The sequence below is a fragment of the Amblyomma mixtum genome, chromosome 2 (assembly GCF_055824585.1).
Source record: "Amblyomma mixtum isolate Tamu chromosome 2, ASM5582458v1, whole genome shotgun sequence".
In the NCBI taxonomy this organism is placed as follows: Eukaryota; Metazoa; Arthropoda; class Arachnida; order Ixodida; family Ixodidae; genus Amblyomma; species Amblyomma mixtum.
This window is the reverse complement of record NC_143013.1, coordinates 111,341,361-111,412,466: the sequence shown is the minus strand read 5'-3', so window position 1 is coordinate 111,412,466 and position 71,106 is coordinate 111,341,361. Positions and strand designations below refer to the sequence as shown.

The window sequence follows — 71,106 nt, the reverse complement described above, 5'->3', positions numbered from 1 at the left end:
GACAGTCGGAAGCGGGCTAGGGCCTGCTGTCTCGTCTCTACTAAGGGAACGGATACCATGCGACTGCGGAGTTCCAGGGTGGCGTCGTAGGCCAGGATCGTGGCACCTACACCACGTGAAGAGTGTATTTATGGATAGGTGACTGCGACAAACACAAGCAGCAGTCGGGGCGCAGCAGGACGGAACAGCCAGCCGGAGGCAGCAGCTTCACCGCGAGGCTCACGCCCTGCCACCAGCGATGGCGACGAAGCGCAGCAGTGCAGAGTCGTCCTCATCTTTTTACATAACAGATGAACTGCGTCCTCCAAAACTCTAGCAGCAGTGGGAACACCGCCAGGTGGGAAGCTTTTCACTCAGTCTTTTCGTGGACGGATCCCTGACGACCACCTCTTCAGCTGCAGCGGTGATAGTGCCAGGAAATGCCTCATGTCACCGTTTCAGGCTCATGCACAAAACGTCCTCTACTGCAACCGAATTGGCAGCCATACGAGAAACCGTCCTTTAAAATTGGTCCCCAGCCAGCGCAGCAATGGACTATATTCTGCGATTCGAGATCGGCATTGCAGGTCGTGCAAACTTATGTAAAACCAAGGGCATGTGAGCAGCTGGTTCAACAGATTGTGCTTTTGTTAGCCGAAGCTTTCCACCGCGGCCATATCATAAAGTTTGAATGGATACCGAGCCATTGCGGCATAGCGGGAAACGAGCGTGCTGACGCCGAGGCTCGGATGGCACATAGTGATGGTGCTTTCATTGAGATAGCCTTTTCTAGATCGGACATTGGAGCCTTGTTGGAGCATTTAACGCAAGCCTGAATGCAGTCGCACTGGCATGATTCGAGTCATCAACAGGACCGCGTCTGTAAGCTTGACGCTGGCTCATGATTACATTTGCCATCTATGGTGGTTTCGACGTCATGGGACTTCACTCCACCGGTTACGGCTTGGCGTGGCCTACACCAAACACTATCTTCACAAGATCGGCATCGAAAGTAATCCAAATTGCGTACAGTGCCACACTCCAGAGACTATTGTACACCTTCTTTGCGAATGCCCGAAATGTACTGCTGAAAGAAGAACATTGGAGGCGACCGTGAAACAACTGGACTCTCGCCCTCTCTCTGAGGAAACTCTTCTGGGCGCCAGGACGAGACATTCTGATTGGTGGCGTGTGATAAAGGCCGTGCTCAACTTTTTGTGTGAAACAGGCCTGGATACTCATCTGTGACCGCCTGTGCACTGCCTACATGGTTAATGACATGTGTCGGTGTTTGTGTTGCAGACACCAGTTTTATGTGCGTCTACTAACCGCGATGCGAGTGCCAGCCAGTGTTGTGTGTGTTTGTGTGTGTGTGTGTGTGTGTGTGTGTGTGTGTGTGTGTGTGTGTGTGTGTGTGTGTGTGTGTGTGTGTGTGTGTGTGTGTGTGTGTGTGTGTGTGTGTGTGTGTGTGTGTGTGTGTGTGTGTGTGTGTGTGTGTGTGTGTGTGTGTGTGTGTGTGTGTGTGTGTGTGTGTGTGTGTGTGTGTAGACATCACCCGTGAAACTGATTGTATTATGCCATCATCAACCTTCATTCGCACTTTCCCTTCCCTCCCCTTCCCTTTCCCCTGTGTGGAGTAGCAGGCCAGGGCCATGTTACCACCGGCCGACCTCTCCACTTTTTCCTCATTAAAATTCCTTTCTCTCTCTCCTGCTTGTTAAGCAGTAGCTTTGCTGCTCAATGATAGGCATAACCTTAGGAGACCGGAAGCGGGCAGAGTGGGCGAGGAAACAAACGCGGGTTAATGACAACCTAGTCGAAATCGAGAAAGAAATGGGCTTGGGAGGGCATGTAATGCGAAGGCAGGGTAACATCCAAAAGAAGGCAAGCGTAGCAGGCGGCGGCAGAAATTTAGGTTGGCGGTTGAGATTACGAAGTTTGCAGGGATACGGTGGCCGCAGCTGGCAAAGGACAAGGTTAATTGGAGAGACACGGGAAAGGTCTTTGCCTTGCAGTGGGCGTAATCAGGCTGGTGTTGCTGATGATGATGAAGAGCAAAGCAATATTTTACCGGTACTTAGTTGTCATTTTAAGTTGTCGTCGTTCAAGTGTTTTTGAATCTTACAATACGCCAGGCGCCGTGACCAAACTGCTTGTTGCTAAATGGCCATCAATATTAGAATTACAAGTGTTTGGTTAGTAACATGAGGCACATCAGCGTTATGCGTTGAGATCTCGGTTTTTGGCACGTTCCCATTCAATCCCTAAATTGATTCTTTAAAAACGTACGAATATAACCAATTTTTTAAGAAGTCCATTTTTTCATGCAGTTCCGTTTCTGAAAATATATTACTTCATTGTTCTCTGTATAGAATTAACATAAAAATTAAAACAAAAGATTGGTTTGGTTTTAATGGCGTTTAACACCCCGAAGTGACTCAGGCTATGAGGGACGCCGCAGCGCAGGGCTCTGGTTAATTACGACCAAATAGAATTCTTTAGAGCGCACTGGCTACTCACTGTACACGGGCCTGTAGCATTTTGCCTCCCTCAGAATGCGACTGCATAGGCCGTAATCGAACCCGCGATTTTCGGGTCATCAGCCTTGCACCACAACTACTGCGCCACCGCGGCTCAGGCTTTAAGGAAAAAAAGCAAAAAAGCTGCGCGTCAGGGCGGCTTTCCCTCAATGCATGGTATAATAATGGGTTACAAAGTACAGAAATGCGTGCATCGTGTTTATTTTATCCGATGCGCTGTAACACATTACAAACTGCGTAGGGAAAGCATTGTCCTAACATAAACAAGGTTTGATCATCAGTAGTTAACATGCACTACCCAGCGTGTTACCATCGCCGTCGTCGTCATCTGGAGCCGCCTCCAGCTCGCAAACGTAGCCAAAGTCAGTGTCGGAAACAGATATCATACGGTTAGCCACCCTGCAGTTAGAACTGCTACAAGAAGTAGCTCATTTTCTCGGGCCATTCCCCCACCGACATTCTTCACGTGCGACGACATTATTAAATGACTGCGATCAGGCTTAAAAAAACGCAAAATGCGGTTCTTGATGGCCTTGCTCTAGTGTTGAAAAATACAAGCTTCGCAGTTGCCAGCCCTAACTTGTCATTCGCAATGGGAGCAGTGCAACGCCAGTTAGGACGAGTGTGACTCGTCATTGGCGATGCTGGTAGGCTCCTACGACGAGTGCAGCTCGGAGTTGGCGGTTAAAGGTTAATCCTGCTAATTAATCCATGAATAACGACTAACTTTAGTTTTTCGTATGTATTATGCCTTTAACACTAAGCGCAAAGCAACTGAAACCGATCCATCTATCAAGTTGCATTTATGCATTTGTTATTAGCTCAGTAAGGCAATATTTTTGGTCAATGAAATTTACGGAGTACGTTAATTGCTTAAGCTACGCTTGAATTTATCTTAACCACTCCAGTGACTCCCAAAGCATGATGAATCCACCATCGTTCTAAGTCTATAAAGTTCTCCTTTCGCATTATCATATAAATTTTGATATTTGCGTTATAACAAGCAGCAGATTTGATTTTTTTAGCAGTGTAGGGAGCGTGGCTGTTCGTGCCACGTTTCCGCTAATTAGTTTCTGGATCTCTGTCATGAACTCTTCGTGGCCTCGCCTCACCTCACCTGGCCTCCCCTGGCCTCTCTTCCGAGCTGCTTCCGAAGTACCATGGGCCCTACCGCGTCCTGGAGCGTTCTTCCCCGGTTACCTACATCATCCAGCCTCTAACGCCTTCGCCAGATCACCGACGACGTGGGCGCGAGACAGTCCATGTGTCTCTCTTGAAGCCACAGATACGGCCTCTGCGTCTTGCCACCGTCACCGAGCCACCGTCCCGGCGATTGAGTAGAGGCAGGAACGGCGGGCATATTCAGTTCATATTGGAAGTTACAGCGCAGAACAAACGCAACACGTACAGAAAGAGGACACATGCAAGCGCTAACTCGCAACTAATTTCTTATGAGGAAAACAATTACACACTTTATACAGCCCTGTCGTGTGATAACAAGCAGGGAGCATTTGTTCACCTTACCGAACGGAATAGCGCCCCCTCCCTTGAAATAAAATACAAGATTAGGAATAATCAGGAAACGAGGCCTCTTTATCAACTAGCATAATAGAAGGCTGGCTTGCACACTGCGATTGTCTTTTTCGGATGAAGTAGACCTTCATCAGTTCTCCTGTTGTTTTATCTTCGTGCCTAAATAAAATCTTTGTGTTGGCAACCAAAGGGCGAGAGGTCTTTCTTTTCTTACTTTGCTTCTCTTTCCATCTTTTCGCCATTCGCGACAGTTTTTTTGCTGTGCAGACCCATAAATCAATGTCCCTTTCAGAGCCATTATTTCAGAAGCTGGAACATGGCAGTATGTAGTGTCGAGTTGTTAGCGGGAACATCACTCAGCTTTAATTGTTCATGGTAGTTTTCTAACTGAAAAAGCAAAGAGGCTGGTTCATTTCATAAAACATAAAAATCCAGGAATTTGTTCAGGCTTCAGTGTCGATATTACCTGTACTACCTGCACTATTATATGCCGCACAAGGGTATTATGAAAGCAGTAAAAAGTTGCATTCTTGAGAGGAATTATGAAGCAGGTTTTACGGGTCGATGCGGAATTTCATTACATGCTTTTCTTGAACTTCTTTCTTTTTTACTTGCAACCCACTTATGTAAAATGGCGAGATGGAAGGGGTGTTTGCATCGGGTTGAAGAGGGTTCAGCTTAAGTTAAGAGCAACGCAGTGAGCTATGCAAAGGAAAATGATAAGTGTAACGTTAAGAGATCGGAAGCGGGCGGAGTGGGTGAGAGAACAAACGCGGTTTAATGACATCCTAGTTGAAATCAAGTGGAAGAAGTGGGCGTGGGCAGGGCATGTAATGAGAAGTTAAGATAACCGCTGGTCCTTAAGGTTAAAGGAGTGGATACCAAGAGAAGGCAAGCGTAGCAGGGGGTGGCATAAAGCTAGGTGGGCGGATGAAATTAAGAAATTTGCGGGAATACGGTGGCCGCAACTTGCGAAGGACAGGGTTAATTGAAAAGACATGAGAGAGTCCTTTGCCCTGCAGTGGGCATAGTTAGGCTGATGATGAAGATGATGACGAAGATGGCGCCAGTCCTTAGCAATATTCTTTGGTGGTCAAGTAGACAAAGCTATTAACAAGCGCATCAATGGAATGGCAAATTGCATTTTCAAATATGTTGATGACTTCTTGATATTAGTGAAACAAAAAACAAAGAATTAGTAGTGGTATATTCGACATCTTAAAGCTGCTTCGCGAATATGCTACTGATTTGCGTTTCAAGGTTGAAGTGCCTTCGGGTGATATTGTCCAGTTTTTAAGTTTCAAGCTGTTTTTGAACAATTACCACAATTGTTGGTTGTATTCCCCAAGGTCCTAGAAATCTATGTTAAACTATTCATCGGGGCAGTCTAAGATTGTAAAGAACGCTATCGCATATTCTTTGATCCGCTCAGGCCTACTAAACACATGTCATCAGAATATCGTAGTAAGTGTTAGGCTACAGCAGGGGTTCTCAAACTGGGTTCCGCAGAACACAGGGGTTCCGCGGACTGTCTTCTTGAGTTCCGCGAGAACCCTCACTGGCCCTGACAAGGCAGCTGATATGAGACTGGCTCGAGTGCTGCTGAGCCACGCTTTGACTTGCTCTCAAAAGGGAAGCAGTACCACCCATCACATTAGTATTTGTGTTAATCGGTGCAATAAACATTTAACTTTTGCAACTCTCTCTTTGCAAAAATGCACTCGACAACATTGCTGGTAAGTGAAAGCGGGGTGGGGGGGGGGGGGGGGTTCCGTGGAACTTATTGAAGGCTTTTGGGGTTCCTCCAAGCAAAAAAGTTTGAGAACCCCTGGGCTACAGGTTCACCGGCTGATAAATGTAGGTTTTCCAGAGCTGGTCATATCGGCAACGTGGCAAAAGCTTTTGCGACTGGTGAGGAGCTTTAGAATCATAAAAGAAGGAATAAGGCAGCTAGGAAATTGGCTGTGGTTCCATATGTTCGCAAAGTAGCCCACAATTTGAAAAGCGTGGCAGGGCGTTCCGTGGATGCCTCGTTTTTTCAGCGCTGTGTCAGTTGAGCGCGCTGTGTCGTGTGCACAGGGACCGTCATGAGAGGAGGACAAAATGTAGCTCCTTTAAATGCCAGGTATAGCACAGGGTAAGCATGATGGAATGTGCGTGTGTCGTAATATATAAAATTACACTCGCATGCAACAAAGCATACATGGGACAAATCGGAATATGCATAAACATTCCTCTGCGAGAACATCTTAAATCCCTCTCGTACACAAACTACTCTCATTTGAAAGAGCACTGTGGCGAATGTGGAAAAGATGAAAAGAAAAGAAAAAGAAAAAAGGCCTCTCCCCTTTGGTTGCTAGTATAAAGATTTTACTAAGGCACTAAGATAAAACAAGAGAACCGATGGAGGCCTGCTTCAATCAAAAAAGACAATCTCAGTGTGTAAGCCAGCTGTTATGCTAGTTGATAAAGAGGCCTCGCTCCTGGACAAATCGTTATCTTGTATTTCAGCTCAAAGGTGGGTGCGGTGTTCTCTTCGGTAAGATCCAGTGTGGTGATGATGGTTTTTTCGCCCCTGTAATGTGTCTGCGCAAGTGCTCGCGTCTTGTTATCACATGACAGAGTTTTATAAAATGTGTAATTTTTTCGTAATAAGAAATTATTTGCGACTGAGCGCTTGTCTGTGTCTTTTTTCTGTACGTCTTGCGTCTCTTTTGCGCTGTATCTTCCAATATGGTCCATTGCCAACCTTCCCAATTGTCCATCTTTCTTCAGGGAATATTTAGATTGCATATGGTCTTCGTAGCACTGGTTATGCAGCCCGACTTCTTGGTATGTTGACGAAGCAAACATGCCGAGCGGTGCGTTTGCTAATGTGGAGGCTCGCGCAGGATTGGCAAAGCATAGGTGTTTTTCTTGTCACATTTGGGCACCATGGCATGAACTTCGCCCCGCTTGGAAGGGCACATGGAGTTACTCTGCTCTGTCGCACTTGTAAATTGAGGCGCGTCAAAAGCTAGACTACGCACGCACGCAAAGCACATAGCTGTGAAGCACTGATACATACAGAAACTCTGCTGACCGCCTGTTGATCCCCAAAGCGTAGCTTTTCTATGGCTTCCAACATTTAGGTTGTCTTTTCTTCCGGCTTCCTCACGCGATAAACGTGCACAAGGGGTTTCGAAACGAAACTTATATACTTCCATATCCAAAAGCGTAACCTTCATATATGGCTTTTTCTCCATAGCGCTTGTACTTGCAAGACTGGCTTTTGGCATTGAAGGCCGTGTTTTCGTTGTCGCTCTTTTCTACCTTATAAGAGCTTTGTTTTCTTTAATATTGGTGTTTTGTGATTAGACCAGCTATTCTATCGATGCTCAATTTCTCATTAGTGTTCCTGTAAGAGTGCAATGCCTAGAAAGCGCGAACTTTAGCCGAGAACATGCATCACGTCTAGAATAAGCGCGTAAAAGTTAAGGAAATCACGAGTGCTAAGCGCGAACTTTGTTAGAATGTAAGCGCATCCTACGACCCCTTACAGATGGTGCGGACCTCACTTTGGTATTGGCCAAGTGGTTTGGCGGCTGGAAGATCAGCCGCGGTCAGATGCTTCTGTGCTAGCTGAACATCGCGCCGTTAGTGCTGGCATTTCGAAGCGCAAATCTGATAAGTATTAAAGGTGCCAAAGGTGGAATCTGGTGGCAGACGGTGCTGAAACATACTGGCACCAGAAGCAACCTTTTGGAAGCATTAAACACCAGCCATCTCCCAGCCACGCACTCTTAGCTAACAGGCATCCCGCGCACCCACCCACTGTCATTAACTCTCGCCCACTTCCTCCGTCAGGAAAAGCCATCCACAGAGCTGCCAACCTCCAGAGCCTCTTCTCCCTCAATACGAAACCGAAAATTCCCTAGATTTCCCTACATACAAAAAATAGTGTTCAATTGTGAAAAAATGTATATTTGTGAGTAGTTCAGTAGCTAGTTTTATCATGCAGCTATGCTATTACCAGACGTTTGTAAGCAAATTAGCTGCAAATTTGAAATGAAGAATCTAAAATGAAGAACTTCTAAATGAAGCTACTAGATAAACCGTAGCCTTCTTTGAAAATTACAAATTAAAAGCTCTATATCGTGTCTGTTTCAGAGGGCAGCTCTTAGGCGCCTGTTTCTGCGTTTCGCGGTGTCGCCGTCGTCGTTGTCCGTTGTATCCAGGAAAGGGTAAAAGCACAACCCCCTCCTCTCCTTAGCAAGAAAAAACAACGAAAAAAAATATTGCCGCGCGGACAGCTCTCGCCGGCGCGCGTCGAAAAATGGGGGAGAAGGAACCCCTGGAGAGCGACTAGCCTTGTGTTTGTGGCTGACCCCTCTCCCACCGCTCGCCGACGAGGCGCGCGGGGGGATTTCCGCCGATTGTTCTAGACTGTCCGAGTCGTTTCTACGCGATGTTGACGGAGAGGGCGCAGCCTTGCGTGCGCTATGAGATGCCCTCCACCTGATCACTCGCCCAACGGCGGCGGCGCCACGCCACGACAGAAAGTTCCAGATGCTCCTCAAAGCCACTCCCGGCCTTTGACCAATGAGGACGCCCACCCAGCGCGAGAACGAGAAGGAGACTGCACAACCGACACTGTGTGTATGTGCGCGCCTGTCTTGGCGCGAAGAACGGACAGACGTGGAGCGAGCCTATATAAGAAGGGTGCTGAGCGCAAGAGCCGCCGTTTAAGCTTGAGTGAACAAACTGTGTTTTGTTTGTTTGCCTCTCTCTCTTGCGCTAATGCACTTTAAGTGCAATAATTCTTTTGCCTTGTAATGTCTCTCAAGTGTAAATTTATTGTTAGTGGAGTGTTTCTTGAAGAAAGAATATGTCTGAAAAATAAAAAAACTCTCTGTAATTGTACATAAAAGCCGCCACGGTGGCTCAGTGGTTATTGTGCTTGGCTGCTGACCCCAAAGACGCGGGTTCGATCCCGGCCGCGGCCGTTGAATTTCTTTGGAGGAGAAATTCTAGAGGCCCGTGTACTGTGCGATGTCAGTGCACGTTAAAGAACCCCAGGTGGTCGATATTTCCGGAGCCCTTCACTACGGCGTCTCTCATAGCCTTAGTTGCTTTGGGACGTTAAACCCCATAAACCCTAAACCAAACCGTAATTGTACATATTGCTCGCATTCTTTGCTCGCTTGCTCGCATTCTTTGCCTCGAACTATCGAAAAGCTGAAACAGCTGATAAGCTGCGCTCAAATTTCGCATTAGGAAATAACGTAATCGACGACAATTGATTTTTCACTGTTCGCAAGATATTAGTAAACATGTATCGGCATGAGGAATTAACTGAATTTTTTTCTTTAATGTTTACTGAATGTTGTGTTGATTTAGACTTCAGCCGAAGAATACCACGTACAAAATGCCTGGAGGTTTCTTGAGGAGTGTACGAAAACTGCGATATGAAAGCTGCTTGTTCATATGCTGCGATCGCTCCAGAGGGTGGCTGACATAACAGTTTGAGTCAATTAAAACAATGAATCAGTGATTGTTCCAGCTTTTTTGTGCCTCATGTGAGCTCAACTCACTTTGTTCGTCGTGGCGGAACTGGAAATTATGGTTTATCATTTTGGAGGGTCTAACGACCCAAAGCGACCCAAGCTATGTGGGATGAAATACTTAAGGGCTCCGAAAATTTCGGCTACCTGGGGTTCTTTAACGTCCACTCACAACGCACAGTACACGCGCCTCTAGAATTTCGCCTACATCGAAATTCGACTGCCGAGGCCGGCATCGAAGCGTCGTCTTTCGGGTCAGCAGCCCAGAGCCATAACCACTCAGCCACCGCGGCGGGTGAACTGGGAATCGTTGCCCTAGTTAGACTACCTAAGATTTTTAACACGGCTCTCTTTTATCCCAAAAATGGCGCCCTTGTTCTGTTCTAGCTATCAAAATAAACATGCAGATATGCTTACTAAATAGGAATTTCACGTCGTGCAGCGAGCTCCAAATGCAGCGTGAGGATGGGTCGCGTGAGTTTAGGGAAGGCGGTGGCGCGCCAGACCACAGCAGCTGGTGCCATTGGTCACGACAGGGTCCATACACGTCCGACTACGTTCGTGTAAGGTTGGTTCGCATGCATGCCAGCGACCGCAAATTGAGCAGCGCAGCGCGGCGAAGAATTTGTAACTTGTTGGAACATCACCGCTCTGACTGCTGGAGCCGCCGCGATGGCTCAACAGCCTTTGCGCCACAGCAACAAAGCGTTTTCACTTGCATGTGAAACAGGCTTTACTTTAGCGCGCGGCGGTGTTGTACAGGCCTCCGTAAGTTGTAGAGAAAAAACAACGAAAAGCTTGCACGGTCTTCCCAATTTCAGGGAGAGAAAAAAAGAACTCTTCCAGCAAATGAAATTTTCCTAGATTATACAAAAACCCATTTTAACCTTAAACAACATCCAAATTCTTCAGATCTAGGGAAAATCCCTAGGGTTCGCAGCACTGACCATCCGCTACCCACTCACTAAACACGACGCTCCAAAAGCGCGTCTTGCCACCATTCCATCAGCCTTTACCCTCCACACGCCCTCCACCCAGGTGAATTCACGCTGTGACAGAACGAACTAAACTGGTGGGGAATGCTCAAGCTCCACCTTAAAGCTATCACTCGACAGAGTTAATTTTTTACGCTCGTATATGCGGAATCAATAATTCTTCACTTTTTCATTCATAGATGCCTGGGAGCCCTTATACCGCTCCTGGTGCAGTGGCACAGCGGTTATGCGATGCACTACTGCCCACCGATGGCAGGTACTGAAACCGGTGGAGCTTGTAAAACCCAAGTTGATCTTCCCAAGAAACCTCTCGCGACCACACTGCCGCGGTGGCTCAGTAGTTACGGCACTCGGCTGCTGGCCCGAAGGACGCGGGTTCGATCCCGGCCACGGCGGCCGAATTTTGATGGAGGCGAAATTCTAGAGGCCCGTGTACTGTGCGATGTCAGTGCACGTTAAAGAACCCCAGGTGGTCGAAATTTCTGGAGCCCTCCACTACGGCGTCTCTCATAGCCTTAGTTGCTTTGGGACGTTAAACCCCAATAAACGAAACCAAACTCTCGCGACCAGTCATAAATTTAGTTTCCACCAGCCGCGCTGTTCACTTTTCTCTGAATCCTGTGGGAAGGTTGCGCTGACGCCACAGTATCACGCGACTTGCGTGGCCAACTAGATTGCCGGTGGTTGCGAGGTGGCTAGGAGACTTCCAACAGTTGCCGACGGCGGACATTTTTTTTTTCCGACAGGGACCGGTAACAAAGGGTGTTGCATTAAAACCAAAGGCGAACTGCAATTCAAAGATGCAGTGGGAAAGCCAGCGCCCTTCCTTTATCATCACACACTATCCTTATCTCAAACCTACCCTTCAGGTAGGCAGAACACTGCCCACCCACCCACTGACATCCTCGAGAGGAGATAGCAATAAAACCGCTGCTCTGGGAACGTAATAAGAAAGGTGGAATGCTTAGATAACGCTGCTCTAGCCAAGTGCTTACATGACTGCCTACAAACCCAGCTCAGGGCTTAACCCTTAAACTATCAAGGTTTACTGCCTACGACTCTTACTCAGGATCGTCGCGTCAGATTCTCCAATCACCTGGCGAATTCTTTTGTTCTGCTTGAAGGAAATGTTCGAAATTTTTCTGTTATGTTAGTTTTCTTATTCGGGCTCTGTTTTGGCGTCATGACGGCTTCCCGCAGGTTATGGTCAGTGTTCACCAGAATTTTTCGTGAAATGTAGCTGAATTCATTTAATACTGTTGGCAAACCTTCGGGCGCGCGTCCAGCGTGCGCTGCGGAAAAAACGCAGTATTGCGGGAACTCTGGGCGAATGGGCGACCAGCAACCCTGCGGAGAAAGACGAAGGAACCAGAGGCAAGATGGACGCTGGACAGTACGCACTCATGTAATCGTTGTCAACTTAATTCTATCAACAAAAAGTTGTTCGAAAAACTAAAAAGGCATCTTGCCGTTCATTCGCGCCCCAAATCAAGACAAGCCTACAATACTTAAAAGACAATTCCGCCCATATGTTCCAGACCATGCGTGCCCTCCACAATCGTATCACTGCACAGTGCGTAGTAACGCGACGCATGTGGCAGTGGCTAATGTCGGCATTCAAGTGAGACCTCTCGTGTTGTGGAAGAGGGTTCTTTAAATCCTACGTGGCAACTTTTGCGTGAACAATAATATAAAACAACCAGTTTTTCTTGCCCATACGGTAGAGTAGTCTATCTAGTATTTGTCGCAATTAATATCATCACCACCACCGTCATCATCAGCCTGACTACACCCACTGCAGGGCAGAGGCCTCTCCCATGTCTCTCCAATTAACCCTGTCCTTTGCCAGTTGAGGCCACCCTATCCCCGCAAACTTCTTAATAATAATCTTAATAATATAAACTGCTTCTAAAGTGATTTCCAGTGGGGCGAAGTAATACTGCGTAATAAACGTAGCGCTGGCATCAGTTTCGGGCCACTTTTTTTGTTTGTTTGTGCAGACGTGCCATCCGATATCAAAGCAGAAGCTCATTTATCTCAATTCTTATGAAGGTTGCCTCAACCCATTATTTCTGTGGTCTGTTTGAGGACATTCCTTCCTAAAAAAGCACCTGCGCTTTTCTGGAAGCTATGCATTACTGCCAAAATTTTTCGCGCACGAGTGATATTGTGCCTTCATTTTGTGAAACCAGTGACATAAATTTATTTGTTCAGGCAATTGCTGCTGCAGAGAGGTGTTTGTAGTTGTAGCGTCCATCCAATGTATTACCAATTTTCTGCAAAAAGTTCACTGCTCATGAAAGCTCTTCAAGAACGTGCAATTATAGACAAAAACGGGACATGTTTAACGCTCGGGTGAGTGCTCTAACTATTGCGCTTAGGATTTCTGAGGTGTATTTTAGAAATTACCAAGAAGACTGCGGCAACGCATTCACGTAGAGCTACATTAAGAAACAGTAAATTCACCTTTAAGCCACTTTCCAAGCTTGAAATTTAGATTAGGATACCGTTATTTCCTTTAAATCAATGAAGGAACAAGAAATCTGCTTTCTTTGTAACACATGATTGACAGCCTACTGACCAACGCATTACTTTTCAATTGTGTCAATATAGTTCCGCGAGTAAAATCTTACTCTGCCTTCTTGCATTAATGATTGTAGAACTATGATATAGCTGTGATTTATACTTGCATAATTTTGCCTCCTGTGTCCATAAGGAATTAAAAACCAGGCCTTTTGCCCATGAGGTGGCATAAAAAGCCCTAAAATGATTTTTTAAACGTACGAAGTTCTGGACTCACTGCTTCAAGCGCCGTCATTATAGCACTGCAGAGTCCTGTGGCAACAGCTTCTTCGAATGCACGCGCCATATTGATCACCGCGTGACTACTTCACGTCTTAGCCGTGTCCAGAAAGTTGTACATTACATCGCGAATGCTTAGCAATGTGGAACGGTACATTCCATTAGCAGCGGCAATGATGTACGAGGTGTAGAACATTTCGCACTTATATTCATGGATGCAGTTTCTTTTTAACTCCCCGTTATATGCATCGTCCGGGCTAAACATGAACTGGCCTCCGGAACCCTGTTTGCTTAATTTATTTCTAAGTTTCTGTAAAAGACTTACAACGGATTGAATGTGGGGTGATCCAATAGTCACACAAAAGGCAAAATTAATTAATCAAAAACACGTAGACACGAAAGTGATGTTGTTTACATAGAAATGCACAGAAAGACGTGGTATTTTTGAGAAATAACAGTCCATTTTATTGTCAGGTTGTTTACACTTCTCGCCGACTTGGAGCTGCAGCGCATCTGTACAAACTACTGGCGCGCCTGAAGAACCACTTATCAGTGGCTAATGACACGATTCCGGAAACATCAATCTTTTCTTTGTTAAAAAACAATGCCCATGTCTTCTGTGAATTTATTTTAAAATCGCATCATGCCATCATGCCAATGTCTATATTTTGGAGTTTTGAATATTTGCTTTGTGTGTTACTTTTGGATCACCCTGTATATTTTATTCACACTTCCGCTCGGGCGCCAATCTAGAAACAAAGCCCAGTCGCGGAATTCGTGGGAGGAAAACAGGTGCACAGATTCGCAAAAAGAATAGACACTACAAAACGCAAACTATATTCTATACATCACTTTCTAAGGCAGTACAATGGGTGGGTGCTCGTTTATGTATAATGATGATGGTAATCGATTAGACGAGAGGCGGGCGAAGGGCTCGTATGTCCATGCGTCGGTGTATGTGGCCGAGGCACTGTCCTATGCACAAGTTGAAAAGCTGGCTTATCACCGGTGGCCTAGATGGTGTTGAAACCCATTTCAATCATGCAATCCCTAGTGCCTGTTGTCGTGGCGGCCTGTATGTAGCAGATTTCTTTGGCTTTGCATTCCTTGACGCACTCATGTGGCTCCACAAGCTTGTGCATGAACCTGCGAAGCAACAAAAAGTATATAAAATTAGTTTCTTTAAGTAACTGTTTACCAAAATTTGCCACTTCCACGCATTCTATGCTCACTCAACCTACACACTGGAAACATTGCTTATTTCTTCTAGGTAGTATGTGAATCCTCTCGAAACAAAATAGCATCCACTGGCTCTCCCCTAATAGGATGGCAGCGGAAAGAACATACCATATTCATAAGGCTTTCATTTAGCCGATTTGGCTTTACGAGCGGTTAAAGCTATACAACCTTTTAGAAGTAAGGAAGTCTGAACTAGCCCAAATGCTGCCGCAGGCTTTAACATCTCGGAGAAAATCTTAATAACAGATAAGTTCTACTAAATCCTCCAAGTATATTAGTAACCTGCTGAATCATGTTGCCTGACGTTGAAATTATTACCACTGCCTTTTAAGGCGTCTCTGGTGTGGAGGCAAAGTGAGCAGAAAAATGCCGCAGGAATGTGAATTTTTAGCGGGGTAAGGAATGTATGCTGCACATGTGTTTTCTCTCCTCTGGGGGCTACGATGAGCTACAGAGCGCAATTTCTCGCACACGTGACGATCTAAAACATGCTGCACTTATTCAGATACTTCCCAGCACAGAAAGAGACAAAGTACCCAAACAGAAACCTACCACGGCTAAGGCACTGCTCAAGACAAATAATCCAGCAAAAAACCATCCCCAAGGTTGCATTCGCGCACCTCTTTGACTTGGCGATCACACTGTTCATCATTTAGCGCAATTTTATGAAGCGCCGCCTTTGTAGAGAGTCCAGGCGTTGCCAAGGAAGCTGCTGGGCCGGATTCATCCCGCTTACGCTCACGATACTTCCCAGCATACCGGGGGTTTCGCCTGAGATGCTCTGCAATTTTTCGCAGCTGCACTGCTCAAGCTTAGAACTGCCAGATATATGCAAAAAAGAGTGTTCGCTACATATTGCGTTCGAGTGAGACGGACATCTTGACCGTTCTGTAATTCTTAAATATGTGCTTTTCGCTTCTTTCGGCATAGCGTTGTCGGCATTGTAGCGAATCAGAATGCAGCTAAGACGCGCTAATAGGCTGATTAACTAATATTGAATGGTTACTTTTAACTAATACGTTATCCATGTTATTTATTAAGGTTATTTATTAATTTCGAAAACGCTCTCACCCTTGGCGCTGTGGGCCAACAAAATTTTGCTATTTGACGTGCAGTGAACAACTTGCTGTGACTGCAAGCTTCTCGAAAGTGCGCATAATTTGGCGCCGTTAAGCGAAATTTCTTAGGTCCCAGCGCCCAGGGTAACTGTTTTTCGAAATTCTAAAAACTGATATCGATACTACTCACGATTCGCCACAGGCCTTTCGTTAAATAAGCAAACTAATAGTAACACTTAAAAAGTTAACTGGTTAGTTTTATTTAACCAGCCCATTGGTTGTAATTTGATGCACTGCACCGCTGACAACGCCATGCCGACAAGGCACTCTCTAATTGCAAAGGGCTCTTATCAAAAATTGTCGAACATCTTAGGTGAAACACTCGGCATATATATGATATACTTTCGTGTGGCGAGGCTGTCCGGCTCCGCCGCAAAGCCTAGCGGCTTCGCCTTCTACGTCATGTAGGCGGGATTCAGCCGCTTCTTCTTTTGCTCACCAGCACGCTGATTCCTGGCTGCTGACAGCGGCTGACCCGGTTGCTCCGCGTCTGCTATGACGAAGTAAATGCAGGACGCGCGAAATCTCTGTCTGAGCCGCAAAGTAGACAAAGCGAGCACGTTCTTGGCAGATTGGCTCGGCTGAATTACATAATCTTCCTGCAGTACCACCACCAGCACCGATGCCAGTGCGCAAACGAAGTATCAAAAGCTTACACCCGCGCATCTCCTCATCTAATTAGGTGTCTCTGTTAGCTTTTTTGTTTCAATCATTGCTGGGCCCACAGGAAGTATTCTTAGTAATAGAATTCTGCGCTACCGTAACATATGCGCCAAACGTTCTCTGTCTTTGCAAGTAGTCAGCCGAATTTATATTTTTCACACGAAGTATCTCAAGGTTGCGCTAGAAATGGACAAGAACAGTAGTACTGCTTGTTCTACCGGTGTCTGCTGTAATGTGATTGTTCGATTAGTACCTTGCAACTAAAAAACTATCAGTTCTCAATATACCCCAGGCGTCCCTGACTCAGAAAAAGCGGCAGCCTTCAAAACATTTCTGTTCAATATTTTCTGCATGGAACTAATTGGTTATATTCCAGAGTTAGCTGGGATATTCATATCAAAGACAGAGTGTCTAGCCAGTATTCCTTACTCGTTAAATAATCACAAGCTGAAAAAGAAGTGCCAAATCAGTGGACGCAAAGGATGCACCATCCTATTATCGCGGGACAATAGCAAACGATACACACACTTGCGCTGACTAGCACCCAAATGGTTTATTGCGACAAGTGACGCAACATACGAAGGAAACAGGGCGTGCAAAATAAGCTAGGAAAACTACAAACCAGACACCCTGGAGAAGCTATTAAACGCCGTTTATTCAGAAATTGTCAGTTTGTCCCTCTTAGCGCTGTTACATCTTTCCTGTCGAATGTCCGGACCAGCCCGTATCAGCCCTCTTACAAATCAGTAGCCGCGCCTGAGACGCCTATTTGCGGTCAGTTAAAGACAGGTGCCATTTATAGGGATGACGGCAACGTCCTAACATCATGAGTACTTCTTCATCATGAATTCTTAGTTGTATCTGCACCTTTTTCAGTGAAATTTTCACTTAATTTTTCTTCTTTAGTTATGAGCATCCTTTTGCGCATGTTATGTAAATCATAACTACCACTTGTAACGTTCGAGTCTTAAAAGAAATTGATTTTTCCCTGCAAGTGCAGCATGCTAAACCAAACCTGTTGTTTCTTACCTGTGGTATTGCTTAAACAGCGTATCATTTGTCCGGAACTTTTCGGCCAGGTTGTGCCAGTGCTTTGCCGAGAGAGACCGCATGTTGTACTGCTTCTTAGCGCTGTACGCGAGATTCCATATGGGCTTGTCATCTTTGTTCGACTTCTCCAGGTCCATCACAAACGTCTCGTGGTCGAGAATAGTCTGCAAGAATAGCACTACTGAAGCAATCAGACAACCCAACAAATTACGTGCCTACCCAAGCAGCACATGACAGTGGTCCAATGTAGGAATTGAGTTGGCAAACAACGGTCCTATGAAGGCCCCGCGTTGCCAATGTTCTCCCCGCCTTGGCTCAGCCAATTTCAAAAGTTGGCAGTATTGGACCAGTTTCTCGGGCGTTTTCCCCGCCTTGGCTCAGCCATTTTTAGAAGTTGGCAGTATTGGACCAGTCTCTCGGGCGTTTTCCCTCTCTTGACTCATCCAATTTTATAAGTTGGCAGTATTGGACCAGTTTCTCGGGCGTTTTCCCCGCCTTGGCTAAGCCATTTCTAGAAGTTGGCAGAATTGGACCAATTTCTCCGACGTTCTCCCTGCGTTGGCTCAGCCATATTTCGAAGCTGGCAGTATCTCACCAGTTCTACAATCGCTTCCTGCAATAGGCAGCTCGACCTCGTGTCGTAGGCAGCGCGACGCTGCCTACGACATTGAGAGCAGTCTAGGAGCGGAAAAAAGGGTGGGTTAGATAAACAAAAATGAAAAGTCTTGATCCCCGTTACCAAGTTGCGAAGCTATGTTGGAAAGCTTTTTCTGAAATATGGAGATTAATCGGGCATTATCCCTCCTGTAGCTTGAAGAAGAATTAGTTGGGCGAGAACGAAGGCTCTCTAAGAAGAGCTCCGCGTTTACATAAATACCGCAGTAGCGCATCGTAATTCCCAGTGGCGGGGCTAGTTGGTGATTTTCTTTTCCCAAAATTTCCTCGCGGAGGGGAGACGCCATGCTCGCATGTAAGAATACGCCACGCGGAAGTAGGGGGGGCAGCCGGTCACAACTTGAGCGTGGTCTGCTTTGTTTTCCTTCCGAGAGGGTATTGTGTAGGTGCCCAGGGCGGAAAAGGGGGCCCCGAAACAAGGGTGCCTCGATATGTGGGAGGGGAGAGCGCAGAGAAGCGCAAGCACATCTAGGCGCCCTACGAGCACCTGTTTCTATTCACCCCAGCACAGTACTTGCACTTGCCGATCTCCGCCCTGCCTGTGGGATTAATGCATTTTCCTGGCGCATTTTCCCTGTTTACATGAGTGGGATGCACGAGAAAGTTGACACGATGCGCTGCTCTCGCGTTTATGTAAACGGAGCTTATCAGACGTCCTAGTGTTATGCGCTTTTCTTACAGTTGCACTGTAAAAACTAGCCGTCACTTTGACGGTCACCCTTTGGTCAATTTCGACGGGTCCTCGGTGTATTCCGAAAAGACTGTTCCTTCGGCGTGAATCAGGGGGAGAGGGCAGAGCAACGAGGAGCACAAAAAAATAAACAAAATTTTCGGCCTTCTGATTAGCTCTTCTTCGTAAACGTCATACGACCGATTACCTATCGCGATGCGGTCGCGTTTGGCGCGGCACGGACTGCGCGTGCGATTTTCCAGTCTCCCCGGAGCCTTCGAAGGGAGGGGACCTGCGTCGCTCGCTTCTCTGTTCCTTGCTGCCTCGTTTTCGCTGCCAGTCTCGCCCTAGCAGTCAACGCGGTCGGTCGCGCGCGGCGCTCGCTCCGTCGAGTTCGTGCGCGCCTCGAGGCCGCGGCGTGTGCCGCTGGCCCTTGCGGCCCTCCGCCATCTTGTGCCTACTGTGATCGTGTGTGCCCTGTGCGCTGGAGCCCTGTGTTTTGGATTACCGCTCCTAACCAAGTGTTCCTCGGCCCTTCCACCATACCAACTACCTGGTGTGGTTATCCTCGTGCCTTTTCAGGAGCCTGGACCGACGGCCGCAAAAGTAAGTTTTTGCCACTTTTCTTAGGCCTTTCGCCGCCCGCCCACGTGGTTCGCGTCTCCTGATTTCGCCTTTTTCCGATCTCACTCACTTTAAATCTAGTCTTCCCTCACTATTTTCTCTTTTCCTTCCAAATCTTCCTACTCTTCGCGTGCTCACTGTGTTTTCTAGCGCTCGCATTTCTTCTCATCTTTCTTCTCTTTTCCACTATCCCTTTGTCCGACCAGTAGCCCTATTCCTTCCACCCTCGTGTCCTAAGCCTTTTTTTCCTTGCCGTTCCGCGTGGGACTCACCGTCACTTAAACTTTCTTAAGTCATTTACTTCAACACCAGTCTTTTCTATTTATTTCCACTCTTCCTTCCAAGTCTTTCTACTCTTCTTCCCGTGTTCACTTGTTTTTTACTCGTGTTCCCTGACCACCTCCCTCGTGTCCTAAGCCTTTTCTCGCCCACCCAAGTGGGACTCACCTGTCCCTTGAGCTTTCCTAACTCACTTACTTCAACACTAGTCCTTTTCTCCTTATTTTCTCTTTTCCTTCCAAATCTTTCTACTCTTTCTCGCGTATTCGGTCGTGTGTTTTACACCCGAGGGCAAACATTTCCTCGTTCTTCTGCCTATCCTTGACCATCCCTTTGTCCCACCCCTAGCCCTATTTCTTCTACAAGCCTGATGCAATAAGGGAACAAGACAGTACACCTTTTGAACTAAAGTGTAAAATTTTTCCGCAAGGTGCGATATATCACAGCGGTGGACTGTCGTCGCAACTTGACAAAGCCCATGCCTTGCAAGCGACATTAAAGAGTTAGAGTCAGGTTAAAATTCATTGTTGTGCATGGCAGTTGAAGCGCAACACAGTTCATAAATGGAATTTGGACACATGCGTTATCTCCCTTTTATAGAAAAGAGAACTATGTTTTGATCTCATTTACAAGTATTTAATGATGGCAACAAATTCTAGCTTTAGTAAATAGTTTTTCATGTTCCCTTTATTTAACATGCTTTCACAGTTTTATTTTAATTGTTTGGAAAGCTTATTGGAGCTGAAAATGCCCTTCGAACCTGCGGTGTGTAATAGAAGCTGCAGTCACTTGCCTTCTATTTATGGGCATCTATGATGCCACTTAGCAGGCGCAAGGTGGTCAATCGCAACGACAAGTCAGTGTCAATGGATTGAGGCCCCTCTAGTGATTCTTTACTTCATTGTTTAGTTGTGTCCACGTTTTGTATGTTGCCTTGATTATGAGGCACGTCATAATATATCTGTTTACTATATTTTTTACCTGATGTCCTTCCTGACTCAGGTGCTCAGCTACTGATTCCAAGTGAAGGATCAAACACCATCCATAGTAGCTGAATTGCTCTGGAGGCTAAATGCAAAGAAGCACGTGTGCTAAGCGATGTCGGTGCATCTTAAATTAAGAACTCTAGGTGGCCAAAATTAATCAGGAGCCCTTCAGTACAGCCTTTCTCATTGGCCATATCCTGGAATTTATTTTCTTACAGTTTTCTAAAATGATGGACATGATTTTTGTGTGCTTGGAAATAATGTCTATTTTCTTTGTTCACTTTTCCTGTGCAGATGCCATTTGCGACAAACTGCATTTGACGCATCACAGGCACAAGGTTTTATTTGCAGCTGGCTGCCCGGTTCATGTGATGGAAGGAAGAGACGCCTTGCCGAAGTCTTCTCCCCCCTCCAACCAAGCACGCCACCTGCGAGTGCGGGGACAGCCCCCTGCACTGTGCCCGCATGTGTGCCTCCCAATCCCCTGGCCTCTTCCACTTCCTGAGGGCCCTCCCTCCATACAGCCCCTGCCACCACCCATCCCACAGCCCCTGGCACCACCCTTCTCGGCCCCTAACGATTAATTCTATTTGGACTTTTTCATAAAATAAATGTTTTCATGAATACTTTGGTTGTCTCATTTTAAAAATATTTGCATGGTTGCTTACGAGTGAACATTTGCATTAATGTTAGCCACTGAAGATAAAAATTAACATAGGCTTTACTGGCGAGTCATAAATAGAAAAGGGCAGTGGCATGCCAATCTTTAAGCCACTGATGTGACAGGTTGTATGCACTGTCATGAATGGAAAAGCCTGTGCTTAGTCTGCATTGACAGTGCCAAATGGCTGAACATATCAATCTTGGCATCAACAGTGAGATATGAATGGAGTATATGAAAGGAGTAGCCGGTTTTCAGTACATATTGGTATGGCCAGAATGGCTATCCATGGGACTAATATTGGCATCAACAATGGGACATCAATGGAATAGCTGATATTCAGTACGTATTGGTAGCACCAGCATGGCTGAACATTGGACCGATACTTGCAGGACAAATGAAGTATGAGTGGATAGGCCAGTGATATGTCCATACTGGCAGTGCCAGAATGGCTGAACAATGGGACAATCTTGGTATGAAGTATGGGCCAAGGTTGGAAAATGTAGTAATGTGCTCCTATGCCAATGCCAGCCCAATATTGATGCCAATGTATTCCAACAATGAGCCATTGTTGGTACAATTCTGGCGTGCTGCCTGGGTACATTCCCTGCGTATCTTCCGTCTCGAAGTTCATAATTCAAACTGCGATGAGGTGTGAAATTTTCGTTTCTAAAACGAGCTTCAGAGTAAGGCGAATTAGAACTCAAGAGGTCCCAGTCGAACAGTGGTGGCTTCTGCACTGTCCTCCTTCCGAAGCTCGTCGTCACACACGTACGAGTAACAAGGCCGACTCTTGGTCTGCTGACAATAGGTGATGAAGATAACGTGTGATAAGAGAGACATTTAGTCCAGAGGAATCTGCACCTGCTGCCGCGATCTGGTTCGGCCCGTAGCCATTGCGCATGCGCAGGACGTCCTGCAGGCGCCAGGTGGCGCTCAGTGCCGGCCAGCTGCGCGCATGCCTGTTGCCGTAAATGCCGCTGATCGCGCTATGCTAAATCTCTATAATGACAACCACCTGAGCCCATCGGGACCGCAGAAAGCATGATAGCAGTGCGTTTGAGTAAGTTAACTAATCGTAACGAGGAGTAACTTGCATGGTCGTTAACGTCCAGATGTTCTCCGCTCGGCAGTAGGCGAGCCGCTATGCCACCGTGCATCACTTCATTGGCCGACACAAGACAACAGCGTGTTCTGTTTCCTTGTTCGTTGCGCGTTTACGTTCGAATTACGGCGCATTCTCTCCTTTTCAAGCCCAAGTCAATATTTCTCAGGACCTAAACGTCAGTTGCTCTAAACTGTGGCTTCAAACTAACGAGATTACTTCGCATCCAAAGACTATTAAGAAGTCACCGAAGAAACGACATTTACCATAATTACCGGCACAAAGTCCTGCAGCTAACCACATTTCAACTTTAAATTTTTATGCTCTTTGAACTATAGAAATGCCAGGACTATACAGCTTATCTGTTATCAAAACTGCCCTATATAAAACGCCATTACTAGGCTGTTCTCACTGTCGCGACATTTTGGCGGTTCATACTTGTTTTGTGTTTCAGGAAAACCACGTGGCTCATTGACTGATTCGCATAAACCTCCATATATAATTTAAATAATGTCTTTCGCGCATCTGCGACTGGGTCGGTGCTCGACCCAGTGCATATTTAAGGCATCTGAACAAATGAATAACTCAAGACCACTGGAAAGCGTAAATTCAACCATAATACGAAGACATGAGAACTTGAACCCGTGAGATAATAGTTATGAGAAATGAGCTCTCCCTGGTAAACTTCCTTCTTTTGTATAAGCGACCCGCAGCCGATCAGAACTTAAAGCAAAAACCATTTCAGTGAACCAGTTATTTTTTTTTTCTATAGGCCCCTGCCCCTTGACAAATCCACGAAGCAAATAAGCTGCCTTACCCAGGGAGCGCCCTTGCGGTGCCGTCCGCCGTCCACCGTGTAGACCCGGTATGCAGGATTGCTGTCCACGAAAGTGGTCACGCTGGGCGCTAGGTAGGCAACGTTCGTAGGTCGCTTTGCACCTTTCTTGCCCTGGTCATCGTAGGTTAGGTACAACTGGTCCAAATGGGTGTGACCGTAGAACTGGGCGACGATGGTGGACTCGTACCTGGGTGCGGCGCGAGTTCGGGGCGAAATGGAAGAAAAATGGCACGTGAATCAAAAGAAAAGGAAGGCAGGGAAATTTCAGTTATTTGCAAAGATGACCTCGACTGTGTGCTGTTCTCGCATGGTGCAGCACCAGCTTTCTTTTTTATTGTATTTATTGTATTTACTGCCGGTATTTCCTCTCTCCGTTCCTCCCGCCATATTCTGCCTACGAATATTTTCACTTCAATCGTCTTCTGAAGACTCTAGCTACCATGCGCGGAAAGGAAGAACTTCTGGCTTTAGCCAACCAGGAGGACGAGCCCCAGAAAGCTCGAATAGGGCTCTTGAATAAAATCGCTTTATCTGTTGTCCTTAAGTAGTAATTCTTCAGTTATCTGGCTTTTTGAACGTCATCTTTCCTGTCCTGTCGCATTTCGTCCTCTGGGTCAAGAGTTTTCTATTCAATGCAAAACAGACATCTACAAGTATTGATAGAGAAGCTAGACAAATCACCAAATCAATTCTGCCACCCGGGAACTCCCGTGACCAAAAAAATTTTTTTTTTACTTCATCTAAAATAAACAGAGTAAAAATGGTGGAGTTTTGCGGAACTTTGCCTCTCATGAGTTTGAGTACAGTTACTCGGACAAAAATTGCTGCGTATAACACTGGAAACCAAATTTTTCGCCTCTGTGTATTTTTTCACACCTTTGGTTTGTTATACATCCGTAATAAAAGGTTCCATACCCACGAGTAGTTTCGAGAAGTACGAGTCCCTTTTCTGGACTACTTGCCTCACTCATTCATGCAGTTTGTAGAACAGAACTTTTTATACGTTTTCCCTTTTTTATTTTTCACTGTGCCAAATCTGCATATAATGCTCTATTATGTTGTTTTTTGAAGTGGCATCTGATAAATATGTGCGATTTAATTGTCTATAGATGACAACTGAACACAATTACACTCGCGCAAAGGCGAGAATATATCTTGCTCAATTTATATTTAGAGGCAATAAGACAACGCTAATGGCCTCTGGTGTTTTAACCAATCTCAAATCATTGCTAAAATTTTAATGCCCATGAGAGCGTTCTCATTAACCTTGTGTGCGTCTGCTAGAAAGTTAATTGCTAAAGCCCTCGTGCTGTAGTTATCCATGGTGTACCTTCTTATGCTAGCAATAAAGCTGTAAACCGCTATTCTCAATTATGTTACTCCTAAGGTCGCCGATCGGTTCTTAAAAAAGAACCTTGCGATATTGGATTGCGCACGCGGTGTCTACAGTCTTAATAGGTAAGAATTTTATTTTACTTCTAGAAAGGCAACGCTCTAGCCGATGCTTTCTATGGCAGATTTCTGGCCGCCTGTTTCAGGACTGCCTACTGCGCAGTAATTTGTGGCTGCTAAGAAGATTCCGTGTTTTACTTAGTTGCTCCTTTCCGTACATAGACTGATTCTGCAACGCTTCACATTTCGGTTGCATCCCCGGGCCTGCAGATGTTAAATATGTTGGAAATATTTATAAATATTCTTATCGAATAAGCCAAGTGACTTGTGTGACTTCTCAAATACCTTGCCTGCTATTTCAAGTGACCATGTTGCGATTACTTTCATAAAAGTGTCATTAAATGCTCGTGCGCTATGCTTGTTTTCTAGGGCTGATAACATTTAGCTTTGAAGTGGGTAAGAGTTCGGGTTTCGCATACTAATAATTTCTATTAGGTAATAACTGCCGTGAGCTGCCCCTGAAATTCAGGAGGCAGTGAAGTTGTTTGCGAGAGTTGGATAGGCAGAGGTACTAACCGGTTAACGATCTTTTGGAAGTTGTCCGTCCAAACGGGGATGCACTCCACCTTCACGGGTGCCACGTGCCCTATGATATACACCTTCTCGCCTGAGTCCTCTGCGCTCTGAAGCTCCTCCGCCAACCACTGCAGCTGGCCGCTAGGGTCGGTGGAATTGTAAAGGAGCCACCTGAGAAAAAACGAAAGCAAGTGGTAAGCCATGGATAGCAGGCAGCTGACTCTAAAGCAGAGCTTGCTGCGATGAACTTCAGAAATCACCGAAAAAGATTCTCAAATGATGGTTTCATTTTTATGCTCCAAACAAAATTTTCTACCTGCTCCAAGGTTTCACAAATTCTTGGAGGGTTTGCACTAAGAACATTGCACTAACGCATGATCTTCGACGCCTGAATCAAAGGGTTCCCGCCATGCTGTTTGCTGGACGTCCTGGTTAGAGTAGTTCTCTGAACAAGGGCCGAATAGAGGTCTTGGTCGCGGATTCCGTCCCAGGACGAGGAATATTTCTTTTTAACTTTGAAGTTTGGTAAATGTTCTACAGCAATTTTTTTTATCTGTACAGCTAAGCTTCGGTCGTTGCGAATAATTACTTCTTATTTCGTTTCAGAACATTCTCTTTCCTGTCTTTAAATGTAGCTGTGAAACTGCTGTTAGCTTACTACCAGAAATCAGCGCAGAAAACAAAACTGTCTGTTTACCGTTTATAAGGTCAGACAACGCTCAGAGGCGTCTCAACAAGTGCGCTGGGTTGCTCTCTGAATTATCCGACTGTATAGAATGGGTGCCTCATCAAAAGAATGCAGATTCCTTTCGCGGAAAGCATTCCTGCAGCTGTTTCTTTGCACAATTGCCAGTGAGCCAGTTCCAGTTTATTGCTTGCTGCGTTAAATTTTACGTTCACTGCTTTTAGCCACAAGCTGGTAAATTGTTTTAAAGCGAAAGCTTTACTACTTGCACTTTCAGCCTTTGCCGTGGCGAGGCGGTGCCACCTTTAGTTGGCCTCTGTGAGACGTCATGTGTGACATCACGCCGAAGAGAAGGGCGACCGACTCGCACCGTCGCAAGCCGCGGCGGTGCACCACCGGCGCCTAACTCCTGCGCTCTCCGCTAGGAGCAGAACAGGTTCTTTGTGACGTCACGCCGAAGAGTAGGGCGACCGACTCGCGCCGTCGCAAGCCACGGCGGTGCCACCACCGGCGCCTAACTCCTGCGCTCTTCGCTAGGAGCGCGATTGTGGCGTTACGCTGAAGAGATTAGGCTCGACTCACGTCGCTAGAAAGCAATAGCTGTGCCAACCACCAGCGGCCTAACATTGCTTCGCGATCTAGCGCCGTCCGTGTGCGACGGCGGTGCACATGAACGGCGGCCTGAGCGGACTGGATTGTACTGAACTCGATTGGATTGGATTAGAATAGATTAGATTAGATTAGATTACATTAGATTACATTGGATTGTATTGGATTGCATTGTATAACAGATGCATCTCCACAAGTCTACCCACAAGCACCACCACCAGCTACACACAAGCTGAACCATGGCGTAGGTACGGATATTGCTTTCGCAATTACCGGGCTTAACCAAGCTAAGCCACAGCGAATTTTTTTATTATTACTTGCATGTCTATTCGCAAGAACGGCACATGTTCAAAAGATAGCATGCAAACACTGCTCGCCGCCGTTGAAAGTAGACATAAATTGTATTAGGAATAAGAGAGGCGTGACAATGCCAGATGCTTTAGTTGGCAGTGTACAACCCTTTGCGCAAAGTCTTCTGTGCACGTCCGTGCTTAGAGTGGGCGGAGATTTCGCAGTAATTCATTAATGCCCTCATTAGCGCAAACGTACGGCAACAGAGAATATCTACAGAGCTCATGCAGAAGCTTTGCTCCCGAACGAAAATTCGTGAAGGTCAGGGTATCGAACCCACAACCACTACCTAACCGGGGCAGTCGCTCTACCAGCTAGGCTAACCAGCACAGCAAGAGATGGCATGGCGAGGCCAAATCGATGCAGGTAACTCTAACGTGGTTACCCAAATCTACTGAAGGTCTATACGCCTACATTGAAAGCTCAGCAGTTTTCTGAGAAACTTCGCAATCGGAGAAATAAAATCATTCTTGTCCGGTAATTAAACCGTACTACTCCACTTTGAGGCTTTATTAGGTTTGAGCCCGTTCGCGATTCCAGCTTTTCATCCATTCGGCCTCGTCCTGCTACTCGCTAGCTGTGCCGGTTAACTTGGTTGGTTGAGCGACTGCCACTGAAAGACGTCCCAGGAAGAATTTTTCTTCAGATGCGAAGCTTCCGAGAAAGCCGTGTAGCTTTCCTTCGTAACCATGCGGCAACGCTAACGTGAACGTCTAGCTGAAATCTACTTTACCGCCAGGGACACCCTCTACCCAAAGACACAGTTTGTAAACAATTGTGCTCAGATCGAACTCGTAGCTTTTTCTTATCGGTACATCAAAACGACACATAGAAAGACTCACATCAAACGCAGTGAATAATATTTCGCAAAACAGTTTGCGAGGTAGCACGCCTTCCGCCATTTTTGAGCCAACACCTTTTCCCAGAAGTAGTAACCTTAATTTTCTTTGACAATTTTGATTGAAATGTGCACATTAGAAATAGTAATTATTTCCACAACCTTTCAAGAGTTTAATATACCTATTTCAATTAATATTAACGTCTTCGCACGAAATTTTGCATATCCCTGCCAAAAATTACCAGCTAAATTGTGCGGCATAAAAGCAAGCAGTTGTCTTTCTTAAGGAGATACTGAACCAAATTTTCGGAGCTGTTCTTTTACATGTAAAAAAGAGCTTGACTGCAAAAATTGATAAATGCGACAAGCATGTTAGCGAAAAGAGGCGGATAGCAGGTTTTTTAAGAGGTTTATTGCCGTATTGTTCACCTGGCGGCCGCGTGTGGAAGCTGCGAGTAGACGTCATAACACCCGCGCCCCACTGTTCCCGCAGGAGCACGATTGCCATCGCTACTCGCGGGTTTTGCCAGCTTTGCGTCCGCAACGTCGGACGTTGGGAGCATTATCTCTTGGTCTACTCAAACTGCAGTGCGACATCGCACTTTGAGTGACGCGACCGGTTGCCTGCCGGACGAGCGTGTCATGACAACGCGCTGTTCCCCTCGCGCCGGCGGGGAGGGCTTGGCGCGCGCTCATGAAACATCGAAAATAAAACCATCCCCTGAAAAATATGCGAATTGACGGCTAGATTTCGGCCTAATCACAGTCCTAGAATCTGTTTTCACCGTTTTTGTTCAATTCTTCAGCATCTCTTTAAGGCCTGATTATACTATTTCAGCCCCAAAATATTTATTTTCGATGGAAACAAAAAACGGCGCCTGAAAGGGTTGAGTACATTGCATTACTTTTAGGTTTACCTTGCTGCCGTTGTCTGTGAAACGCCAAAATAGAACTGGCTTACATCTATGACTTGCCACAACGGCGTCGCACGGGAGTCAACAGTCAACGTCACGGTTGTATGCATGTCTAGGAAAGCACGCTCTATTCTCTATGAAAAAGAAGGCTTCGACGCACTCACCAGTTGTAGATGTAGCACAGGTTTGTGTTCAGAGATATCACTCGGAAGCCCTTGGTGACATTGACCGAGTAGAAGGCGCCCCTGCGTGGAAGACCGCGAGGAAATTAAAGCGCTGTTGACAAACTATGGCGATCGGAAACTATAAAGGGGAAAAAAAATTTACAGACAAAACGCACTTAAAAAGTACCAGCTGACCCGCCCCTTAGAATCCCTAACGTTGTTAAACAGCATCGCTGAGGGAAGTACTGTGAGTAAAAAATATATATTTGTTTAGGCGAGTCATAGTAACAATAGGCTTGAAGAGGCAAAACGCGGTCAAGTAGGACGACTCACTAAACCCGAAAGACAGTGTTATAATTCTAGTCGTTCTTATCAAGCAGCTGGAAAGGTGAGAGAGTGAAGGGAAGGGGGAAGGTTAGAGAGCGGGCAGAAGAGAAAGTGAATGGGGACTATAGCAGGGAAGCAGAGAAAATTCTTTTACGAAGGGGCCGGCTTGTGTGACGCCACTCTTAGTCGTCGTGTAACCGAAGGTGTATATACGGCTTTGATTGTTCTTCCTTGACATGAATAGCTTTGGGTTTGCGACCAGGGTGATTGGCGCTAAGCCAACATAAGGCAGACCAGAGCCAATTCAAGAGAAAGGAAGGATGAAGCGGGAAGAAAGAAGAAAACGAAGAAAAGAGTGGGAGAAAATGAAGAGAAGAAGGAGGTGAAATTTTGGGGTCGCCATCTTGGAATGAGAAGTGGAAGGAATTGAAACAAATTCCTGACGGCTTTCACCACAATGCTCGAACAAAACCGATGCTTTGTTCCGCCAATAATTTTTTTTATCTTTGTCTTTTCCTTACAGGCAGACCAGTGGGATTGAGTAAGTGGGTTACAAAAGTGGTCTGGTTCGATTTGAAGTAAGAAGCCACGGCTGGTTCTTAGATAAAAAATCACGGAAGATAGCGAAATACAAAATGCTAAAAGGAACTAAAAGTGAAAAAGTTCTGTTGCTCATCCTGTTCTCGTGCCACCAACTTGCCGAAGTACACGCAGTTCAGAAAAACGAAGGGAATAATTCCACCCTCAAAGATGAAAGCTCCTTTCACTGCATGTTATTTTTATTTTTAAAAATCGTGTATGGTTTAGACCCCAGCCAAAAGCTATTTACGCCTGCTCATGTTTGGTAGGCTTACTTGTGAATTTATTCACTGATACATGCGTTTAATTTCCAAAGGGACTGCACCTGGCTTCATATGTCTATTTTGGATACGTTTGAATTTCGTGGAACAAAAGTAAAATAACGCAAAATAGGGCCGGCAAAAAGTAATTTGTCTCTGAAAACAGCGGCAACCGGCTTTAATCTCTCGCCAGATTATTTCAAAGAACAGGTGAAATTTTGCAACAAAGTGGAAAGCCAACAGTGAAATGTAGCAGAAACATTGGTTGCAGCTGCGCCAGAAAGCCACAGATTCATAACGAGTGAGCCGCATAACAGTTACAAATAAGCAGGCAAAAGCTGTTTTCTACTACCACGTGATTAAGGAATGGAGAACGAAATTCAAAAAAATAATTTACACTTTGACCGTAAATGAAAGTTGCAAGACAGGATTTTAAGGGAACCCATATCTGATGCGCATGCTAGCAGCCGTCGCTGGCGTAGTACTAAGTTTGCTACCAGTGTCAGACTTCCATGTAGCTTGCCATGCATTCCTTCAGCTAAAGTCGCGTTACTCACTCCCTAATTGTTCTCGTAGACTTCACGCTTTCTTATTCCTTATCCACGTACACACAGTTACTCTAGTTTGGGGATTGGTCGCTATATAGGGGAGCACAATTTACTCGAACGTTCCTAATCTGAGTAAATGTATTGATTTCCGGAGGTTTATAGAAATTATTTAGAACCTGATGTTGGGTAGGTGGCCACTGTTCCTCCAAAAGACCTCTCTCAAAACTGGTTCACCGAAATGCACATCTTTGAAAGAACAGGCTTTCGCAGAATATACACGGTTTTGGCGTTTGTAAAGAAACGTGAGTACTGATGATGATATTAGTCCCAAAGCGCTTGCAATATCAATGCCGCAGCGTTTGAAAAAGTTTGAGAGCGTGCAGACGACGCTTGTCACGCTGGTTTTGCTAAGGCGCCGGGGCAGGTGACGCACCAGCTTCGGATACATTTCTTTTTCCCTGGGATTTTTTCTTGCTAAAAAAACCTCCTTTCAAATCCTTGAAACAGTAAATGTTCTGAAGCTAAAATCTCAATGTTGCCAGAAACAAAAAGCGCTGGGCCGTGTTTGTTGCTCTGTGCGTGAGTGCTGCTCGAAGAAAATGGAACCAGGAAATACGAGCGAAGTAAATAGTGCATTCTTACAGCTTTATGGTGTCCTTTGTCGACTCCGGCAGGAAATCCATCCAGTGCTCAGCAAACTGATCGTAGAGCCATTGCGTCGAAAAGTTGGCCTTGTTGTTGACGGGAAAGCTGCGGGAATTCGATTGCAACCATACAGTATAGGGTTAGATTGGTGGCTTTATTAAAGCAATTTCCATTCGTTTGACGCAGTGAGAAGAAATCAGTTCTTCATTAGGCTGCTACTCTCCGACACTTCATCATGCTCCTTAAAAATCGCTGAACGAAAATTTCCATTCGTTTGACGCAGCGAGAAGAAATCAGTTCTTCATTAGACTCCTACTCTCCGACACTTCATCATGCTCCTTAAAAATCGCTGAACGGAAGGGCGGTGCTGTTGTCTGCTTACTTCTCGCATATATGCTCTGATGCCTGCAAATGTCGACACCCGTTCTTCGGAGTGCGTGGAGATCTTCATCACCACCACCACCTCAGCCTCGTTCACAGCAAGACAAAGGCCTCTGCATTCCCTCATCATCATCATCAGCCTGACTACGCCCACTGCAGGGCTAAGCCATCTGGTATGTCTCTGCAAATAACCTGTCCTTTGCCAGCTGCGGCCACCGTATCTACGCAAACTTCGGAATCTCATCCGCCCACCTAATTTTCTGCCGTCACCTGCTACGCTTGCCTTTTCTTGGAATACATTCCGTTACCATTAAGGACCAGCGGTTATCTTGCCTTAGCAGTACATGCCCTGCCTAAGCCCATTTCTTCCTCTTGATTTCGACTAGGGTGTCATTAACCCTCAATTGTTCACTCATCTACTCTGCCTATTTTTGGTCTCAACGTTGCAGCTATAATTTTTCTTTCCATAGCTCGCTGCTTTGGCCTTAACTTATGCGGAACATTTTTTGTTAGCCTCCACGTGTCTGCCCCATACGTGAGTGCCGGTAAAATACAGCTGTTGTATACTTTTCTCTTGAGGGATATTGTTAAACTGCCATCATTACCTGACAGAACTTGTCATATGCGCTGCAGCACATTTTTAGCCTTCTAGTTACTTCCCTCGCATGTTCCGGATCAGTTGTCACTACCTGCCCCAAGCAGACGCATTCCCTTACCACTGTCCGCCCCTCGGTACCAATTGTCACCTGCCGTTACTTCGCGAGACTGTTGAACATTACTTTGGTTTGCGGCATGTTAATATTTAGACACCCTGTTCTGCTCTCCCTGTCTAACTCATCGGTCATGCTTTGCCCTTCATCTCCTCAGTGACTTAGCAAGGAAATGTCATCAGCGAATCGCAAATTACTCAGGCATTCTCCATTAACTCTTATCCCCGACAGTTATAAATCCGTTCCTCGGAATACCTCCTGTAAACATGCAGTGAATGGCATTGATGAGAACGTGTCTCCCTGCCTGACACACTTTCTTATTCGAATTTTACTGCTGACATTGTGAAGGACTATGGTAGCTGTGCAGTCGTTAGAGATATCTTGCATTATTTTCACATAACACTCTTCTACACCCTGATTCCGCAATGCTTGCATGACTGCTGAGGTTTCCACTGAGTCAAATGCTTTCTCGTAATCAATGAAAGCTATATGTAAGGGTCAGTTATATTCTGCGCATTTCTCTATCACTTGATTCATGGAGTGAACATGGTCTATTGTCGAGTACTCCTTACGAATGCTTACTTGACCATTTGGTTGATATTATTTGCGATTACTTTACTAAATGCCTTGTAGGCAACGGAGAGTAAGTGATTCGGTCTGTAATTTTCGAAGTTCCTGACGTCTCCTTTCATATGAACTAAGATAACATTAGCGTTCGCCCAATCTTCTGGTACGCGCGAAGTCATAAGGCATTGCGTATACAGGTTGCCTAGTTTTTCTAACACAATCTACTCGCCGTCTTTCAACAGATCGGGTGTTAGCTGATCGTCATCAGCTGCTTTCCACCTTTGCATTGCTTCTAATGCTTTCTTTACTTCCTCTTTCGTTACTGGAGGATGTCCAATGGCTGTGTCCTGCGTCCTCTTTAATTAACTTTGTAATTACTACGGCGCTTGTATAGATTTCTGCAGAACTATTCGGCTACCTTAGCTATTTTATCTATAATGCTCATGGCATTTTCCATTTTGTCTCTTAACGCACATATCTGGTGTTTACCTATGCCTAGTTCCTTCACTGTTTTTAGGCTACCTCAGTTCTTTATAGATAGCTCGATGGTCTCCATATTACACTTCCTTATGTCGGCTGCCTTGCGCTTGTTTAACAACTTTGTTAGCTCTGCCAATTCTAGTCTGTCGTTAGGGTTAGATGCTTTCATACTTTGCCGTTTCTTAATCGGATCTTTTGTCTCCAGAGATAGTTTGCCGGTGTCCTGTCGAACCATACTAACGCCTGCTTCTACTGCGCTCTGTCTAATGATAGCTGTGGGATTATCGTTCATTGTTTGAAAGTAAGACCGTCTTCCTCAATATGAGTCGAATATATGTTATATCGTGAATTCCTCTACTTTGCCTCTTACCGCTAACTCCTGAATGGAAGTTTTTGCTTCCCTAATTTCTTCCGTTCCCTCTTTAGGTCTAACCTAATTTGAGACCTTACCATTCTGTGGTCGCTACAACACATCTTTTCGAGGACCTGAACATCCATCACCATACCAGGGTGACCGCATAGTATATTTTTCATTTTTAGTATCACCATTGTGGCTCTTCCATGCCCACTTCCTGCTATGTCGTTTCCGGAAAAAGCTATTCATGATCCCTAAATATTTCTCTCTGCAAATGCTACTAATAGCCATCCAACCCCCCCCCCCCTTTGCTTTCCCTGGAGCCTATGCCGTAGTCGCCTACCATCTTTGTCTCTGGCCTGCTTTTAGCCTACCTTCGCACTGAAGTCGCTCATCAGTACAGTGTACTGAGATCTTCCTTCGTCCATTCCTGATTCCACGTCTTCATAGATCTTACAAACGGTACGGTAATCATGGCTGGATTTAAGCGTTTAGGCCTGCAGCACCTTCAGTTTGTACCTGTTATTAAGCTCTAATTACGATAGGCGCCACCCTCTCGTTAGCAATATAGAAATCTATTTTAGCCCCTATAGCTTGACTGATGAGGAATCCAATACGTAGTTCTCGGCTGTCCGCTAATCCACGACAGCAGAGTACGCGCCCGCCCCTTAGTATCGTATGCGCCTCATCTGTCGTTTTAAGCTCGCTAAGCTCTATGACACGCCATTTAATACCCCCAGTTCATCGCACAGCACTACTAGGCTAGTCTTAATGGATAGGTTCTAGCGTCAAGCGTTATCAGGTACAGTTCCCTGTGGCGGCCTGTCCGGAGCCAGAGATTTAGCCCCCTCGGCTGCGTCACAGGTCTGACCGCCTCCTTGGTCAGTTGCTCCGCAGCCGCTGGGAACTGGGGCCGAGGGCTAATTGATTTATTCATAGGGTGTTGTGGCCAGGTTCTACACCAGGATGGCCAATTCCTGCTGTGGTGATGGAGTGCCTTGTCGATTCTGGTCACAAGGCGACTCCCAAGTGCTCATTATGCAATTCCATCGACACGCGGAGCTTGTTTTTTTTTTTTTAACCCGGTGGAGCACTCCGCGCCACGGAATTCGAGCCCCCGCCCTCTTCCACGCGAGGCGGATACTCTACCTCTACGCCATCGCCGTATCCAGTGGCCTCCAATTATCGCTGCCCAGTGCTATTTGCCCTGTCATCCGTTCTTCTCAATATTCCTTATACCCTCCACCAACTAACATTCTGCCACCCCTACTATGCTTGCCCTCTCTCTGAAGCCCCTCCGTTACCGTAAGAAACCTTCGATTATCTGTACTCCGCACTGCATGCCCTGCAGGCACAAAATCTGTCATCTTGATTTCAACTGCGATTACATTACCTCGTCTTCGTTTTCCGAATTTCTGTGCTCATTTCATTTTAGGTTTCAACAACCGATTGATGGCTGTAACATCAAAGGTGGTTTAGGTCACGTGAGGCGTGAAATCTACTGCACTATAATTGCTCGCACATCATTTGCTGTCAGTCCGGCTTCTGCGGCACGCTGGCTTAAGAGCTGTAGTGAATGAAAGCGACGTATCAGCCATTTTAGGGACCCTGGGCTGGAGTTTTCCGTGTCCATTGCAGCGCCGTAACACATCGTAGCGGGAGGAGCAATTAGTTTTTGGTGCACTCGAACTGCTTTTCCACGCCACCTGCACTTATTTGAATGAGCTTCTCCGCTCTGCCGAAGCCCGCATATACCATGCATCAGCTATCTCGGATACGCCGAGAGAGGCTAGGCAATGAATGCTATCAGCCAAACGCTGGTCTCTAATCGCTCAGAATATGCTCTCGCGTTTGAATTGACCTAAGCAGCTGACAGCAACAGTTTTTAGTCACGCAATAGAACAACTTCTGTGCCACCAGGGCAAAGCAAGTTCCCTATATTGAAGCGTTTCTAATGACTAAGTTTACCTAACCCAAACTCTGACGAGACAGACAACATTTGGTTGTTGGAACCGAAACAGTTTCAGAGAAGAAATTCAATTATAAATTATTTAGCAGCACAGGAGAATACCACGAGGCGATATAAGTTCTATAACGTCTAACAAAGCATTGTAAAGAAGATAACTCGGAAGTAAAAATTTTGCAGTCTGTACTTGTTTAACGGTGTTAGGCAAAGAACGGCATGATGAATGGTACGACACTGATATTCCTTTACACAATCGCAGTAACCTAAGTCACTGAAAAACTGCGTTCACTGTTTATGGTATCAAGGTGGAGCAGTGCTGGAAGTCGCGGGTTGTTCTGGGAAAATATTGCAAGGAAATAAACTAGGTCCGCAACCCGAGGTGACTGCTTAGCTGTCGCGCGATCGAGTCGTGATAGCCAAGAGATGATTCTTTGCGCAAAAATTATATGCCGAAAAGTTTCACATGTACTGTTCTAAGGCCTATTCTCCAGCCAGATCTATTAATAAAATTTAGTTCTCAATGCGCGACGCTTGCTCAAGCTGTACGATTATTGCCCGACTGAATGTCGATGGTTCTGTCCGATTGAGCCCTAGTTTTTCTTGCAAAAGTAGTGAACTTTAAGGGGATCTTAACATTCAATATGAACGAATGACTCAGCACACCTTCCTTTCAAAGTAATTTCGTTTGGAGCATTTGAAGTGAATAATTGAAATTCACAATGTCTACCTGTTTATCGGTACAGCTTCGTGGTTCCCTATGGATGGAAGCACGGTGGCATTGGAGAAGTACTTCCGAATGAGGCCTGATGTGACGCGAAGGTTTTCCAGGGTGTCCTCTCGCTTTGCTTTCCATGGGTCGTGCGGTGGCAAATCGCCAGTCCACAGCACCACATCGATCTGAATGTATAAAAAAAACCGCCCCGTTACATAAATATATGTCTTGTAGTTTCTCTGAATCATTCTTTTGAAAATGAATATTTCCTCCTCACTGTTCGCCGGTTTTAAGTCCCGAAATTTTGGACACTATATTGCCTATGGCGCACTGTTGACACACTTTTATTGACGAATATCATGTCTTGTTTATAAGACTGGAGTTGCTGCTACTCTTGCTTTCATTGGTATTTTCTCAGCTATGCCGGTGTTTCAGAGAAGCCCGCCACTAACTCAGAATTCCAGAAGCCGAATATCAGGATTTCACAGGCGGCTTTCAGAACAACGTAATACCACTGCGACCAGATCTTAGAAAACATGTGTGTCATGGTAACTGATACTGGAAGTTATCTTTTCCAGATTATGTGTAGCTAGGCGGTTACAATTACAACGTTCGAAAGAAAGTAATACCCCTGCTACCTGATCTCAGAAAACATGTGTGTCATGGCAACTGATATTGGCAGTTATCTTCTCCAGATGATGTTTAGGTAAGCGGTTACAATTAAAATTTCATGCTGGCGTTTAAAAATAGATCTAACAGTTTTTGAACTTCGATGGCTTGATTGTCCTCGATGCTCTTTCTCAACAAACTCTAGCAATATCGTGCGCCATCGGAAGTCCCGCTGCTGCGGTGCGCGCCAAATGCCAGCCACGATTACAGAGAACTTCATGATGCACGTCCCATTCAGCAATGTGGATAGTTCATTGGAACAGAATCGGATGATAAGAATCTTAGAGCTATACATGCCTCGAAAACAGTTACTTTATGTCGGAACAGAAAAAATTATGACCTTTGCATTCTCAAACTGTTATTTGCTCCTACTACTGTGCTTCGTTAACTCAGTTATTTCTGCAACATCCATAATAGCGTCGCCGCGGCTTTTTTCGCGCCCCTAAGTGCTATGCGATATAACTTGGACTTAACGTCATGAAACTGCAGGTTACCATGAGATGACTCCATGAGGAGACGCTGAGAGTAAATTTGATGACTTGGGTTAATCGAACGTGCACTGACATTGCGTAGCACAAGGGCGCGTCTTCTATTTGGCTTTGATAGAAACGCATGCACCGCGGCAGGGCTGCGATTCCGAGACCTGGCGCTGAGCAACTCAACGCCACCAAAGCCACTTAGTGCACCAGGTGGTTTCCAGCGCTCGATGGTTCCACTGCTTCTATACCTAGTCGTAAGAGGAAAAACCACTGGCCTTATGGTTTTCCGCAGCGTGCTTCAGGGCGCTCTCTAGCGTGCGCAGCGGGATGTCACACTTGCCACGGTGCCCCCACTTTCCCGCCGTAGCAGCGGCCGTAGCCGGCCGACCATTGTTCCCGCGGCAGCAGATGGGGTCTTGGCAGACGGCGTTGCTGCCAGGCTCGTACTCCGGGTCGTAGTGGGTGTCAGAGATGTGCAGGACCTTCACCCGCCGCTGCGCGTCCTCATCATCATCATCTTCCTGCGAAAAAAAGTGTGCGGCTGAAAGTCACACGAGAAATATTCGAGGGACTCTGAAGCCCCGGCTTCGTGGTACCATGAGATAGCGTTAATAGATCCCTTTAGTGGCCTGCTGTCGGCTTTACATATGACTTCAGTAACACGGACAACATCGTACAAGACCTCCCTTCGATTAAGTCGAACGAATGTTCCTCAATAGCCCAGAGGTCAGAGCATCAGAGCGCGTCTGACTCGCAACCCAATGGTCTCAGGTTCTATTTTCATGGTATTACCCATGCCTCCTCTCAGCGGAAATTACTTACTTCACATTTCTACATGACATATTGATGCTGCATTCATGTTGGGACCTTATAATTACTATTTATGTAATGTTTAAAGGACTTTCAAAGTCTGCAGCTGCACTCGTTACGTCAAGGCCCTCTCGACCAATCTAGATTTTCTCCAAACGCTAACTACGAAGCCGGGTTTCCGCAAAACGTGGCCCTTAAAGCTTCCGTATTAAAAGAATACAATATCAGCGCCCTAGCTTAACTGATCGGGACATCTTCCAGGTAGCGTCTGGGCTCTTAAGATGACTCCTCCGGAGCACCCTGCGGTGTGTGCACCTCCAGGACACCACTGCTAGCAACGCAGCTGCCGCCTACTAGCCTGCACTTAAAAACCACTCACTTCCACCCTCTAGGATCTGTACCTATCCACATCCTGTAGAAGCCTTTACCCAGCCGCTGACGAAAAATTGACGAGGAGATCAAGTTGAAAGGCGCGACGGGAAGGCAATCGATGCAAAAGAGAAATGCGCGATCAATACTGCTAACGCTGATTGTTAGCAAGTTGTATGATCAGAGTTTTTTTTTTGCTTGCGATATCAAACATATCAAGTGTATTGCGGAGCTGAGGTAAATTAATTGTTTCAAGAAGAAGAGTTCAAGTTAGCAGTATGAAATTGAAACGTTATTCTTGCAAGGCATTTAATTGCGAATTCAATGTTACATTTTGTTTTCCTAATCTAGAGGATTTATTTATTTATTTTATTTGAAATACTGCCAGTCTCTGGTTGAGACCTTAGCAGGTGCCGCCGCGGTGGCTCAGTGGCTATGGTGCTCGGCTGCTGACCCAAAAGACGCGGGTTCGATCCCGGCCGCGGCGGCTAGAATTTCTTTGGAGGAGAAATTCTAGAGGCCCGTGTACTGTGCGATGTCAGTGCACGTTAAAGAACCCCAGGTGGTCGAAATTTCCGGAGCCCTTCACTACGGCGTCTCTCATAGCCTTAGTCGCTTTGGGACGTTAAACCCCATAAACCAAACCTTAGCAGGTGGGCATTACATGTATAATACAGGGTAAAGGATAAACATTTCAAAAAGCGACTGTGCAAAGGACAACAATAATCTAGACAATTCATAGCTTAGAAAAACTGAAAAGAAGTTTGACAGATTTACACAAGCAATCCAAAGAAAAAAGCGTGCTAGTTCAGAAACATAAACATAATATAAACATGGGCATAACACATCGTATACTCCTTGAAGTCGAAAAAACCTGTCGAACCACAAATCTAGTTTTAAAACGCGCCTTCTAGTTCAGAACAAAAATTTGAAAATGAATCAGCGTTAGTTATAGATGCGTCTAGACGGTTCCATTCTCTTGTTGCTAGTGGAAGAAAGAATCTTTGAAAGTGTTACTGTGATAAGGATATTCGGTTAGCGTATACGCGTGCTGGTTTCTTAATGCACGTTTTTGTGACAGTGAAGTGTACTTTGATGAATCGATCTTAAAAGTGCTGTTAAGAAGCTGATAAAGGAATTTTAGTCGCGCGCGCTTTGCCCTTGTTGATAGTGTTTCAAGCCCGGAGATTACAGCTAGTTGTGTTGGTGAGTCAGTTTTTTGTACTTGTTGTAAATAAATCTCACTGCTTTACGTTGAATTTTTTCAAGTCGTGAAATATTGGTTACAGACTGAGGAAACCAAACAGTGTTAGCATATTCTAGAACAGGTCTGACAAACGTTTTGGAAGCTAAAAGTTTAGTCTCTGTTAGCGCAAGACGAAGACACCTTTTTAGAAAAAAGTGCTTTTGTAATGCAGTTGAAGTGATGTTGTCGATGTGTTTGCCCCATCTAAGATCGTTATTTAATGTAACTCCTAAGTATTTGTGTTCGTTGACGAAGGCCAGTGGTTTGGTTTATTGGTTTATTGGGGTTTTACGTTCCAAAGCGACTCAGGCTATGAGGGTCGCCGTAGTGAAGGGCTCCGGAAATTTTGGCCTCCTGGGGTTCTTTAACGCGCACTTACATCGCACAGTACACGGGCCTCTAGGATTTCACCATCATCGAAATTCAGCCGCCGCGGCCGGGATCGAACCCACGTCTTTCGGGTCAGCAGCCGAGCGCCGTAACCACTGAGCCACCGCGGCGGGGTGAAGGCCAGTGGAGTACCATTGATGTTATACAAGAAATTTGATGGTTGTTTTTTTTCTAGTTACTGCAATTGCTACAAATTTCACCTTGTTAATTGACATTTGCCAGTCATTACACCAGCCCCAAAGTTTTTGCAGTGATCTGTTAAGTATGGCATGATGTTCATGGCTTGTGATTTCTCTGTAAATTATGCAATCGTCTGCGAAGAGTTTGATGTTACAGGCAATGTCGGTGGTAATGTCGTTAATAAATATAAGAAACAACAGTGGGCCAAGGACAGAGCCTTGAGGAACTCCGGGTGTAACTGGTACGTTTCAGATTGAATGTTGTGATACAAAACGAGTTGGGAACGTTGCTGCAAGAAATCTTCAATCCAAGCCAAAAGTTCCCCGTCACCGATGTAACCCCGAAGTTTTGCGATTAGTTTGGAATGGCATACGCAGTCGAAGGCTTTAGCAAAGTCGAGTAATATGATGTCAGTTTGGCTGTTATTGTCAATACCTAAAGCTAGGTCATGCACAACTTCAGTTAATTGAGTAACTGTTGATAAGCCGCGGCGAAATCCATGCTGATGAGGCGATAATCAGTTGTTGTGCTCTAGAAATTCTGTTAGGTGCTTTGAAATTATATGTTCTAGTAGTTTACATGCGGTACTAGTGAGTGATATAGGCCTGAAGTTAGAAACCGAAGAAGTATTGCCTGATTTAAGGATCGGTAATATCTTGGCGATTTTCCAGTCCTCTGGTAGTCTGGAGGTGGCAAGAGATTTACGATATATTAGACCCAGGTACCTGCTGCAGGGTTCAGCATATCGTTTTAAAAAAGCGTTTGGAATTTCATCTGGGCTACTTGCTTTTTTACTGTCCAGACCGAGCAGAAGATTAAGAACACCAGCGTCGGTAATGTTAAGGGGACCAATTTCCGAACCACTCCATATTTTTGTTGTGGGTATTACACAGTTATCTACTGTAAAAACGGAACGAAAGTAATCATTATAAGCGTGTGCTTTTTTAATCTTTTCTTCAACTGACAAATGAGAGGTATTATTTTTGTTGGTACTAAAATGTTTCCAGAACCGTCGCGGATTATTCGTGAGGAAATTAGAAGTGTAACCTGAAAGTACTGTTGTTTCGCCTTTTTTGCTTTTAGTTTAAAGTCTGAAATAGCATGCGCCAGTCTATTTGTTTCAAGTGCGGTAACTCCTTTGGATTTCTTGTGCTGCCTGAGCCGTTTAACTCCTCGTTTTGCATGAATAACCTCGCGTGTAATCCAAGGATTTTTTCTTCGAGGGCGTTTTGTTAACAGTGGCACGAAATGAGTTATACAGTGACCTACAGTGTTCTTGAACATAAGCCAGAGAGCATTAATATCTGTATCAGTATTGTATGAAAGCGCGGAAAAAGAGTGAAATTCATGTTCGAGATAGGTGAGAATGCTAGCATTGTCAGCTTTTTCAAAATTACGCACCATTCTTAATTCGGTTCGAGGCGTGATAGTGATTCCCAGGGGTAGTACGCATATAGGAATATCATGGTCAGACATCCCTTTGATGATCTTAGTGTGTGACTGGTCCAGCGGAAATGTATCGCTCAGAAATATAAGATAAAGTATTGTTCCCGTTGTATCTTGCGTGCGTGTTGTACGTGATACAGTTTGGCGAAGATTAAAGTTCAACATCAAATCGACGATCCTATAGGTTGCAGGGGATGACAGATGCATATTAGTCCAATCCATCTCTGGTAGATTAAAATCACCCATTAGTATTACTCGAGTATTGGGATTGCGAATGTGACGTTGCATGAACTCTTGAATGATTGTTATGCACTCGTGCCCTGAAGAAGTCTTCCTTCCGCAGGTAAATGACTGTGGGGCCACTTCCAAGGATAAAGCTCAAGAATGTTGGGTGTGCACCTAAACCCCCAGTCTGCCGCACGCGTTGCGGATCTAGTTGAAATGATATCCGACAAATCCTACCTTCGTATATTTGTCCACAACCGCAGTTGATGCCTGCGCTGCTCCTCTCCCACCGCGTCAGTTGTGGATTTGCAGTCATGGACAAGTGGTTATAAACTATAACCAATGTTCCTGGGTTGCTTTTCGTTGCTATTCTCCAGTGATGCGCATTTTCAGTTGAGAAATTAGACGAAAGCTGTTTTAACGCTGTGGAGAGGCCTTCCTCTCTCGCTCTAATTTTTCATTGGTCGTCGTTTCCGGACAGCATTTTTCTTTAAGCCTACTGCACTCCTTTTTTGGGCAATATGATAAGCACCTCCTTAAATACAACACCACCCACTTGCTTCTTATTTCTTGAGAGAAACTGAGATTCAGTGACGTCGTTTACAGAGCTCGCTCATAAGCCTGCCCTGTACACTCACAGCAATGTTTGTACACTAAGCATGAAGGCAGCACGGCTTCTTTCGGGCCGAAAACTGGCACGCTCAAAAAGCATGGCAGGGTTTAGGAAAATGGAAATGCTCAGCATTTCAAAATCTCAGGTAACTTCAGAAATGGCAGCTTACCCCTTCGTACGGCGAATCCTTGTCGATCGGAGGCTTCTTAGTATCGCTGGCCTGGACCGTCCAGTTGTGTACGACACTGCTGAGCGGACCGCACACAGATCCAAGCAGAACGCTGCATGTCTCGGCTCTAGGCGCCTTGCGGTTCTTGGCAATGTATATGAATTCGTCCTTAAACGAGAAGAGGCATACACGTTAGATAATGGCTAGTAAGTGCACAACGTCGCCTGCTGCAATAAGGGTCGGTTGAATGTTCTGCACGCTAAAAAGCATGAACTTCAGTCTCTCTGCGGGACTACGTGTGTTCGTTTCATAGATCTTCGGAAGTTACGCGGCGATACCATACGGTGTGCCCGAACGAGATTTCTGGGCAACTGTAACTCGCTTTAAGCGATAGGCATCAAAAGTGCTATAAAACATATCTCTTTTATTACAGCCTTCAAGTGACCGCGGTTCGTTAAATGGGTTCACAAATGCAAAAATTCCGCAGAATATCTCTGCCAGCACAGAAGTTCGCGTCCCTCTTCTTACGCATCCGCATACCCTGCCAAAAGCTCAGTAAACTGAAGTAAGGTGCGAGACCACCAATCGCATCACGGTGTGGTAAGACTGTTGGCCATGGAAGACGAACACTTACAATCATCCAGGGGCAGTGTTCAATAAGTTGCCCATTTTTCGTTGTCCATATCTCGTGTATTCGGTCCTCTGCGAGTGGTGTCTAAAATATACCCGCGGCTTTCAAGCGTCTGCGGTGGCGACTCGGCCATTGAGAGATGGCGACCGTACCATTGTTTTCGTATCGCAGCCCATGGTAGCCAGTGGTCAGATCAGGTCTGCGGCTTTTAACAGTGTGCTGCGATGCACCTCACTATTGGTTCTATATTGCATCCAATTTCAGCCAGTCGTAAGCTCCGGTAGCCAACCACGAAATGGACTGGTGGCTTGCCCCGGACGCTTGAAAGCCCCGGGTATATCTGCGTGACCATTGACAAGGGGGCCGAATGCACTCGAGAAGGGCAGTGGAAAATAGCTTATAGCATATGGCCCGAGTGTATGAATGCTGATCACGTACTGTCATTGGCGGAAATGTCTTGAACGCAGCGGTTCTCATTTGCTTTGAAAACAACCACGTAGGCAGGTGTAAGTAAAATAAACGACTGACACCGGCCTTCTTAATGCAAATGAATGCCTATACCCGAAATACCTACGGAAGAAGCGGCGATTTTAATCTAGTGTTTCGTCAAAAAAACCAACAATCGCCTTTGGGAGTTTCTTGAACATGCCCTACTGATGATCGAATTTTATTACTTGCAGCTTTCTCCCTTCAATAAATTTTCACTGGATGCATATTGCCAGTCACCGCCAGAGGCTTTTCTGCGCTCATCACGTGATGTATAGCTGCCTCCTACTAATCTTCACGATTCTCTGGAACTACAGTGCCTGCACAGAACTCGAAACATGTCCTCTAAGCTACACGTTAGAACATCCACTCAAAGAGGCTTGGCCCTAAAGAAAAGTGATTAGAAACAGCCAGGCCGTAGGTCACAATGATGCATGACTAACATGAGTTTCGGGATTTCAATGTATGAAAACCTGAATATAATTGCAACAGCTTTTAAAAATTATCGCCTGCAGGCTTTCCATCAAAATCTCAACCCATTTCTTAATTCCGTGCCTCAGAGGCTCGCTCCGAAGTTGGTCAGAGTTAAGCCAATGGTACCCTCTTGATTTCATGCATTCATTGACGTGCATAGTCTACATACGTGTAACCAACATACTGACGATTGCTTGAAATGTATTTTTTTCGTATCCGAGGCGTGCCGTACGTTTAGTTGAGAAGAGTTGAAATCCAGTACATACAACGCCCTTCCCACACTCTCCTCTAAACTTGAAGCAATATTCTTTTCTGAGAGTTCTGTTATGGAATCTACATCGAGTATAGTTGGTTACGGACTAAGTGCATGCTTTAAAAAAGAAAACACGCAATCAGAAAAGCAAAACTGCAGTTGAACCGCGTTACCGAGGTTGATTGTTCGCGTGAAGCAGCGATAACATCATCAGAATCATAGCCACCACTGTCGTGCTTACGTTGAATCCCAAAAGGAAAATTCAATCGATTTTTAAAACGGGGAGCTGAGAACATCATCGTAATCATCATTATCACCTGCCTAACTATTACCACTGCGGAATAAAGACCACTCTCATGTCTCTCAGACAAACCTTTTCGGACTGTCTCACTCAAGCAAGATTTCTAATCCCGTCCGTTCACTTCCTCGCTGTCACATCGTGGTGTGTTTTCAATCTCTTCAAATAAAACCCGTTAGGGATGAGGCAATGAGTACAACCCCATCAAATCATTGCTCTAAGTAAAAATTTAATAATGGTTCTCTCTGGCTATGTTGACTTTCCTTCCTCGTGAAAAGAAGCCTCTGTCGGCCGGAAAATCGGGTTAAAATTGTTGCTGCCAGTCGATTTAAACTCAAAAGGGAAGCGCAAACCTCAAAGAGGCTTACTCAAGTCACCACCTTGGTTTGTTTTAAACTCGGGACTTCTTTACTACAAATGACGGATTGCTATTGTTTTCAAATGAATGGCAGTGAACCATAACCGCTGGGATCTCAGACGAAAATAGTGTCCACATATGCGCTTTACTTGCGAAGAAGGCCGGTGAGGGCTACATTTGTATTCTGGTTTTTGTTATTTTCAATCTTATAGAAGCTGCATTTATGAGCAGAGTGGCCTTTTCTGAAAATAAATACCCCCCCCCCCCCCCCCCCCCCCTTTATAATATTTTTCCAGCTTCGGAGGACAAAGATCTCAATTGGCCTTGGGCCACCTCTTGAATGTTACAATTGGATTAAGCTTGTTGTACGTAAGTGTTGCAGACAGGGGCTATTATCTTTTATATTTTATGTCGCCCCACCCTATCAAACTGACCCCATCTAAGCTGGCCAATGTTGCTTCACTTCAGTGTCCGTTTACGGAAGATTGATTATTTTGCTACCGAAAAGCATGTGCTGCCGATGTCTCATTTCTTTTTCTTGATTTTAAGTAATTGTTAACTGGCGTTATGTCGTTCTGCACTCTTGTTATCTCCTGCCGTTACAGCTGTCATTTAGGTTTGTATAGATCGCCGCGGTGTTCTCAGTTTCTCTCAGAGTTGTACGTAATGCATACAAATGTTGATTACTACCAATAAAGTAAACTTTCTTCGTATTTTGAAAAGCACTGGGTCACCTTTTGTAAGGTTCCACATGCCCTCTAAACCAAATATTGTTTTTCACTCTTTGGTTACTTGCATCCTGTTACAATTTTACCCCCAAAAAACGAGTTTAACCAGCCAGTCATTAACTTGCGGAAGCTGAAGTCGATGGCGAACACTTGTGTGGCGCTGAACTGTCGAGCGTTAGAGCGAGACTGGACGAGCTGCAGACACGCAGCGCCTGCATCCGCGCTTCGCACTTAATATTCGCCTCGACGGATCAAAAGAATGTCGTGTTTAATTACCTTCGGATTTAGCTTTGTCCCCTCGGTGAGCCAAGAACAGCGAAGCGCGACGCTATGCTCAACTACGATCTAGCGCGCGAGGTGTTAGTGCCGTTAAAGCATCGTACAGACGCGAGCAAAAAATATTAGCACAGATCATTGGCGATCCGAATTCGTATATCTCACCACGCGGCGCTGCGCTACGCAGACCTGCCTAACGGGCCGATTCCATGTTTGCAGCGTAGGGGGGGGACGGCATGAAGTAAGCTTTATCAAGCGTGCACCGCCCGAGCGTTGAAGTGCCGACCCTACGTGACTGCTTGCGGCATTTATTTTGGCTCGGTTATCATGAGCAAAGATGGCCTCTTTTTATTACTGTTTTTTTATGTCCGCGATGGTTTGTCAAAAGGAACTCGCGGGAACAATAGATGATAGCGCTGCTTTTAGCCAGTAATTTTGCTGTCCGTGGCAGTCCGCTGAACCCCCCTAATACTCTAGAATGGGAACGGCCCGGCACTCTCGTTATCAGCCTCTTCGTCACCCGTAGCGCCACGCGTTGTCATTGCGGCGCTCTGGGGTTCCGTCCTGTGTGCTAATCTTTTTTACCCGCGACTGTACTTCCCTCTTGCGCGTACATCAAGACACTTCGGTGTCGCAAGGAACGTTGGAAAAAGTAAGCAAACGTATAAAATAACAACTGCTGGCGAAAAGATCAAACAAAGCGCAGCAGGTCATTCTCCTTCTTGTCATTTGTTCTGTGCTAAACAAAGATAGATCAAAGTAATTAATTATTATTTCATTAATTCTCTATTATTGCTAACTTGTTTTAATGGGTTGTAAATGACCACTGAAATCAGTTACACCTGAGATGAAGTAACTGTAATAGGATACTTGTTTTTTTTACCTTGTACAAGACGGGTTCAAGTTCAATGATTTGCGCCAACTTCTACCTCGCAGCAATTATACTATAATTCTTCCTTTGCGCGATGCTGGTATGCTTCTATTCAAGATTGGCGAGCACCTGCCAAATGGATTCTCAGTCATTTCATTCTTGCGCGCAGCCTTGCGGCCACTACAGGCCTCAAGTAAATGTGTTCACGCAATACTTCCAATCCTTCGCTACCTACCGTAAACTGTTGTTCCCTTCCGAGGCAGTCAAATATTACGCCAGTTTTCTGCGAAGCAGTTTTCAGACCTAACGCTCTATTTAAGTTCTTTAGGTCCTCAATCATGTCCAGCAATTCGTTCCCATTGAGAACTGCAGGCTCGTAACCACACTCACGTATTAAGCGCCGGATCGCCCATAGGGGGTCACACTAAAAGCCTGGAGCTATGATCGGTAGGCTTCTTAAGTGTGAGGTAGCCCAAGCGCTGCATCGCAGAACTCATACTAAAAGCGGTCAAAATGCTATCAACTTTTAAAATCTATTTCATCCAAACTGAAAAATTGAGTAGTTAGTACAGAGAGCAGAATTTCGAAGTTTACGTTTGTTTCTGAATCAAGAGTTTATAAATAATCCTGTAAAAACTGCCTGAACGCGCCAGAGGTGCCAGACACTGCTTTGAACAGACGCTACTTTCGTTGTATTTCTTTGACCACACTGTTAGCTACAAAATGTGCTTAGATAGAATCATAACAGCCAATGTTCCAAGTTCTCGAAGGAGTGCGAATGAAATCAGCAGTTTTTGAAAACATGGCAATCAAAAGGTAGTCTTACTTTATGTTGGTGTTGACCAAGAAGGAAATTAGTTGATTAAACTACTCAGGCTGAAGAGAATTTTGTAGAAAGTAAAAGAAAACATAACTAAATGCCTATAATGAAGTCCGAAAGCACGACCCCAGCAAGTCGCTTGCATTGCTCAACCAGATCTGCCAAGTTTATACAACGTATTGAGCTACAGTGACCTCCCCCCCCCCCCCTCCTATTTTCCATTGCAACTCTGGTGCATGGCGCTAAACTTGGTGCATATCGCTAAAATGCGATGCGTGTAGACACTGTCGCCAAACAATCTCTGTCCGCATCGCAGCCGTACAGAGCAGCGGGCCAGCTACTCCACGAATGACCTATAAAGCATGATGCAACGCGGATGGCTCCGGCGACTGCTCTGGTCTCCATTTACAAGCCTTTTCTCTCAAATTATCTCCCAAAATAATTTCTCAATCCGAATTAATTTCTCAATCCAATCAATACGACCAAAAAGCAATAATATTCTAATGCGCCCCTTTGAAGGCAATTTCTGCTAGTCTTTTTCGCATAGATACCACATCTTCCTAATACATTCACCCATGACTCCTGAAGATCACAAGCGGGTTAACGACTCAGCAAAACTAAGTCTTATCTCGCACTTTTTTTTAGTTCGCTCCTAGGCATTACTTCTACAATATGCATTGTTGTAGATATAAAAAGAGGAGGCGATGCAGAAGGAAAGCACGAAGGAAATTTATTGCATATTGGTAAAGACATAAGAAAAACAGTGACAGAGATATTTATTTCCCGAGAATTATTTCTTTGCTTTACATGCAGATAAAAAATGTTCAAAGCTTAAACTACACCTCTTATAATTGTAAAGGTGCTTACATGCCCAATATTTTGAGGGGGCTATCACATATTGGCTGCAATCAGTCTCGAGTTTTGCCAGCGCTCGTTCATTATCAGTGGGGTGGGAGCACTTTTGAGCACCCTATCTGCCACTGTCCTATTTCTGTCAGTCAGCGCTGTGTGAACAGAAGCTGATAGCCGATAGTGACTGCCTGATATGAACGCCAGACAGTTGATACTATATTTGTTTTTCAAGAGTGACTCCGGTGCTGTTGTCAAAATAACCAGCCCATTTTACTTTCCTTTTCTTCTTTCTCACTGTCTTTGTCCGACTTTAAATCGAGTAACACTAGCAAATAAAAATAGAAAATAATAGCATTATCTTTTTTAATCCAAGATTACGTTTGCTTGCACTCAGTGTAGCATGTGATCTTTTTTGTTGAGCAGCATTTATGTTGCATGCGTCTTTGTGTTCAATAAATTTTATGCTCGACTCTTGCGATGAGCATTGTAGGCTGACAAGGCAAAATTAATGAATTCAAGAAAGACTAACGGCAATCTAAAATCATCCTGTAGCTTCACGATACCGTCCGTCATGACCCCAACGTATCAAAGTACAGCAGGAAACCCAAAATAAAGATGACAATACTTGCACAGAGTTTTCTGCGTCGTGATCCGGTTCAATAATAAACTTTCATCACTTTGTGTTCTACCAGTCTTCAGGCCAGCAGAAAGAGGCCTTCACACAACATCCGCGGAAAGCTATTCTCAGCATCTCCAATACCCTCGGCATTCAATTCATTGATATCAGCCAATGCGAAATCCTCATCGTCTAACCACTATTCAAATAATATAGAGAATTCTTGTCTGCTGCCAGTACCTTATAAAAACGCATTATTAGTAAGAACGCACACTAATACGAAAGTATTCACTGCACATGAACTCACTCATTGTCTAATTTGCTCTTTAGGTTGACACTCCTCTCGCTTCTGTAACTGCAAAAATATTCCAGCACAGCGGGCCATTACTGTGCGGACGTTCGAGAAATTTTGCTTTTATTTTCCATAACGAATAGGATAGCACACTAAAGGTCAAAGAAGTACGCGGAAGAGAATCCTTGTGAGGATTTTGTGCCTAGAGAGACCGGTGTCACTTTAGAAAATCGGATAGCACTTTTTGGACATTTTTCCTAAATATTCCTTCTGCATCTTGACTATTTCTTCACTGCACAGTACAATGAAAATGTTTACACTGTGTCGCACCTAGCAGCAATCACTGCACCCGACACCCATTCCCTGAAGCGTGCACACACCTTGTACATGTCGATGACGTTGTTGCAGGCGTCCTTGCTGGCCACCTTGAGGAAGGCGCACACACCCTGGACGACCTTCACGAGACCGTTGGGTGATCTTCCGGCATCCAGGTAGTCGAAAAGAATGCCCGCCGCTGCAGAGCAGACCGAGCACGCCTTGGGGGAGACCACTCCTGTAGCCGCATTTTCTACAACCTGCGGAACCGTAATACATGCATATTTTAAGGCGAAAGCCTTTAATGGCTCTTACTGTCGTCCGTTAACCCTTTGTGGGTTCACCTATAATTTCCGTAACATAGAGAAAAACACTACACATTTTTCGGGTCTAGGCATCTTCAGAAATGCTATGGAAGAAATTTCAGAACAATAGCAGCAATAGTTTAATCAAAAAAAGTGGGACGCATGTGTCCCATTGGCACATGCTGTTCTTTTGAAAAAGTGGGACAACACTGTCCCATTGACTCACGCGAGTACCAAGCTGTGGTTAGTTCTGTCATTGTTTGTGGAAGGGGCCGAAGCAGGTTGCACACAGGGGTACATTACACACACCACACACAAACTTCGTGCGCGTTTCACTCCCGGAGGTGGCACACCACCTACATCTTCGCCTGTTTTGCACTTTCCGTGGGTTGTGCCCGTTACCTGCAAACCTTGCTTCGTCCGCAATTCCGACCGTTTTTTGTAATAAGAGGGCGCACCTTGGCCAGAAGGTCATATCCCTCTTCTCCTCTCTTTTTTTTCTTTCGTTGTGTCATTCACATAAAGCGAGTTCATAATTTGCTGAAATCGTTTCAAGGACATCAGCTTTGAAATTTCTTCACAATGAAAGAGAGGGTCACGGCTCCAGCACTGATACAGGTGGTGCCCTGGGCACACGCTCATCAACAGCAGTGCACCATATTATGCTCGTAACTCTTCTTTTGTCAGAACTTGCCACTTCCTTGGGTGCTTCTTTGCACCGAAGAGGTTCGTCTGCTCAACTATGAATTCAATCATCTCATCATCAAAATAGAGCGCGAATGCGTCAACTGCGCGTGCTGGCGCCTTTGGGGAGGTTTGAGAATCCCATGTCTTTGGGCTTTGAACTGTATTTAGCGGTTCATTTGTAGTCCATGCACTGCCGACCTCCTCCTCTTCTGGCTCACTCTCTCCACCTCGATCCAGCAGGAGCGCATTCCGTTTACTCCTGAAACTTTTTTTTGAAGGAGTAGACCGCCGTTGGCGCTTGCTCAATGATGGACCAGCTTCGATTTCGTCGTCTTCAAAGCTCGAATCCGACGGCGCTAGCTCAGGGACAAAGTCGTCCTCGCTGCTTTGGGCCTCGTCTTCGCTATAGTCTCAGACTCGTCAGGCAAACTGAAGTAGAGCGCCAGCGCTTCATCCCGCGTAAGCGAGCCCCCCTGCGAATTTGTAAACGATAAGAAACTTAGAATTATCAACATCGACAGCTTACTTTGTTAGTCGTAGCATACTTTCAGCATTCTGTGTGCAAAAATTATGCCCCTGGAGCGCGCCCTTCACGTTCGCTTAGTGTTTTCGATCCCGTCAATCCGGCTCTGGCGCTCATAGAGACCTCTTTTTCGGGCACTCTGCGATTCTGACTACCTAATAAATCGTTTAGGGCATGCACCAAGTATTTCCCTTGAAGGACAGAAAAGGAAAAACTTACCATTCATCTAGAAATCTTTTTGGGCGCGAACAAGCGGGAGCAATTTTTCCGGCATGAATCTTCACAAACGAAAAAGTTCAGCTTTGAATGCTGGTGGTGCCATCTACAGGAAAACCTAAAACTTAGTGGCACAAGCGTTGTCAAAGATTCAAGATAGATGGCGTCACAAGACCGTTGCCCAGAAATTCACCCGCTGCCGCGTACGGAGGTTTTTCGTGAGAGTAAAAAGCGGGACCCATCTGTCCCGTTATCCCATAAAGGGTTAACAAAGCGTGTCACACGCGTTCAACGCGGGAACTAAAAGAGATAAAAGAAAACCAATGGCTGCTTCGGATAGATGAAGAAAAAACAAACATAGAAGCAAAGTTTGATGACTGTAGATTAATTAATTAATTAATTCTAGGCCAATATATCGAAATTGCGTCGAAAAGCGCGGACGTCGATACAGCTGTGACGTCACGTCCACCGGTAGTCGTCACGGCGTAGTGAAAATTGTCACAGAATAGTCGAAAAAAAGACGGATTTGTGTCAAATTAGATGGAAAAATGTGTAATTAAGCGTAATTAGCAACTAAGATCCCCGAAAGATGTATACTTTGGGTATCGATATAGCCAAAGAATGTTGTGACGTCACATCCACCGGAAGTCGTCACGGCATAGTGTCCTCGGCTTTCGTCTCTCAACAGTTTAATTGCCAAAGTGTCCTCGCAATTTTGTTTCAAAGATAGATCATGCAGAGAAAAAACACTGGATGTTCAAAAACTGGTGGAGTAGCCTATAGATGAAGAGGTTCTCAGCCAATCACAATGTTTGTTAGGGCTTGGGCATTCAGAGCATTTATGAGCCCTATTTCAGGCTGTCCCCATCTCATTGTCCTTGGGTGTACTCTGTGGTGGATGCATGGTGAATATCACCTATGCTCGCATCCGCGTTAGTGACTGCAGTGTTGTGACCTTTCTAGACGTACGTTGAGAAGAGCACATGAAGTTAAGTTTCCCTCTCGCTGACTCTTTTCGAACAATTTGTGAGAATAAACTGGAAGCAGTACTTTCCGCAATTATCAAACTGCGCGAAGAAGACAGGACGAGGAAACATGAAGACGCATACACAAACGACATAAAGTACCTAAAGTACAGAAATCGATGACACGCGTTTTCAATATGCAACTCGGCAGGCATGAAGAGAACGTGGATTGCCTTGGTCTATCTACTATTTGCCTAAACTCAATTAGTAAACTTCTTATTTACTGTGCTTAGAGAGTATGGTTAGACTAGAATCGTAGAGGCAATCATACTCCTTTTGCAATCAACTGTGTTTTTTGGCCCTTTTCCTGCCTGCTGTGCGCAGTTTTTTTTGCAATGATCGTTCAGTAGCCTGTACTACTCATCTTTTAGGATATTTAATATTGTAACATTCGAAGAAGTACGCCTATATTCGCCTACAAATTTATTGCTCAGTCCACGTAGTTAAGCACCCAAGGCTTCGGAAGTCCACGCAAAATTCCTCCAGGTGTGACGCTAGAGTTGCGCGTGACGTTTCATCAGCCAGTGCAATTCCCTGACAGGTGACCCTGATAGCTGCTTCCCTTTCTCTTTCTCCAAGTGACATAAAAAAGTACGAAAAGCAAGAGGTGCGTAACACAGGTAGAAGTGCTGTCTAGCCATCTGTTTCAGTTTTCATTTCATTTTGCCTTGACGTCAAAGGTGACAGCCCAATAGATGGGCTTGGACCAGACTTGCAATGCGAAGGCACAATAACCGATGGTCGCTAAGGCTAACACACTACATTCCAATAGAAGGCAAGCGTAGAAGTATGCGGCAGAAACTTAGTTGGTCGGATTAGATGAACAAGTTTGCAGGAGTTAGGTGACCGCAGGTGGCAAAGGACGGGGTTGATTGGAGAAGTGTAGGAGAGACCTTTGACCTGCAGTGGGAATAGTAAGAATAATGAAGGTGATGACGTGAGGTGTGGCGAAAGCCGCAGCAGTGTGGAAGGAAGTAGCTATTAATAAAAACCCTCTTAATGCCGCCGCGGTGGCTCAGCGGTTATGGTGCTCGGCTGCTGACCGAACGACGCGGTTCGAGTCCGGCCGCGGCGGCTGGAATTTCTTTGGAGGAGAACTTCTAGAGGCCCGTGTACTGTGCGATGTCAGTGCACGTTAAAGAACCCCAGGTGGTCGAAATTTCCGGAGTCCTCCACTACGGCGTCTCTCATAGCCTTAGTCGCTTTGGGACGTTAAACCCCATAAACCAACCAGCCAGAAACCCTCTTAATAATAGAAAGACATCTTGCGGCACCACCGCATCCAGTCCAGTTGAGCCACACGGACCGACCTGCGTCGATTCGTCTCATGACCGAAGCCCAGCTCCTTTCTGGACACCTCATTAGCGGAGATGCGCGTTTGATGCGCACGCGCATTAAACGAGCCGTCGAAATCCTTTTATTCGCCGGCGTGTGCGTCGGTCCGCCAGAGCGAAACGGGCACGGAAGGTGTTTTTGCAAGTAAGTTGCCTCATATGTGTACTTCTGCACAACAGTGACGCTTTCACTTTCGACCTACGTCACTGGGAGTAGAGACCACTTTAAGGTGTTCAAATAAATGGAAAATTAAATAAAATAAATGTTTTGAAAACAACGCCAAAGGGAGGAGTTCTGCGCCCCTTGTCACCGTATCGCAAGCGTGAATGCATGTAGTAAGCTTGTATTCGGGGGCAGATATAAGACAACAAGTATGCGCTTCAAGAATTTTACGCAGCAAAGTTGCGCAGGAATACCGCTTCATATCAATTTAAATTACTGCATACTTTTTGAAGTCAAGAAAGACTCCATTATAATTATTTATTTGATTATGTCTTTCACGACGCCAGTTACCCACTTACTTATGAACGCTGAATCCCATACTCTTGAAAAACTTTCCTTGATCTCCTTTTTATTTGTTTCGAAAACTCCTGTAACGTTAGAATGTTACCGCGTTCCATCAGTCAGTGCGCGTTCGAAAATGTATCCATGGAATCGCAACTGCGCACAGTCGCCAGAAATTTTGGAAACCCTCATCGCTTTACCTTAAACTCCGGAAAGGAGTCTTCGAGTTAATGAAAAAAAGCAGCAAATGGCGTTTCTCTGTACGATCTGCAACTTTAACATGCTCAACTGTCACCTGCAGTTAAGAATAAAATGTTGACTAATTTATTTTTCTTAAATAACATGTGAAGTGGTGTTAAATATATTTCAACCTGATCAACCTTGCTGTCTACGACCCTCCTATAGTCGAATCTCTATAGATCACACTGTCATCTTTCATAAATTAGAAAAAAACTCAGCTGAAACAGCTTGGATGCTGTGGAAAGCAGCTAGGAAAAGGTTCAAGGCGTACACTTTATTGAACTCTGAGTTATCCTTGCCGGGCTTCTTTCTATATGTGTGCCGAAACTTTCTGTGATCGCTCTCCGCCTATCTTAAAAGCTGATAGTTCCACGATATTTTTTTTTCTCAGAGATAAATCCTTTTCGACAATAGCCCCCTATCAGTTATGAGCAGGAAGACAAGCGACAAGTAAACAGCGAGTAGCGTGAACTAATACGATAAACGGTCAGCGGCTCCATGTCAGGGCGCCATACCACACAATGATAAGGCTGTAGGTATTAGGTGATAAAGGAGAGTCCACGTTGGCGACCAGCGTCGTGCCACGTGGTTTCAACAATGGGCGAGGACGGAAGAATCATTCCCACGCTCAGTAGGCGACTTCGTCAGTGGTATCGAAGCACAAAAGATCACCCGACATGATGCTATAGGTCACGCCACGCTTGACGATAGCGGCAGACATAGAAAGAACAAGGCTGAGGACCTAACATGCCACAGCCTGTGGCAAAAGTATCCCCGCGAAACGCAAATTTTATTTGGAACATGTAAGCGCGTTTATAATAAAAAGGCCCGTTGTGTTCTTATATGATACACTAGCGGTATCGAGTTAATAAAGGTAAAACCGTTGATTGCTTTCTGTTTGCTTTTTGATGCAGAGTTCTTTTTGAGGCAAGCTCAAACGTCTAGATCTAACAAAAATCATCAGGCCCAAAATTATTGGTGGTCGTTTATTGAAAAAAGGTAGTTATTTAGTTATATTTTTAATGCTTTTAAATGTTTTAATGCTTTTGCGCCATTAAAGAGAAACTGCATAGGTTTTAGAAATGAGCGAGCTTAAGAGGGTCGAATGTGTAAAACTTGCAGGTAAAGCATGCGAAGTCTTTTTGGGCTAGCGCTTGAAATAGTGAAGTAGTCGCCGATTAAAATCCGGACGCCGTTCAAGCTTCTCCGCAGCGCACAACGCCAAGTGGGGGGCGCATGATGACGTCATCGAAGGAATCGGTATACATTTCCAACGCGCAAACGCCTGCTTTGAAGAAAAAAAGCAACGCCACCGAAGGGAAGCCCTGCCGAGAGTTGTTTGGCAGCGTCTAACGAGTCAGGGCAGGGTGTGGCTGACGACAGCGGTAATTTGAAATCATACCTTCCGTGACGTCATGCTGAACTTTCTTGCACACCTCTATTGCATTGAGCAGAAGCGCAAAATTCAATCGTCGATTACGTCACTATTTCAAATGCTAGTGCAAAAGAACTTGGCATGCTTCAATTAACAGCTTATATAGATTACAATCCTTGATCTTAAGGAAGGTAATAGCAGCGCAAAAAACGGGGACACAAGAGAGACGCAACCAAGAGAGACGCAGTCCTGTTGGTTGTGTCTCTCTTGTGTCCCCGTTTCTTGCGCTGCTATTACCTTCCTTAAGATGAACCACCGACTAGCCCATACAAAAATTTTGATTGAATCCTTGAATATCGCGAAATTCTCAAATAAGTGCTGCAGTTGCCCTTTAAAACATTATAACTAATTTTTTGAAACAAACGAGCAGTTTTCGTTGCAACAAATCATTTGTCGGGGTGCAACTAATACGCATCGTACTTCCTTTGTAAACTTCTTTGTAGTACGTGTAAACCAATCACGGTGAATAGGTGGCTTTGGTATCCGGCTGTATAGCCTAAAGTCGCCGTATCGAATTCCAGCCGCGGGGGCTGCATTTAAAATCATGCGAAATGCAGAAAAAGCTCATGTGACGTGCGCTGTCAGCACACGTTGACACAACCGGTTGAAACCGCAACCGGTCGAAACTACCCCGAAGCGCTGCACTAGTGCGTCCCCATTGCATGTGTGTTGCTTCGGGAAGTCACGAACCGCCTACAGTACCCTTTGAGACCTCAGAAAGAGCGCGAAAACAATGAGCACGTGTTCACTTGCTGTGACAACACGACAGAAAAGGGCATTTATGCTACATATACCACGTTATCGCTGTTTGCGTGACACGAGTAGCTCCATTACACCTAACGAAGCAAAAGTTCCTTGTCGCGACACCCGTACTTCCGTGTTGTTCGGTCAACTAGTATTGTAGTAATCATATCGGCATCCATTTAACAACTTTTTGCAGCTCTCAACTTTCTCTGTTTTTCTACCTTACATATTAAAATTCTTCCTTGCTTAAATATAATTTATTTACCTTTCTATTTACTTGCGATTGTGGAAGCAGAGCCCACAGATGTTGTCCACCGCAGCAATAGGTCAAAAATATGGTTAATTAAAACATGTTGTCATTGAATGGTTTGGTTTGGTTTCTGGGGTTTAACGTCCCAAAGCGACTAAGGCTATGAGAGACGCCGTAGTGGAGGGCTCCGGAAATTTGGACCACCTGGGGTTCTTTAAAGTGCACTGACATCGCACAGTACACGGGCCTCTAGAATTTCTCCTCCAAAGAAATTCTAGCCGCCGCGGCCGGGATCGAACCCGCGTCTTTCGGGACAGCAGCCGAGCACCGTAACCGCTGAGCCACCGCGGCGGCTGTCATTGAATGTACGGGTAAGTTAAAGCAAATTACAGCTTCCAAAAATACCGCAGAGGGGCGCCTCTTTGTGCCACCCTCCTCCCGCTCATATTTCTTTTCTCTGTAATCCATCCTTAATGATTCATCAACTAACCCAACAGCACCGTTGAGAGCAGGTAAGGTAGGTAATTTCTCAAGGTATAGTTTTGGCATCCTTAATTTCAATACTTCGGATATTCGTCCCTTAATATAGATTTACAATTTCTTGGGAGCGAAATTTTGGCATTCGCGCCGGTGAAACAAGTTCAGAACCATCAAAGGAAATCACATTCAAGACCGGTTTGTGGCTTGCTCACGTCACAATTCCGATAATCGGGATAGCCCACGTACGTTAACAAAATCGTCATCCAAACTTGAACTGCTTTTATGGCACTCTTCTAAATAAAGGAACGGCTTTAGGAATTTAGTCCTTTGTTCCTCTGAGTTTTGTGCATCTTCCGCTTTAGGCCCACAAAGTGTGCTTCAGAGTGCAGCGTCTTTTAGCAGTGTTAATAGGTGACTAGGATTGCAGCTAGCATTCGCTAAAGAACATACATTGCTATCATTCTTAGGCACTACAGTGCACGAAACTTGAACGAAACTTCATTTTACACATGAATTTTACGAGGATTTCCGATATGCAGTGTTCCCACATTTGTGAGATATTTATGGGACTACACAAAGGGACTGGTGAATTCATCATTCAGCTTTATTGTTCCTTTTTTTATGATTTGGAAGGTAAAATATTTCTGCAGCCTCTATTATTATTACTATATGCTACCATTTCCAGAGTTCAGTTCATAAAGGAAGTGATGGAGATCAGTGTGATATTGCTTTTTGCGTAAGTTTGAAGTACTGATGTCTAAAAGCGGATTTTAGTTCTGAAGTTAGGCAGAAAACCGGCTATTCGTTAATCAGTCACGGCGCGGTTGCGCTAAGGCATACCATCAAGGGCTGGGCGGAAGGTCTTATGCCCAGGTGGTTGATTTAACACGCCTAGAAGTAGCAGCGCGCATACGCACACACAGAAGAAAGAAAACACGGTGGCAACCTCAATGACTGCTAGAGCCTGACTTTTCTGTCATGTAGGTGTGGCTATGCGGGCTTCTGCTTGAACGCCTGAGTAAAGTCATGAGGCCTCTCTGAACGCGTGCCTCCACCACATGTAAACTCAAGGCAGAAACACGGCGGCAAAATTTTGCAGCCGATTCAGCTTCACTGGCTAAATGCGAAGTATGTGCACTCTCATGTCACGATTTATTTTGGTTTAGGTTTGAACCTAGGGCTTCAAGGTCAGGCTTCAAGCAAAGATCGCCGAAATCAGTGATTTGGGACCTTACTGCTCGGGCGCTACAAAATTTTGGGATCGCTTAAAGCACCTTAACGGTGCACTGCGATATCGGTGTGTCCTTGATTCATTGCGCATGCATGGAAGTTGATGAAGACAACGACATGCAGTGCAGAGCACGGGAGTGACACTTAAACACGAGGGGAGATTGGTTGCGGTGATAGGCTAGAACTACATAGAACATTGCTTTACTGTATTAAATATCATGTTTAAAGAAAATAAGCCGTGGCAGCCTAGAGCTCTGGTGCAATGGCCAGCGAAGATCATCTGTTCGCTTGGCTGTGGGGTCAAAACCCAGTTGCGGCGTACACATGGCATATTTATTTTAAGTCTGCATGTCTTGCTCGCTTCAGACAAACAGATAACGGTTTTTTTTTAGATTCGAAGCCTTGGTGCTGTCGCACTAAAATGGAGCGATTTTTAGAGTGGCGTCTGTGGGGAGCATTGGAAGTGCAAAACAATCATCCCACGTGCGTAGGATGCGGGGACACACGTGGAGGTGATCTGCTTTTCAGCATGATAGGAATGCCGCGATAAGAAAGAGGACTCATGTAACTACGCAGGACGAAAAGTCAGATAAGGACGCCCGCTTTATATAACGTGAGTCGAGTGAGGCGCAAATCGGTAAGAAAAGCCTCTTGTTGGGAGTATTTAATTGCTGTGAATCCACGAGCTTTCCTATGGCTCGGGAATTTAGCGGTAGCATAGCCGTCTTTTTGATTCCTTGCATTTGCACGGCCGCTACTTCCCTAAAACACGAGTGGGAGGTTTCATACCACGAACCTTAGGTGTGAAAGTGGGGCCCCTTCGTGGGCTGAAATTTTCCCTAGTGGGCACAAGATTTAAATATAACGTGACAGTGCACCTCCTAGATGCTATAGAGTGAAAGTTGTCCGCGACTTCGAAACAGCTCTGTCGACTGCCATTGTTCAAGTTTTTTTTTGTTTTATAGCACGTTAACCCAACCCAAACCAAAAAAGAAATTCCCCGCCGCGGTGCCTCAGTGGTTACGGCACTCGACTGCTGACCCGAAAGACGCGGGTTCGATCCCGGCTGCGGCGGCTGAATTTTGATGAAGGCGAAATTGTAGAGGCACGTGTACGTTAAAGTACCCCAGGTGGTCGAAATTTCCGAAGCCCTTTACTGCTGCCTCCCTCATAGCCTGAGTCGCTTTGGGACGTGTGTGTCTTGTGAAACCTAAATTTTACAATGGCGAACACAACATCGTGTGACGTTGTATTAGCCACCCTACTGAGAATGGTTAACTACAAATCGGCAGTTCTCCAACGACAGTTCATTACAGCGCTGCAGAGACCTCTTTACTTACTGAGGAATGTATTGGACCGAGAAACATTCTGGTGTATATTAGGAGAACCGCTTTGGTGGACGCGTTCACAAGGGTGAATAACGCGCGAGCGATAAAAGCAAGCATAAATTTCCAGGGACTCAGCGTCGGTGCAGTTTAACTTCTAACTTCACCTCCAACCTCCTCTTGGAAGAGTAATGCTGCAGAGTATATAGTCACGGGTTGGTTAACTAACATAAAGCACAAGAAATGGTTCGAACTGCTTAAATATCGACCGACGCTGCGCAAAAACCGAGCTGTGGCGGCCTGCCACGTGTTGGTATGATGCGCCAGAAAATCAAATACCGCAATCAAGTAGCTCAACCCGCAGCGATGACTGGCAGCTCTACCGTTAAGCTGTCCTCCTCAAGTTCTCGGTTTTCTTGCAACTCAGATAATCGCATTTGGATGGTGGCGAACCGCAATACTTCTTTTCTGTAGAGCTCTTGGGGCATTTCAGAGCAACGCTGGGGCATTTCAGAAATGATCCGGGGACTTCGCACTACCTCATGCATTGCAACGTGATATGAAGCTTCGGGACGCGCAATGATATTACCAATAAAGCGGTCGCAACCCATAATTACTCACAAATGCTGCAATAACATCCAATCACAATAAGCCATCCAGAACCCGTTTCCTTGCTTCGTGAACCCAGAAATCTATTTTAATGAACCAGACTAATTCAGTTCCAGCATTTCGATCGAAAACTGCGCACACACGCTTCTCCGATTCACCGGGCCCTGACCAGAGCTGTCTTATGGGTACCTCCCGTTTCAGTCGTGTATTTGCGTTTCACAACTCCATGGCGGATTTTGTGCACCTTCGCGGATTCAGAGCCGCTCGGAGGACAGCTAACTGCCCTTCGCCGAATTCCATTATACCGCCTTTGATTCTCCATAAACGCCACCTGAGGCCAGGTGCATTAACCAACTAGGAAACACTGGGAGGAGGGACAGAACACTCCTTAATCCAAAGTATACGAAGTGCAGCATGATTCCAAGAAGCGCTCCAAGAGTCCGAGCAAGGTTCTGAATCCATGATAGCAATGTAAACCAACACAAATGCCGTAATATCATATAAGAAGTCTGCTGCACTTTAAGCAAGACTACTAAGCAAAAACAGCATTTTTTTGAATTAAGCAACCACTTCTGCTTCTTTCATAAGAAACTAAAACCCCAATTCCCAATACTTTAGAAAAATCTTAGAATCTAGTGCAGCAAAGCGTATGCAGGTGTCAGTGTCGAATTCTAAATTTACTACTGCCTTGCCTCTACAGGCACAAAACACGACTTTGGGTGATATATCCCTTAGATATTATTCATATGTCCACACTGTTATATTTGGAAATGAAAAAATTTAGCTAGAACGAATAAACGACGAGGAGGATGAGAAGGAAAGGCGGGGAGGTTAACAGGTAGTTAACAGAGCTTCTTATCTTCTCAATTTCTTGAAAGAATTACTTCACTCTCACTCCTGCTATCAAATACATTTTCCCCAAACTACCTTGGTCAAATACGTTTTGGAACACGCATCCTGAGCATACACCAGAGACGTGATAAGGTTTGATGATAAGGTTTACTGATCTACTCCACCTTGGGGGATTCCCCTCCAAAAAAAGCATTTGATACGGTTTGCTATGTGGGAAGGTTTGCATACTCATGATATAAAGTTAAATTTCGGGCAATGCAAATTCACCTCAGCTGTCTTAAAGCGCAGCACAAGATGGTGTATGCCGTTATTGTATCCATTAAGGGCCCCTAATGTTGCGTCGTCCTTGTTAGCTTGGAGCACACAATGAATACTGTGCAAATTAAACCACTTTGATAAGCATTTAAGATGCTGCCATTCTTGCAAGCTCGTAATTACAGTAGGCTTTTTTCCTTTAAAAAATTTCAAAATACTTTGTTTTTCCGAGAAACAGTAATCATGCACTGATAACAGCGTGAAAATTGGCCTTCTGGCGTCCACAGTGACCACGTTTTCCTTTTGCTTCGTCCGAAAGACGAGCATGAACTCAAGTACCTATTGCTCAGAACCTCTCGTGGTCAGTACGCGAAACAAAAAAAAAAAACTAAGGGAATACTTAAGCTCCGCCTTACTTACGCGAAAACATTTGCGGTTATTTGCTGCTTCGCTCATTAGCTCCTATTCTCATTACGTACACTCATTAGCATACACTAGTAGGCATACTGAACCACGAGATACACCACAAGACACAGAAAGTCTCCCTTTAACAAAGTCGTAAGAATGCGCTTCAATGCCTCAGGGTTCCCGTGTCCGACTTGCAACCCAAAGGTCGGTACGACTCCCATGTGATTGCGCCAATAACTACCCGATCGTAATTTATTTTATTACTTTGTTACATGTCATAATGACATTCCAGTCATTCTACGACCTCATATACAATTTAACTTATGTTTCAATCAGTTTCAGTCCAGAGCTCATTTGGATAGAAGCATTCTTAAGGCAAAAGCCCTAAATGCTTCATCGTTGTCAACAGAAGATTGTCAACAGAGGTGTCAAGCTTTTCTAGTTAGACCAGAAAAAAAATCTTTGTGCACGATGGGATTCAAGCCACCATCCTTCCGTTTCGCTGCCGAGCGTGCTAATGGCTACGCTACTTCCTGCCAACGCATACGTAGTTCTCCTTGTCTAGGACGCTGGAGAGGGTTTGGAGAAAGGCGTCGAATCAGACGGATGCCTGCCAAACGCCCTCCAGTGTTTCTAGCTTTTAAGATTCAGAAACAGTTTTGTACTTAATTAACATCTTAGCCACACATCAGTGAGAAAAGCAGCAACACCGTGCTAAACTCTTTCGCCTCACTGCACTGTGGGTCAACAAAGTGCCCTCCTGAATTTTTCAGATATTATAAGATTGACTACAACAATCAATATATCTTCAGATCCTACATCCGCAGGCATGTATTTTTTTGCTCTAAACCTCTTTGCTATCGTCAAAAATGTTCGTCATTTACTTTATATGGTGTGTTTGATCTGCTCGATGCGAGCGATCGAAAAACTTTTAAAGATTTTGCTACGTATCGGGAGAAGGGACCATTACTTTCAGTATTTTCTTAACAGTGCTGTACAATATAGCAATATTCAAAATTTTGGTCCAATAAGGCTTGATGACAAGGTAAAATCTGGCGCAATAAACTTGCGATCACGTCCACAGCCGCAACACAGTGGAAACTTACCACTTTCAAATCTCGCAAGTTTCCAAACTTAAAGAGGAGATCGAATATGTTGATATCCTTCTTCGCCGGCGCCGCATTCGCAGAGGAGATCAGAATGGCGGAAGCACAGAGAAGCACCAGTGTTACACTGACTGCTGCACTTGCTCTCCGGACAGCACGCATCGTTCGGGGATCCTGCGAGGGGCGCAAAACAGAGCATCACAGTTCTGAAATTTTTAGGGAGCGAAATTGGGACATTCTCACAGAGGTATAGAAACAGACTGGCCATAATAGACAGAGCGTTCCCGAGGACGAAGCGTAGTGGCTAAAAGTACATTGAACATACAACAACAAAACAACATATTTCCACACGTCCATAGAGGGAGCTGCACTCTGCCTTTCGCAAAACTTCCTCGACATTGCTACTGAACTGAAATGAACTTCAACTTTTAATATTGAACAAATCACTCGCGCATTAAACGTACGCAGTTTTTGTAGTCACCAAATTGCTGCACTTATTCATAGTCACGTGCTCTAATCTGTAGAATTTTTGTTTATCCGCTTCGCATGGGATTTTAACCAAAACAAGATAAAAGAAGCAGTATTGGGTAGCTTACCCTGGGACAGAAAAACCTTCAGCAGAGATAATTAACTACATCTGGTTTCCACATATGTCACGTTAAAGAACCCTAGGTGGTCGAAATTTCCGGAGCCCTCCACTACGGTGTCTCTCATAGCCTTAGTCGCTTTGGGACGTTAAACCTCATAAACCAACCAACCAAGAAAACTGTTCATATTCATAATGTGCATAGTGAACTTTCTGCCCTCTATCACACTTGACTCGTATCGAAGGTTTTAAACACGGAACCTGGAATGATGGAAGAAAAAAAAATACGGAATAGATAGCCTAGTGGCAGCAACGTTGGTTTTGTCTAAAACAATATTTTTTTCGCGAACAAGATACAGCTGCACACAAACGCTGTATCTTACCGGTACTCACCTACTGGACAGAAAGGTGGCAGCTAACGAAACAGGTTCAGCTTAAGTTAACGTCAACGCATCAAGCTTTGGAGAGAAAAATGATGGTGTAAAGTTGAGAGAATGGAAGCGGGCAGACTGGGTGAGGGAACAAGCTTGGTTTAATGACATCCTAGTCAAAATCAAGAGCAAGAAATGGGCTTGGGCGGGGTATGTAATGCAAAAGCAGGATAACCGCTGGTCCTTAAGGGAAATGGAGTGGATTCCAAGGTAAGGCAAACGTAGCAGGGAGTGGGCAGATGAGAAAACGAAGAATGCGGGGATACAGTGGCCACAGCTGCAAATGACAGGATTAATTGGACGGACATGGGAGAAGCCTTTGCCCTGCAGTGGGCGTAGTCAGGCTGCTGCTGATGATGATGATTCCCGGGCGGCATCTTCAACTTATTTAACTTTAAATACTTTAAAAATTCCATGATCATTAAGTTTACGCTAAAAAACCAGTACTCTGCACTTACATTTCATATTTACACCAATTTGCTGCGTACTTCTTGACGCTAGTGTCCGGAAACTTTTCATGGGAAGTGTATCCTCCAGTGCTGGTGCATATCGCTCACCCAGTGCTCATAGAAAGCCTTTCGAGAGAGAGTTCTCCAGAGAAGAAGCGTATTTGGTTCTGCGAGACGCGTCTTAGAAGGCTAAAAAAAAAATGTCTACGAGCAAACATTTCCGCCAATTTTTTTTTTTTCAATGTGACCCATCATCTCTTCCTTGAGCCTTTGTAAGGTAAACAATACTAAAACTCCGCTAATTATTATGCACAAATGAATCCAGTTTCAAGACCGAGAAATACTGCTGACAAGGCTCTATAGCTCTCAGCAGCACTCATCGGGTTTCTCTCTCCTAGAACAGCCCATCATTCTTAAAATCTTAGGTACTTTTAGCTTGGGCACTGGAATACTTCTGCTACGAATTTATTTTTTATAGTTCAAACATTATTCGATTTACTGTTTGCTGTTGCATATTACTTAATTCTGGTTTGAAAAGTACATGTGATGATCTTATTTTCTACAAAAGCTACGCTGAACTGCAAAGGGTCAAAGCCCTCCTCAGGCATTGTGGCCGCTAAAGCACAGGTGGATTAGATTCAAAGCAATCTCTTATCTTTCAAAGATAAGGTGATGATGACAAGCCCTTAAAGCAAACTCTCTTACGTTGTGCGTGTCCGTGGCTTTTGCGCTGTCTTTCATGCGCGCTAGAAAAAAGTGAATCTGGAGAGTTACCATTCTCCTCTGCCCCGTCAAAAGACCTTGTATATTCTATCTAAATTTATAATACTAATAAAGAAAACGTTCGGCCCTATATTAATTCCACTGGTTATATCTTTCCTAGTACCCGGGTTGGCGGGCAATACTTGGCCGATACGAATGTCCTTCTTAACAACTGACAATCTCTCACTACACTGTAGAATAATATAATCTTTTGAGTCTGTTCTATGTTGCGTCTATTTTGTTTTATTTTTAACTTCTCATTGTAATTTTGCTCTTCAGGTCATCAGTCAAATGCCAGAATCTCTCGTGCAAGGCGCCCGGCATGAAAGAATATTACCAGCTGATTAGATATTGCTGAGGCATTCTTCATTATATCGGATATCAAGCTCTCCGCTATCCGACCATCTGATAACTAATAAAAGTGTGTAATGCACTAGAACCTACAAACTTCCTTCTTGCCTGTCACCCAATTTGTGCCAGAAACCTGAAGATTGGTTCAAGACGACCGCGGTAGGCGATAAAAGGTACTTTCTTTCCACTACGTCCAGGAAAGGGGAGGCGATTTGGCGGCGTGCGCTTTGTCGGATGAAAAAGGCTACACTCTCCAACATTCAGGTGCGTGGCCTACAAAAGGTTGTTGTCATTTTTTTCGCAAGATTTGCGTAATGCTCGGCATTCTCTATTTCTCCTTTTGTGAGGTAACCAAGCATTAGAATTCGCTCTGCGCGCCAGTAGGCAGAGGCCATGAGCATTTCCGCATATGCGTAGTGTAAAAATTGATCGACAATTGGAACGCTGTAATTAAGCCACATAATGTTTCAAGTGTTGCTTTCGGTCACAGTCTCAGCAGTGCCCCCTGTTTATTTTAGGCGACGAACCTCGTCAAATAAGCCCTCCTATTTGCGTGGAGACGGTTCAGCCGAGCAGCAGCGATTATCTTGTTATTTCTTCTTTTTCGTCGTCCGATTATGCGGCATCCATGATGCGAACCCTTTATTCATGTGCAACTCGGATTGAATAAAGCATACACATGTTCGTGTAGCAATCACACTGGCTTTCCTTTTCATCGCCAGGCCACTGGAAGTTTTGGTATAATTAATTTGGGGAGATAGATCACAGATTCATCTACGGATGCCCTTTTGAAATCACAGAAACAGTGCATGGATTTGATGGACTGCCGTTCTCCTTACAGGCACCAACCTCATCACTCTCAACTCATGTATAGCAGAATTGCGGTGTTTCTTTCTCAACCGCAGTTAACGCATGCAAATAGACGAAATGTGTAACTGTGCGGTTTGCCACGCGGCCATCGTTGCTGGCGCATTCCATCTTGACGAACGTTCGCTGCTGCCCACAAATGGTGGAACACAAAAAAAAATTGAATAAACTCGGAGGGAAGTACAAAAAAATACAGTCAAACATCATCTGAAGGAAAATCGTTACAGGACCATGAATTTTTTCCAGCTCGGAACATTATTCATGTCTTTGTATGACCATTTCACACCAGTGTCTTCCCCCCCCCCCCCCCCTCCTTATGTAAAGTCCCAGACGGTATCTTTAAGGGTTCAATAGATAAATGAATGATGAAAATTGGTATATATACAAGTACTACCATGTTTGAGCGCAGTTTTTCACATTTTGGTGATCTTTCGGCGGTCTAAGACAACGGCGCTTAGTTTCACAACGCCACCGGTTCAACTAGTGTTCCATAAATACATGGCCACAATAACAGAGAGGGGATTCGTGCTCGCCAAAGCTTTGAGGTGCCGAAATGCCTCTGCACGGCTGTATCAGCCCGCACTGAGGAGTACCCAGCTATGTAACCTTCAAGGACTTCATACACGAGCATTTCTTTGGAACTACATAGCTCAATATCATTTCGCAAACAAATGGGCACTTTATTGAAAACTCCGGTAAAAGCGTATCCTACAATTTGTGATTGAAAGAAATGATTTTAGTCCGTTTCTGTTATTGAGGAAATTCTAATCGTTCGACAACAATACCATAGAAATTAGGCTCACCAAATATGCCGCCGCCCTTGTTCTCACAAATCCATCAAATGCGGGTATTTCTAAAGAGCAATACAAGTCTTCCGGAGGTTGTTCATATTAAATACGAAAATGTTTTCGGCGAAGAGCCACCACACCTGAAGTTTAAACTGCTCTAGAAAGATAATAAACTAATACTTGAAAAAAGGCTTCAATAATAAAAGTATTTTCTAAAGCACAGTTTCTCATCATATTCCTCTCGGTTGAAGTTACACTAGTGACGATCAAGCAGCCTCTATAATAAAATATTGAGAAAAATCTACAAAATCTCGCCCTTTTGAATCATTTGAGTACAGAATTTGACTGTCTTGAATATAATATTTATAAGCTTTTTGCCTTTGTCATTCGCTATTACATTCGATCCTCTTTCGAATCATAGTCGGCAATTTGCGAATATTGGCAAGAATCAATGCTGAAATTAGTTCTGTTCTAAAGTTCCAGCGGGAGCCCCCAGTGAATTTGGTCGACTCAGGTTACTTTCTCGTTCACTAGGGAAAAATCAGATAATTACGTTTAGGTTTATTACAGCTTTAACTTTGCATGAGGGCAATGATTTCGGCAAAACATTACACTAACCATTTTCAACCGTTTCCGACGGTAATTCAGAATCTTCCTCGCAGTTTTCCCTGAGTTATAAAAAGCCATCAGTTCTAAAGCGAACAAAAATATTCGCACATAAACAGTGCAAAGCTTAATACCGAGAGGAAGCTTAATACTGAAGCTTAATCCGAAGCTTAATACCGAGAGGAGCATTAGAGAGCTTTTGTTGTGTGCCGAAATTCACTCTGAATGTTTCGTCTCCATCCGATCAAAAGGTGATGGAGCACATTTCTGCGCGAGGCCCTAGATCACCATTGCAGCGGCTGATTACGTGTGCAAATTCGAAAGCATTACTGTCCCTGGGTGCGTTGTTTAAGCGTAATGTTTGCACATGCATTAAAATATTTTAGATAGTTGTGGAGCCAATAACTTAGTTTATTTCTACCCACCAAGCTAGCTAAACCTCTATGGAGCAGTAAAAGTTTTTCATTCATGCATTGAACCGAACTCTGCCCTATTATTTAAAGAATTTCAAGTCGAGCAAGTTTTGCGAGTTTTTACTGGTTCTAAGTTCGCAGCTATACAATCTTTATTTCCCAACAAAGAATCCCTCGCTTTCGACTTGCGGCGCCAGAACAGTAGTTTCCCGTCGCTAGTAATTTATGTCTCAGACAAATAGAATTTGACAATCATCCTTCTCAAGCGTTTTTATGAAGCGATCGACTCAATGAAGAATATACAGTATCCGCGTGTTTACAATATTTAGGACCGCGAAGGGGTCACAGGCCATACCTATTCCGTACTCTTCGAGAATACAAAAGCTTACTCGAAGAGCTGTAAATATCAGAGAGCAGCAGACATCAGCGTTTACCACTGATCCACGATAGCTTCTAGCAAAGTTGTTAAAGAAGCTTACCTTAAGGCTTATATGCCGATCTATGCAGATGTTGTGACTCCCGCAGTTAAGTTGTCAGGGGTGACCAATAATTCTCGTGCTGGCCGCTTCTCGTCACCCAGCGATCGTCCACCTGCTGAGCAACGCTTCCCACGCACCCACCTTCCCCGTTTTGTGCTCGGCCTCTGATCTGCCGTCAGTGACTGAATGCTCAGGAGACACCCTTCTAACTTATCTCAATCTTATCTGCGCGGAAATTGAATTGTTCGTTGCCTCGCGGTGGGCGTCAACTGGTCAGATTACGGCAGACGATCTGAACGGCGCATTCAGCCATCTTTCTAGCACTTTAGGCCAGTACAATACCATTGAGGAACAAACCAATCTTTAATGAAATATCACAATGCATCCAGTGATATGCACGAAGCCTAGCACATAGACAAATTCGTGAATGGGTACATGGCAGTCGAGATGAATAAGAACAGAAACAAATCATTTAGAAACAAGATAGTACCAGCGATGCTCAGGTGTCTGGCATTGCTTATGAGATAGCACTCGTTCACATGAATAGCGCGATTTCTTGCACGCGTTGCTATCGGAGTATTATAGCTCTTCTCCCGTATTAGTTGAGCGCACACCAAGCACAGCTCATCATGAGATGTCTACATGCGTTTAGTTGCGTTTTTAGTGTGCGCAGAAAGCAATACAAGATAAATCGGATTCATTAGAATGTAGGTTGCTTTTTAATAACCGATGTTACTAAAGTGCTGAACATAGCTCGTCAATACTTAATGTAGGGAAGAAACTAAAAACAACACCTGCAAGCTTGGAGTTTCTGATCACTGACCAATTTAAAAACGACGGCGAATAAAATTTCTGAACCGACAAAACAGTATAATTGGCCATCGGCGTTGATTGGTGTATTTCGAGCTCATTATTTTGAGTGAGCAAAATACGTACCGCTTTATAGCGCTCAATCAAAATTACTAATATGTGCTAACGCTCCATTGGAGAACAAAGCTCCAGCAATTATTCTCCAATGTATCTAACTCAGCCGTGCTTGCTGTCCTCGCTCCAGGTATTCCATTACCTCCAATTCGTTGCTTATGGTGTACACTAGATTAGCATCTGCACTTTAAAATTTGTGGCAACATACTACAGACATGACAGGGTCGCTATTAATGCGTGTGTGTTTTCGCTACCCGCTCATGCTGGTTCAAAGTTATTAGTGGTTGGTGATCCTTGGTGGGAAATATTTTGTTCAAGGCGTACCATACAATGGCCTTTTCTTGCCACTGTTCATAGCCTGAATGCTTCCGTTCTAAGCCAATCAAGCACCCCGTTCAGGACAGCGGCTAGGGAGTACAGTGGCAAAGCTGACAGCTAAGGCAGCTGGAGGTAGCTAGCAGCAGCACAAAGTTGCAGTCGTCACTGTGCACCGAAGGCACAAAATTTATATCTTCAGAAGGCGCACTGCTAATGGCGGTATCTTTTTTTAATTAGGCACTGTGTTGTACGACGCAGTCATTGGTAGAGAGCGTATCATGTTTACTGATAGGAGTAGTTCTCGATTCGAGTATCTTTAAGCACAAAGGTAGAGAACTAGGCTTATTTTATTGAATAATCTGCAGTAGTTAGCTTCGC

The 71,106-nt window shown here is 45.0% G+C and overlaps 1 protein-coding gene across 1 annotated transcript; it reads right to left on the bottom strand.

Moving 5' to 3' along the window:
* Positions 1-13,831: 13,831 nt before the first annotated feature.
* On the bottom strand, positions 13,832-69,655 carry LOC149360576 (sphingomyelin phosphodiesterase-like). Its single transcript, XM_089572401.1, has 12 exons — positions 69,487-69,655; positions 63,755-63,928; positions 50,291-50,485; positions 42,956-43,123; positions 37,783-38,028; positions 36,375-36,544; positions 31,186-31,293; positions 28,830-28,910; positions 25,269-25,439; positions 23,280-23,487; positions 17,442-17,626; positions 13,832-14,538 (listed from the first exon to the last, which is right to left on the bottom strand). The coding sequence occupies exons 2-12, from the start codon at positions 63,914-63,916 to the stop codon at positions 14,406-14,408; spliced, it is 1,827 nt and encodes a 608-aa protein (XP_089428527.1). The 5' UTR covers positions 63,917-63,928; positions 69,487-69,655; the 3' UTR covers positions 13,832-14,405.
* Between the last annotated feature and the right edge of the window lie 1,451 nt (positions 69,656-71,106).

Excerpts from the sequence above, each read along its gene's own strand:
- LOC149360576 (XM_089572401.1), bottom strand. The coding sequence starts at position 63,916 with ATGCGTGCTGTCCGGAGAGCAAGTGCAGCAGTCAGTGTAACACTGGTG. Across the intron at positions 38,029-42,955 it reads AGGATTCGCCGTACGAAGGG|GAAGATGATGATGATGAGGA; the intron begins GTAAGCTGCCAT and ends TTTTTTTCGCAG. Across the intron at positions 31,294-36,374 it reads GAAGCTGTACCGATAAACAG|CTTTCCCGTCAACAACAAGG; the intron begins GTAGACATTGTG and ends GAATTCCCGCAG.